At 34.5% G+C, this 72,089-nt stretch overlaps 2 protein-coding genes across 5 annotated transcripts; one reads left to right on the top strand and one right to left on the bottom strand.

Annotated features, from left to right (window-relative positions):
• Positions 1-1,656: 1,656 nt before the first annotated feature.
• On the bottom strand, positions 1,657-2,184 carry LOC131860078 (uncharacterized). Its single transcript, XM_059214439.1, has one exon. It carries the CDS (start codon positions 2,182-2,184, stop codon positions 1,657-1,659), a length of 528 nt encoding a protein of 175 aa, XP_059070422.1.
• A 24,142-nt stretch (positions 2,185-26,326) lies between these two features.
• LOC131065362 (disease resistance protein RPV1) lies at positions 26,327-43,138 on the top strand. Of its 4 annotated transcripts, XM_057999856.2 has the most exons (6): positions 37,992-39,152; positions 39,277-40,352; positions 40,560-40,622; positions 40,825-41,067; positions 41,165-42,448; positions 42,539-43,138. In XM_057999856.2, exons 2-6 carry the CDS (start codon positions 40,227-40,229, stop codon positions 43,019-43,021), a joined length of 2,199 nt encoding a protein of 732 aa, XP_057855839.2. In that variant the 5' UTR covers positions 37,992-39,152; positions 39,277-40,226; the 3' UTR covers positions 43,022-43,138. The 4 variants fall into 4 exon arrangements, with proteins under 4 accessions (XP_057855838.2, XP_057855840.2, XP_057855841.2 ...); XM_057999855.2 differs by lacking the exons at positions 37,992-39,152; positions 39,277-40,352 and adding an exon at positions 26,327-27,191; XM_057999858.2 differs by lacking the exon at positions 40,560-40,622 and having other exon boundaries at positions 37,991-39,152.
• Positions 43,139-72,089: the final 28,951 nt, after the last annotated feature.

Here is a 72,089-nt window from a genome sequence, read left to right as displayed (position 1 = left end):
GAATACACTTCTCTTGTAGACCTCTATAATATCTAGCAGCACCTTGTTATCTTGGAAACTGAACAAGACTAAATAAATATATCTAGCTCAAGACCCTAATTTATATATATTTGTGAGGATGAATACCACCATGGTATCACCAAACAATAGGCTACAAAACCACCTAGAAAAGATCACATGTATCTCCTTGAAATGAATCAAAAACACCTAAAATAGTCTCTCATAAATGCTCTTATAGCTATTATAAGGCATCTCTCATGCATGGGCACTAGCGTAAGGATTTTGATTGTAAATGAATATTACTACAAATCTTACAATATGAACTTTAAATTAATATTACTACAAATCTGAAACTAAAGATAAACCCTTAACAAAGTGATTGTAAAATCAAAACAAGAAGAAGACCATAACACACGAAACACCAGATTTATGTGGAGAAACCCTTTTAGGAAAAACAAAAATACACCAGAGAAGGAGAGGCTACTATATTACTAATCAAATGAAGATTACAACAATAATACACTTCTCTTGTAGGCCTCTGTAATATCTGGCAGCGCCTTGTTATCTTAGAAACTGAACAAGACTAAATAAATAACTCTAGCTCAAGGCCCTAATTTAAAGAGATTTGTGAGAATGAATATCGCCATGGTATCACCAAACAATAGGTTATGAAACCACCTAGACAAACTCACATTTATCTCCTTGAAATAAGTCAAAAACACCTAGAATAGTCTCTCATAGATGCTCTTATAGCTATCATAAGGCATCTCTCATGCATGGGCACCTGCATAAAGATTTCATCATAAAATCAATAATGATTGTCATAACTATCATAGATGCTCTTATAACCCCTTACAAGTGTCCAAACGCCTCAAAATAGAAGCTACTAAAAGGTGTAACCTAGCTATTTTGGCTTTTTCCCCTAAGATAAAGGGTAAAAATAACCACCTTTACGTGGTCTCTTTCACCATTGTTGGTTAAACAGTTTAACCTCTTATGGGTAAATTACAAAATATATTAAGAAAATAATAAATTAAAAGATTTACAAGGTTTATAGCACCGAAATCTTAATAGTTTCCACAAAACCTTTTAATTTGTAAGAAGGATTTGGACAAAGGATAATACCCGTAGTATGTCACTTGCTCTTAAATAGTGTTTTCAACACTACTCTTTTGTAAGCACGATTTTAAACATTAACATGAGTAGATTATATGAGTTGAAATGAAGTTCGTTCAAATCTATAGCCCAAATTCAAATTCATAGAACAAAAAACTAGTTTTGTAGTCGATAGGTGAACTAGGGTGTTAGACCAAATGTTTACTACTTCAAAACCGGTTATCTAACAATATAGAAGATCCTAACAAGTAGTGATATCCATCACGACATATACTCATCAAATTTGTAAATAATTATTTAAAATTTATGTAATTAATTTTTTACCATTTATTTCAATAATATTATTAATCTTAATTCATAAAATATAAGATTAAATGATTAACTTATTTAATTATTCATTTGTTTTCCTTTCCCATATAACCAAACCCAATCGAATATAATAAATAAAATATAAAAAAAATTAATACCATCATTTAAAAAATAAAAAACTTATATACAAAGATTCATACACACAAACAATTACATTGTGAGTAGAAGTAATTACTCGCTCATTGGAATTCCATGGATTTCACGTTTCGCACATTGCAAATCCACTACAAATTTGCATGCACTTTCCTTACATTGATATCTCCAAACCCGATTTCTCCATTTCTTGCAACACCCGCAAGTATATATTCCTCTGGCAGAAACGAGACTCAAGCGATGAGAATGAGCTGGAGAGTTAAGCCGTGAAGGAAGTCTAATGCAGAGCGGATGAAGCCTCATATGGGGACGATTACGCTCTCTATAAAACCCACCTTTGATGGGCCTCTCACAGGCTGTGCAACTATACATTTTGTGGTCACAATTTTCTTGGAAATCAAATTTAGCCCGGCTGAAAACGGGGGCCGACAAGACGTTGGACCGTTTGGCACACACTTTGTGTAGAACAAACCGGCAGTTTGAGTTATCTATTTTGTTGCACTTATATCCACAGTTGGCTCCATATTCTCTGCACCGCCCGCATTCGTACAATGGAAGGTCCTTGTACAAGATGAACTTGTGCTGGTGGGCTGTGCGCTTTGCCATTTTTTCATTCAGCTTACAATTGCATCAGAGATGCTTCCGTTTATGCTTAGAAATGCATGAGAGATCCTTCCATTTATAGCAAACTAAAGGGAGTGAAAATTTGGGTCATGGAGAGCTTCCAAGCAAGTTCAAAGATTAAGATTTTTTCGTTGGTCACGGAAAGCATCTGAGAAATTTCATGGGCATTATACGAACGCCAACGGACTTATCGAGACAAAAATTGTTGGGATTGAAGAGGCAGCGGATTTATCGAGGCAAAATTATGCTTAATCTATTTAAAATTTGTGGGGATTGAAGAGGCAGCGAATTTTTCGAGGCAAAATTATGTTTTGATTGTGAAAACAAAATCTTGTCAGTGCTATTTAGTTTGATACACAAGCATTACCGCAAAATCTGTGGGGATTGAAAAGACGGAGACAAAATTGAACAAACGGCAGTGGACTCTACTGCTAATTTTATTGTGGAAAAGATGATTCATAAAAGACGGAGGCAGATTTGAACAAACGGCAGTGGACTGTACTGCAAATTTTATGGTGGAAAAGACAATTCATAATCCAACTCATTAAAATTTCTTATGTCCCAACTATTAATGGCCATCTAATGTTTGAAATCTTGACCAATATTATGACAAGTCATAAGATGTCTTTGAATGCATTTAAATATGTCAAAATAGAGTGCCCAAATTGAGGTTTCAACCTTGATACACATTAAGATAGGTTATGAGAATTCTAAGATCATGTTCTACTTTTGACTAAGACCATAACCAACTTGCTCATAAGAATTTAAGTCAAATTGAGGTGTTATTTTTGGATCATTGCTTTGACGTGTAGTTTTTATAAACCACTTGTAGTTTGTAGTTTCAATTTTATATATATATTGGTTCTTGAGGATGGAATATTGTATTCATTTTATGATTGGCTTATATGTCCTATTATGTTTCTATAATTGTTCAAAAATATAATTTATGGTGATACTCTTTTAAAGACATGATCAAAGATTTATCTTTTAACCTCTTAGTTGATAAACAATACCACTAGTGTACTTTAGAGCATGTATTTTCTTCTCTCGAAAGGGTGTTCCTCAAATTTAAATAGTCGAGTTATGATATAGTTTTTTTTATGTATTATTATTATTCATTTATTTATAAAGCATATAGTCATTTTATGATATAAATTTTTTATGTAATGTTATAATTTATTATTTTTAAACTATTTAACATGACTGATGACACTGGCATGACACACTGTCTAGTACCATGTGAAATTATTTTGGTGCAAAGCTATGAATTGGTGAGTTCACAAATGGGGGGCCTCATCCTCATTTAACAATGTTGAGGCTCAAACCCAAGAGCACATTGGATTAGTAAAGGCACAAGTCTATGATCACAATGGCCCAATAGGGGTGTGAACCTTGGTGGTCACAACAACAACACCACCACTTAACAAAAACACTATGGGAAGAACTATTTTATGTATTATTTTATGTATCTTTAGTATTTTTAATTTTTGCACATAACTAGCCTTGAATGTTAGTGTAGCAAGCAATTTTACACCATCGCTTTCCTTCATTTGGTATCAAACACTAATCACCACAAGCTCAAAGTGTTAGGGACAATTTTTTTTACTAATCTTAAATTGAATGCCATCTTGTAGAAAATAAATTATTTTTGGAAGAAAAATGAAAAGCACATTAAGGATATATATGAAGATATTCACAAAAACTAACTTTGAGTTGTGGAGTCTCAAGATGGAGTATATATATGTATGTATGTATGTGGGTAAATCCACAAATTTATGTCACACTTTTATAAAGGAAATGGCCAATGTTGATTCTACTTTTTAAATTGAATCAATAAAAAGTGAAATATATGTTTTGAATTTTGAAATCATGTAAACTAATAAAATGTATATTTTTTTGTGTATTTAATGTTTGTAATTTTTTTTAAAATTTAAAAAAATAATTGAATATACTTTCTTATAAAGTAAACACTATAATTTAGTTGCAGATAAAATGCTAAAATTGAAGTTACACGAGGCATCACACTTTAAATAGTAAATTTTATCTTTTTGTCTTCATTTTTTTTTTGTATATTGATAACTTGAAACTTTAGTGCAAAAATATATTTTTACCTATTATATATATATATATATATATATATATATATATATATATATATATATATATATATATATATATATATATATATATATATATATATTTGAAAAGTTGTGCATACTAAAATATAAATATAACTTTTTCCATTTGGCGTCACCTTTTTTTCTTAATTATTACCAAATTAGAAAAAAATTATATCATCTTGGCATAGAATCTTTTCTCTAGTGCATTTATTTTTTTCAAATTTTTAAAATAAATTTTAGAATTTTTCCTTTAAAAGATAATCAACCTTATATTTTAGTGTTGATGACCTACTTTCAATAAAAAATAAATAAAATTAAAAAAATAGTTAAAATATTAAAAGATATATTTTGAAAAATTCACTTATAGATCTATATAAGGGTATTTTTACATTTAAAAAAAATATTATTTATAAGAGTAGAAGTTGTTGAAACATCGATTTTTTAAAAAATAAAATAAAATTGGTGATTAGACCGAAAGTGGTATAAAGTATACATTTAGTAGATAATTCCAATTGGAAAAGTTGTGGCCCATATATAAGATAGATATAATGAATCGCTATAGACCATATGTGTGTGTGTGTGTGTGTGTGTGTGTGTGTGTGTGTGTGTGTGTAGATACACACACACACACACACACATATATATATATGTTTGTATATATGTATATGTATATGTATATGTATATGTATATGTATATGTATATGTGTGTGTAGCTTATCCTTCATCTTGAGACTCCACAACTCAAAGTTAGTTCACACATTAAGGATAATAATGAAGATATTCACAAGAACTAACTTTGACTTGTGGAGTCTTATTATACAATATTTGATATATTTAATTTTATTAAGTGTGTCTAAAGATTCGAATACACAAGCCCAATTGAAGAATTTAGAGGAAATTAATTAGGTTAAATCATTATTAAATAAAAATTTGTTGACAAATGAGCTTTATGCACTTGGGATGGAGGAGAGTGTGTGGAAATGTAGTGTAACTATAGAATGAGATATGTTGTTCTTAATCAAATAAAATCAAATTAGAATAGATAATAAACCAAAATTGAAATGAACCAAAATAAACAACATAATGATTAAAAAAAATAAAAGATAAACTTGTAATATCTGAACTAGATTAACTTCCATTGTACAATATGACAATAATGTGTAATGCACACAAGTGATATCTAATTACATTCATATAATATTTTTATCTCTTGCTCAAGTAGTAAAATAAGAAAGTACATCAATAAGTAGATCTAAATTATATTGTAATAATACAAAAGTATTATAAGGATATATCTAGTACACTCAAAAATAGATATAACATCATTTCATAAGTCATAATGTAAGGGGTCGAAACTGCAATCCTTATCCATGATAAGAATATAATAGCCCTTGAAGTTATCTAAAAATACAAATATGGTAAAAAAAATTAATTAAAAATGTAAGCAATATCTAAATAATTTCAAGCTCAACTCTAAAAGATAATCCTTAAAGCTCTCATTCTATAGCTATTGTTCAATGAATAGTTTGAACCCACTATGAGGATGTTCATTTCCTTGCCATCCATCAATAGATATGAACAAGTGTCATTGATAGTATAAAGGTGTGGAACAATAGAATGCTAGTGATTATCTCACTTAGATTATTCACTTGTTACCACATAATCATAAACATAAACACATAGATATTGTAAGTGTTTGTAGCTTTGGAAGATATTTTCTCCTAGGTAAAATTAAAATAATGTTTCTCAAGACAGGTCTGCCTTGACTTACAAATTATATTTTATATTATTTTTTCTTAAAGGAGGCCGACCTATATGAAGAGACACATTGTTTTGTATATATACAAGCTGGAGACCATTCAATAAGATCAATCAATTGGAATTACTTCATTCGCTCCTCCAGCAGAAGTTTGCCATTTCAGCGGGTCGAATATCAAGGAGGAGATTATTGATTTGTATCAAGGAGAGCTCACTATTCTTTATTATTAGATTCAGCCTTGAGTAGGGCCTGAGTTGTAAGCAGATTTTCTTCTCTTATTCATCTGATATATATATATATATATATATATATATATATATATATATATATATATATATATATATATATATATATATATATATATATAAGAGAGATAATTTCTTGCTGGGTTTTTTCTCCCTCGAGTAGGAGGGTTTTCCCAAGATGTATGTTGTGTTCTATTTTTTATGTGTTGTTGTATTTCTGTGTTTTCTGTTTATTGTAAATCTAATCCTAAAATCAAAAAATCAAAAAATCAAAAATATCTCAAATGTAGAATAGATTTTATAACACAAATTCTCATTACTAGGCACATGCCAAATAATTACATCAAGATAGCCAATGTCTTACAACACATGCTTTCTAGCATATAATATACATATTAATGTAAGAAAATGAACAAGTCAAAATTACCATCAATTGGAATTATAAGCTATTTCATTCTCCCTACCCCTAGTTTCAAAGGTAAGGGTTTACTTGCTACTCCACTGGTGTCGAACTTTCTTGAGTCTTCTGGTTGTAGTTTGGATTTGGATGTGGGCCTCCCTTAGAGAGAGGACTTGGTTGATGGTCCCCCACTTTTGAACCCCTTGACTCTTCATTCAATAGATGCCTTGTTGAATGCTACTTTGCCTCCTCTAGATTCATCGACTTCTATAAATTTCTTGGTGGCCCCTCTAGACATCTTTATCTCTATGACTTCTCCTTCAATTTTGCTATTTTCAGATCCTTCTACTGAACAATTGGAAGTGCCTCCACCTTCTACTTCATCATTCCTCAAGAAGTCAACTTATGAAGATAATTTTCAATCAATCCATTCAAAGTCAATGCCCTCATTGGAATATGACTCCATGGCCTAATTAATTTTTTAACATTTATTTTAATTAATCTTAATTCATAAAATGTAATATTAAATGATTGACTTGTTCATTTTTTTCCCTTTTCACATATAAACAAATGTAATCGAATAGAATAAATACAAATATTAAAAATTAATACCATTGTTTAAAAAATAAAAAATTGTCACTAGACTTTTGGTCCACTCATGAAGTTGAATGGTTCCAAATAAACCCACCAAAAATCAAATCTTGCTAAATACAAAGACAGTTAAATTATGAATAAAAAACGATATACAAAAATTAACCCACCAAAACAATTACATTGTGAGTGGAAGTAATTACTCGCTTCTCAAATGGAGTTATTTTCTAAGAAATCGATGCTGTAACTTTTCAAGCTAAGATAATGATCACGGCTACAATGAATTTTCATGCATTTTTTTTCCTGTACTTTTTCTTTTCCTGTAAATTACGAGTCGCAAGTTCAGCAACCCCAGCAGCAGCTCCAACAGCCTGAGACACTGTATTTACCAATTTGCCCGCGTCTCCGCTTACAACTTGGTCAACAACACCACCAACACAGGGCACGAAAATTGCGAGAAGGCTGAGTATAGTAAGTACCACATGCCCAATATCTCTGCGGCCCGTTGGAATTCCATGGATTTCACGTTTTGCGTATTGCAAATCCACTACAAATCTGCATGCACTTTTCTTATATCGATATCTCCAAACCCCATTTCTCCATTTCTTGCAATGCCCGCAAGTGTAGCCTCCTCTCGCAGAAACGAGAACCAACCGATGAGAATGAGCTGGATAGTTAATCCATGATGGAAGCGTGATGCAGAGGGTATGAAACCTCATATGGGGTCGATTACGATCTCTATAAAAGCCACCTTTGATGGGCCTCTCACAGGCTGTGCAAGTATACATTTTGTGCTCACAATTTTCTTGGAAAGTAAATTTAGCCCGGCTGAAAACGGGGGCCGACAAGACATTGGGCTGTTTGGCACACACTTTGTGTAGAACAAACCGGCAGTTTGAGTTATCTGTTTTGTTGCACTTATATCCACAGTTGGGCTCCATATTGTCTGCACCACCCGCATTCGTACAATGGAAGGCCCTTGTACAAGACGAACTTATGCTGGTGGGCTATCAGCCTTGCCATTTTTTCATTCAGCGTACAAATGCATGAGAGTTGCTTCCGTTTATGCTTAGAAATGCATGAGAGATCCTTCCATTTATAGCAAACTAAAGCGAATGAAGATTTGGGTAATGGAGAGCTTCCGAGCAAGTTCAAATATTAAGATTTTGATAGGCCATGGAAAGTATGTGAGGAAGTTCATGGGCATTATACGAACACCAACGGACTTTTCGAGACAATTTGTGGGGATTGACGAGGCAGTGGAATTTTTGATGCAAAATTATGTTTCATCTATTTAAAATTTGTGGGGATTGAAGAGGCAGTGGATGTTTCGAGGCAAAATTATGTTTTGATTGTAAAGCAAAATCTTGTCATGTTATTTAGTTGGATTTTTCGAGGCTTTATTCCCTGTGGTTCTAATTTCAAGTTGCCAATTCTAGCCCCTTTTCAACATTTCCCTCCTAAGCTAGACTGTCCCAGTGACGTTCCTCCTACCTTCTTCTCCTCCAGTAGGTTCTATAGGTCCCTTTCCATTATTGGGAGCCCCTCTTCCACTATCAAGGTTCTAATTAAGGAAGATGAGTGAGGTGGGAAAAGATTTGAAACTTAGCCGTAAGTCTTTATAGGGTATCTAGGATTGAGTATCATCAAATTTCCAAATTGTGAATTTTCCTTTAGCTTCATGTTGTAAATGTACCTTCTAATTTCCTAGGGGTGGGTATGAGAGCATGAGACCAGTTCATCTAAAGTTTTCCTATAATTCTTTAGAAAAAATATTTCTTAGAAGAATGCCATAACTGGTAAGGATATCAATTACCCAAAATAGTCAACTTAAGTCATTTTTCCACATATGTTACTAAAGAAACCTGAGTGTCTTTAATTATTTTTACCAATTAAAGGAATTTGTTTTGAATCTATCGAGTAACATTCTCCAAAGACTTTGGTCAAAGACAGGCCGAGGGATGTAGCTATGGATATAGACGTGATATTATCTAAGACACTAGAATTGATAATTTAATTGCTAAGCCTATGACCATTAATGTATGGGGATACATAAATAGGGTTCGGCTTCAAATTAGGTATAGAAGAATTGTGAACTTTTCTATCAAATGACAAGTCAGAGGTTGAGGCTTTAGCATTAATTAAATGTTCATCATGTAAGTTGGCCTCAACGAGCTCAAATTGACATACCTTACTAATTGCTCAAGTTCACTGGGAATCAACTTGAGGTATTTGGCAGGAGAAATTTGCATTTTGGAAGAGATACAAAATTCCATGATATCATAAGGACTTGCACCTTTGTCCATTAACTGAGGTTTCAAAATTTCAATTATAGCTTTAGGGGTCTTATAAGACGAGCTATTATTTTTGGAAGAAGTGGACTTTTGGAAAGTGGATATACCATTTTGATTTTCACTTTCGTGACTTGTACTAAGCACTGCATAAAGGGGTCATCCAAAGTAGTAAAAATATCTCCTCCCCATATTTAGTTTGACTCATACTCTAGGAAGTCAATTACAAAGATTCCATAATCTTCAAGAAAATTCTCTTCATTTCTTACTCATCAAATAAAAATTCAGGAGAACCCAAATAACTCAAATTTTGTTCGTACAAGTAATAATGGAAAATATCAAAACCATGATCTTTTAATATTTTTTAGGTTCTAGTCAATGATATTTTTGGAGCCATTCAGAGTGGAATTTGGGGTCAAAAGTGTTGGTTTTGATAAGATAAACGGATTTTACATGGACCCGAAACCAAAAGTTTTACAATAGTCGGCAAACATGAAACAACATCAAAATAGGGGAGCTAGCCCGAGAAGACACAAAAACAAGGAAAACGCAGATAAATAAGCGAAACAAAAAAGAAAGGTCTTAGTTAATGGGGAGCACCAGATCCTTGTTCTTTTGGATGGAAATCTTGTTGATTTCTTCCAGCTCGTCCATAATGAATCTAGAGGTACCCTTGATGCTACTTCTGCTCCTGGTTCTGGAACTGGCTCCAGTAATTTTGCTGTCTCCACTAGCCATATCATCTCCTCCAGGATCTTTAACTAGATTGTTGTGGTAGGACCTATAATCAACAACCATGGCATTAATCTTTTCAAGCCCCTCAATACTGTTGTTCATGGCTTCTTTACTTATATCGACCAGATTCTTGAGATTATTCTTAATTTCAATCATGGATTGCTCCACCTTATGAATCCTTTGTCCATGGTCACATTTCATCACCTCAACATCTTGGAAGACTTTTTGAGTCATAATCATGGTTTCTACGGTTTGTTGGGCCCAGGGGAAGCAGTGAAGATATCAATTATTTTTTTAACCCCCATTTTGAGGATATCGATTTCGCGCTCAACCCACTTCCATCAGCTCTCCTAGCTTCTGGTAGCTTCCATAACCAAATTCACCAAGTTACCAGTCCTCTGGTTCCCATTGTTCTCTTCATTGGCTATGGTCCCCTTTTTTTCTTTCCGGACATTGATAGGAATGTCCAACTTAATCTCCTGGTCCATAATCTTCGGGCTATGGTCCTTAGACGCCATCTTTCTCTTTTTGGAGGGGGGCTCGACCTTGGAGATCAATTTGCTGGTGGTTTTGTATTTTCTAGCCACCCATCTGGGAGGATTCTTACTACCAAACATCCCAAGGGTAGCCATCATTTCCCCTTCATCCACAGGTTTTTCTGGTTCATCAATAGGAACCCCACTTTCTTCTAGGTCCATGTCTGAGTCTGAGACATCCTGAATATTTGTCTGCAGGCCAGCCTCAGCAAGAGGGGGCACAATTTTGAGGGATTTAGCATGCTCCATGATAAGGACAATAAGTCCCACATGGAGAACAAGTTGTTAGGGTTCTCCAGATGTTTTTCCAGGCTATTTTCAAGGGAGGAGGCCAAATAGAAGGGAACAAAGATAATTTTATCGTCAAAAGTGTTGTTAATCACTTAGCTTGGTAGAAAAAAAAAATCATGTTAAGGGACTAAAATTAGAGCTCATTTAGATCTTTCCAATGGTGTAAGCACTTCTACATTTCGAGTGTCGAGTGAAAATTTATGGCTCTGCAATGTTGGACTAATAAAATATATAGTTTTTTATTACTTTTTATTTTATTATAATAAATATTATCTAGATTGCTCATTTTGAATTTTAATAGATTTTTTTAACTTTCGAGATCCATAGCAAACTATTCAATTTCAAAATAGAATAAACTAACTTTTGAGCTACATACATCTCTCTATGAGTTTGTTGTTCCCAATTATTGTAAAAAGGTCTAAATTACCATAAGTCATAAATTGTGTTGTAATTTGAATCTATAATTTGGATCAGATAGTTCCTCTATCACTTCCTTCATATTATCCATCTTTATGTATCTATTCATTTATTGACATCATCCCCCATTATGATCGATTGTTAAATTAAATGTATATATGTTGCTTCTCCCTACATCATTATGCACTTCTATGGATAATCTTTATTGTGTTGGAGGCAATTGTAACTATCTATTGCCACCCCTAGTTTGTTGGTTGAAATTATTTCTAGAGGTTTCTTGGTATGGTTGTTGAAAAGTTGAATTAGCCTTACAAAGTTGCCTCTTTAGTGCAATGACATCAATGGCCAATCTTTGAATCATGGGATCAAATGATGTACAATTAGCTACATACTATTTGAATGTAACTCATTTTTCCATTTTCCAGTGGCAATAAAATCATCCTTCAATAATATCACTATAGTCAGAGAAACTATTAAAACTACTACCCTTTCTCTCCTCAAGTGGAAACTTATGTTTGGAGGCATGGAATTTATGAAAAAACAACTTTTGATCTTTAGGGGTTAGCCTTTTAGGTAGTGGGATCTTGTTAAAATTTGCAACAAATTATTTGATAGGTTCAGATATCTCCTAGATTAAGGGGACCTATGGCTTCTCCTCATGGTATTGTTCAATCCATTTGAAGAATAAAATTAATAGTGGTTGGGAGAGCAGTACAATGTAAGATTAGATCTTGACAAACATGACACTGTGGTATTTCTTGGAAGTGAAACTGGCCTGCTTCTTGTTCATATCGAAGGAAGTAAGGCATATGAAAAGTTTACTACTTGAAGAAATTCAAAGGTAGAGTTTTTGGTTCCTCTATTGTATTCACCTCTAGCGAACCTTCTAAACTCCATCATGCTTTAGATAACCAAAGGATGATAAATATTTTTAATAAGTTAATTCCTTGGTTTATACTCTTAGTTTTGTGATTGATTTGATTCTTATACCAAGTGTTGATCTTCTTCAAGGACTAGGTTTCTTATTATAATCACTTCAGGAAATGTTTCTACCGCCCTCTCAAATATTTCCACTAGTTGTACCAATTCTTCTTCCTCTTAAAAAAATTAATTTACTCTCATTTATTCAACATCATTCCTTTTGCCTCCAAGCCAATCTATTTAACTAAGAGATGATATCCTCTTGTTATATATGGACCCAATCCAAGTTTGGATATACAACTAGGAAATTATTATTATGTGGTAGAACTATATTATTTCATAACTAGCAACCATTACTTAATATTTTATTCATATCCCCAATGGAGTCACCATGAATCTATTGGCTAACAGATTTGTGCTTTGAAAATTATAATAAATTGTATCCTAGTTGCCCAAAAATAGAAACAAATTGCTAACAAATAGTTGGCTAAACTATTGATTAGTTTCCCTCATAATTTTAAAAAGGTACAACTCCCTTTGTAAGATAAAATATTCGGATTTTTCTTTGATGAATATTTAAATTGGGTACCGGAAAGTAGAAATGCATCTAACGTTTGCACAATACTATGCAAAAAGATATAATTGAAATAAAGTAATAAGTTCAATATATCAACTTTTGGGTTTATAGCCCATTTAATTTTGTAAGAAACAAATCACCATTAGCACTAATGTATAAGTTTAAATGCTAATACAAAAATAAAAAGCTTTAAATCATTTATTTTTGAGTTTCTAAGGTGATGAAAGTTACTCATAAAAAAATCAATATTCTCAAAGAAAATCGCATTCAATATGCTTAATCTCACAAACATAAAACAAGATATAAGCACACTTTCAATTCCTATATTCGCAGACAATAAAATTATTAGAAGCACAACAAAATTTCATTGATCTTCAAGATCGATCTTGTATCACTTTTGCACTACAAGGCAATAGGAATCAAAAACTTTGGACCCCTAAATAGTACATCAAACATATATTTATAATGCCCAACTATGTAATTGCCCAAAAAATTTGAAACTAATTCTTCTAAAGAATCAATTTAAATGGAGTCTTTTATTTATACATTTGAAATAATAAAACATGAAATTTACATATAAAAGAAAAAGCACCAAGGCTGACATTGTGCTTCTTGTTGGTCCATGTTGGCACCATCTTGTTGATTTTATTATTGAGCCACCACTTGAGCTTTGTAATCTCTTAGCACTTGTACCATTGTCAAGACCTCTTCTTGGTTAAAAATGATGACATTATGTGTCATAATTTTCATGAGGCCCTATTAACCTAAACAACTTCATTTCTATAAGAGAAAGTCTTTGCATTGTATATATACTAGGTCAATGGTGAATCAATACTTTCCAATCTACTCAATTTTTCCTCATTAAAAGATTTCAAGTTTCATTTTATGATTTTAATTTTTAAACTCAACCCTCAGCTTATCTCCAATTGTATCTCCCAAATCATCTTTCCTTTTAACCTATCACCTAATGTCTATGAATTCTTAGGCTATGTCATTCAACATTCGATTATAATTCTTGACCAACTTACTTTGATCTTTAATTTTCTCTTTGAGGAAGGTATCCTTCCAATTGACACTCTCCTTCCACACTAGGAATTGAGCATCTTAGGTGTTTGCAACAATATTCTTTGATGTATCTTTATCCATGCCAATCCCCATGACCTTTGTGATCTCTTCCCTTATATGTAACAATGTGGTTTCATCTTATTTGGTAGTCTTAATTTTATTATTAACGTCATTGCTTGATATGATTAGATAGCCATATACTTTCCTCATATTCTCAATGAATGGAATTCCTTTGATTTCCATCTTTTTGATCTACTACTATGTAGTCCTACCAAAGATATTATTGTTCTATACCTTGTTCACCGTCTCTTTACTTGCATCAAAACATTCTATACCTTCTCAATGAAAATCTTGGAGTTGTATTGCACCATTTCTAAATCCATTCTTGCTCATGATAAAATTAAATTCTTGATTATACAAGTTGCACCTACTCATTGCATACGTCACAAATGGAAATAGATTAAACATGGGGAAATTGTGAGGCATCTTAGGATATCATTTATTCTTGGGATCCTCTATCTAATATGTCAAGATGGTATCTCAATAGAGAACTAAAAATTTTAACTAGGACAATAAATTCCTCTCTCTAGTGGAAAAAATCCAAGTTACTAATAAAATTTTTCTTCCCACTCATGTTTAGTAATCTTTCTACTAGATGCCTTCCAACAAAGGTTATGAGGACTTAATCAAAATTATCTGACAATTTTTGTGGACTATATGGGATGGTAACAATGAATTTATTACCACTTCTTGGACTCATTACATTCAAGATATATGCAAGGGGGTGTTGGGGTTAATTGATTAAAAAATACAAGGGATCTATTTGGTGGCTAAATGGATTATTAGAGTTATAAACAAAGAAGAAACTTGGAAAATACTTATACAAAATAGGAAAGTAACCTTGCCTCAATTAAAGGCAAATGACAAGCAATGGGTTGTTTACATAAAATCTTTTATGCATCTTTTTTCTCCATTAAAACCTCTCCTACTTTCCAATCAATTTAGAAGGATTGGCAGTGTATAAGACAACTTCAAAGGTGGAAAGATGCTTCACTTCAACATGGGTTTAGCTTTTCCACTTCGTTCATTTGGTGTAACAAATATATCTTGTATTATGGGTAGCCATTGGCTTTAAGTTTTTTGCAACAGTCTTATTCCTTGTATAAGAAAGGGATAAAAAAAGTTGGAGACCTTTGGGATCTTACTACCATGAATTGCTTTTCTAGACATATTGTTAAATCTCAATTTAATCTAAGCAACAAATTCAAACCATTTGTGATCTTTGTACAATCATTGGTGCCACTAGAACTATCTATGAAGCTATGTACTCCTATTGAATGTAACCTTTTAAAAGACTGCCTATGGTTATCAGCTTAACCTTTCCTATTTTTTCCCTTAAAAAAGACATACTTGCAATTGTTTCTTATTTTGGTTTTGAAATCTTGCCTAAACATTAAATGGAATTGTAAATTCAATAAAATATTTTGGGCAAAACTTTCAACTGAAATATGGAAATAAAAAATCAATGCTATAGCTAAATTAATGGATTGGAAGATATTATATTGCAAACTACCCATTGGGGGTAGGTTGAGGTGTATTATTGTCAAACCCTTTGATTGTCACTTTTTCCATGGATAGGAAGATATGAAGCATGTTTTTTGGGGTTGCGAGTTTGTTAAGAAACTATGGAATTCTATTTTTCATGGCTTGCCAATCATTTTTTTACATAAACTTAGTTGGAAAGTGGCCTTGCTTGGCGTTGGGATTCATAATAATGTTATTGTTGATGGATTTCAACATGTTAGGTTATTGCATTTATCGAGAATTGGATGCAAATAAGATTTTAATAATTATAACGATCATAAAAAAATTGCAATTTCAAAGTTTTACTCTATCATATTTTATTGTATTACATATTTTTCCTCTTATCTTCAACAGGATTCTTTTTTTGGATTTCCAAATTCTAAGAATCAAACGCCAAGTGACCCAACTACTCGGAAATAGGAAGCTTTGTATTGCTCAAGATCTAAGGTCTACCTTTCTAAATTAACTTCTCAACTGCTTTATTTTATTGTTGTTTGATCCATTCTTAAGGTACTATTTACTTCAGTTGTATTTCCATGAAGCAATCTTGGTTAAGTGTTGAATACTCAGTTGGTTTATGATAGTTATAATCTTATATAATGTTTCTATTATGTGTTATTTAGTTGGTTTCTTCTATTGTAGTTTTTTTTTTTTTTTTTTTTTTTCTGTTGTATGAACTTGGTTATGACAATTTATAGTTTCCTTGTAGGAACAACTTTAACCATACACACTAAGCTTACACTTCTAGACTTAAAAATGTTAAACATATAGAGTTGATTGACATTTTCTAGGCTTAATATGTTGCTTAATGTATGTGGTCACACAAGAAATATACTTTAAGACTTAAAAATGATAAACACTCAAAATTGACTAACATTCTCTAGACTTAATATGTTGCTTAGTGTATGGGGTTTAAGACTCACCCTTCTTGTACCCTCCTTGACAATGTTTTACTATCAATCTTATGAGATTTTTTAATGTCCCAAATCCAGACCATACAAACTGCAAGTTACACTTTTACCGGATTACAAATTGGTAATGTTCGCCGAATCCCGAGAACCCAAATGCATATAGTAACGTGCGCAGTTCTTCTCAACCTGAACTAAAAGGGGTTATACAAAATATGGTGAAATATGAAACGAATGGTCGAGCAAAATTTCTATACAATTTGCCATAGGAAACACAGGGTACTGAAAATTTTTCGCAAGCCAAATTTTACAACCCTTATAAACATCCTTTTACCAAGATGTGAATAGAAGCTTCGGAGCTCGGTTCGGACATCCATCGCAGCATAAAAGTGAGAAGTTTTATAAGTTGCTGCAGCTGCAATCCCCAAGCACAAGGCCGCAACTCAATAGAAGGAACGTTAACTGTTGACAGGAGGAGTGACAACCAGAAGAGGGTATGTAGACGAAGAGTGCGTGAAATGTTTGAGAATATGCCTCAAAGAAATTTTGGTTTGAGACATAATTGCAGAGCTGGACCTGTGCAAAAGTGGGAGCAGTAGAAAAATGGTAGACATCCAACGAAGTACAAAGGGAAGGGATTTTCTATCGACTGTAATAGTTGCAACTGCCCTGGTATGTAATCATGCAGAATTGAAAGGTGGGACAGCTAAAATATAGAAGGCGTTTGACCTGTTTGACAAAATGTTAGGCAGACTGGAGATTGCAATCAGCCTCAGATGCCCCTGGCAAAACTCCAGAATTATCATTGATTGTTCATGATTAAGTCATGCAAATTTCTTGATATTCTAGTTCAGCTGCTAGGTGATGAGGAGGCACCTTCAAGAAGTCTGCAACAGCCACACAAAGAGATGGAAAGGAATGTGAAAAGGAAATCTACAGCAGTGTCATGACAGAAACTTCAAATGCAAACAGCACCCTGCAATTTGAATCTATTTACAACAGTCATAGACTCTCAATCAAACAATCGACCATGATATGGAAATGAAATCTCCAAGCAATCGAGCCTTCAATCTGCAACAAGCTTTACTGTCCAAGCAGCGACAGTACTTACTGTCCAAATGGTGACAATAAATTCCTTCAACACCAGCAATCTTCCAAATCACTGCAACTTCCAAACTTCAATCTCCAGTTCAGAATTCATCCCCACACAATCTCTGGTTCATCCACTCACTCACGGCAAGCACATAGAGATGCTGCCTCACCACGCATGCATTCCTTCAACCTGTGGCATTTCCTGTAGATGGCCATGAAGAACATATGATACAATCTTCCTACTCGCCCTTCAACACATTCTGACCCCTTCATATGCAGAACGCGCGAGCAGGAGTCATGGTGGAGCAGAACAATGCTCAGCGGTCGTTTAGCAGTCGTGCCCTAGTTGCAGAGTTTTATTATACTTACAAGCGAATGTTTACAATCTATCACATTCAAGCAACAAACAGATTCAACATGAATTCCAAATTGAATGCAGATTTAAAAAATTGAAATACGATGGAACAGAGCAGAAAGAAAACAGATTTCAGGAAACCACCGATGAACTTCTTATTTCATTTACTTTCTTCAGAACATAAGACTGTCTCCAATCTTCCCAATTTCTCTAATACCTTTTTGCTCCAACAACAGTCCTTCCAATCGACATTGGAGAGAACTAAAATACCAATGCCAAATAGTTTGGTAACTGTTTTGGCAACCACTACATCCGTAAGACTTTTAACCTTTATGAATGTTTGCTTAAACATTAAGCATTTACTAATGTTTTACTTACATTATAAGGCTTTATCCTCTATTATTTCCTAAACCCAAATAAACCCGACAAAAGCCAACATGGCTTACAAATGGACCCAAAACATGCCCTTATTAATTAAATAATCTGGAAAACTCCTGTCGCAAAGTTGCACCTGCAAAACAAAACAGAAACAGCAAACAAGGTTCCTGTAGCAGACTGGAAGTCTTCCTGTCGCTTGGCATAGCTGCTCCTGCAGCACTAGGAGAGTAACACGCAGACAGAATGGATCATGTTAGAACCCAATTCTGTAAACCAGAAAATGGATAGTCTTGAATTAGTGAAAGATAAAATGACCATATTTAGGTTAGGTTTGTTGCATGTGCTGAGGTACATGCTTCCTTTGGTAAATTAGATAAAAGTTGTAAAATAGAGTAAACAAAATCATTTACAAAACATGGGATTTCTGACCAGCAATAGAATAATGATAAAACAATATAGTTTGCCAAAACATCTATTCATGACCATCGGTATCTTCAACATTTAAGAGAAACCACCAACAGTTACATCAGTGGGACAATTATGGAAAAATATATGCAGGGTGATGCCATCTCTAAATTAGTGACTGAGGTCAGAACACTTTTTAAGGCTCCATTAACCAAACAAGAGCAAACCTGTTTTAAAACTATCAGATACACTGATGCAAACCTGTTTTAAAACTATCAGATACACTGATGCGTATCTGATAGTTTTAAAACAAGAGCAAACCTGTTTTAAAACTATCAGATACACTGATGCGTGGGAATAGGATGAAAACCAAATCTGTTTACCAAGCTAAAATTGTGATACATAAAAGGAATAAACACGGAATACTGTGCTTGAATCATGATTGAACATAAGCATAATGTGTCAATTTTGCACATTCTTTGATTTATGATAGTTGCTTCAGGTTTGAATGTTGAGTTTGTGTGAAGTACTTGAAGCAGGTAGACATTTGGCTGCAAAGAGTAAGATACACAAAATTTAATGGAGCAAGTTTTGTTCTATCCCTTTTCTTGCCCCTTCTCTTTTACATTTTTATTTACACATCGATTTTTAAATTAGCTTAATCTCAGTTGTGGATGACAAATTTCAGTCACGTAGGACAAGTATCAAGTTGATTTTTGACTTTTGCATAATAATAATTTGCAAGCTTTTAATGCATTATCTGCTATTTGAAATCCCAGAAATTAATGATTATATAGTACACAAGTTTTAATTTGAAAACCAACTCCTAATTCACAATTAAATTCTTATTTTAAAAAGGGATTAATCATTGTCATAGTTATTTATTTAGTCCCTCCCAAGATGCTTGTCAAAGGTGGCATTAGATCCTTCAATTTTTGATGGAAAGATTGGAAATAGTATCTAAACATGATATTTTACTATTATAAATCCTACATCATCCATGGTTTTCAGTTAAATCACATATGGTATCTCTAACCTTTTGTAGGTGTTTGCAAAACAAATTTCAATCTATTTGGTCCACAATTTTTAAATCAGAGATTTCTCATTTTACTTGGTGTATTATTTTTCAAGGTCTTCCTCTTTCTACTAGGTTAACTTAGCTGAGATTTGTTAATCATCACTTTCCACATTGTGGATAGTAGGAGACTCTCAAGCACTTTTTTATGGTCATGATTCCAACCATATACTTCATATCCACTTCCTATAAGAATTTGGAATCAACCTACTCATAGGTCAACAATTTAGGTCAATACTGAATAGTAATCTAAACCTGATATCAAGCACATGGAAGATATTTGAAGGTGTGAAGATTGATGCCAATGAGATTAATACAAAAAATAATCTAACATTTCAACACTGTTAGTAAAACTGTCATGTATATTTGTCCAAGTGAAGGACCCATTTTTTTAGTCACATCCATAAGGTCAACAACTCAATGAATATTTTGAAAGTTGAGTTGTGTTATGATTCTAATATCATATATTCAGAAGTATATGATATATAGTCTTAGGTACTTTAAGGATAAGCACCCGTGGCATTCTTAACCATGGCATTTGTCTTAGTTAAGAACTTAATCCCTCTTAACTAGAATTAATGGTTTTGTTTATATATAGTATAAAGAGGAAGAGAACTCTCGTCCACATAATGAAATCATCAAAATTGAATTCATATATTATTATCAAAATATTGGATGTCACCCCCTTGAAGTGGTTAGCTATTTTATAGATTTTTACATTTAATATCAATACATATCTTAATAAGTAGTATCAAAGCTATGATTTGGGCAAAAAAAAAATTCATTATTACTTACAAATTGCTGTGAATTTCAACCTAATTTTGGGGGGTTTATAGGTATACATTACATAAATTCTTAAAAAATCAAACTTTTGTAGTAAGTATTGTTTAAGATATTTTAATTTTATTATTTCTCATCGATTTTAGTAATATGTTGTGAGTTTCAATCATTTTTTAAAATTATTTACTTTTATTAAAATATTAGAGATTAGACAGGGTTATTTCTTTGTAATTTGTTGTTTAAGACAACATGCATTCCTTAAATTAGTGGTCAAAGTTTGGTCAAGACATAGATATCAAGTTCTCTCTCACATTGGATACTATCCGACCTTTTTAAGTCTTAAAACAAAAACATACTTAATGCCATGTCATCTTTAGGATTAGAGGACATTTTTAAAAATACAAAATTTAAAGACCCTTTTTATCGTGCACCACCTAAAAATTTGAGAAAACAAATCCACAAGGGCATGAAACAGTAGTACATTTCATGGAGGATAAAACTATTTGACCCATTTATAATATTGTTAAATGAGGGGTTAAATAATTTTAAAAATAAATTATTATCAAAATTAAAGGCCCAACAAAACCACCAAGGTGGACACAACCTTCACAAAGAAAATCAAGAGATAGGAGAAACTTTTTGAGGTAAAAAAAAAATGTACCTACCAAAAATAAATATCCATAGATTTGATGGTAGGAATATAATTTCATATGCTCATGTAAAAAAAAATTAAACTTCATTAAATAACAAATAACAAATAAAAATTAAGAATTGGAACCATAGAAATGGTACCAATAAAGGATGAGTTCCAAGAAAGGGTGTATTCTTAGTTGGAAAGCATTTAGTAACAAACTTCTATGAGTGACAATGCAATGGAAGCTATTTTACCCAACTAACAAATTTAAAACAATAAAGGTTTGTAGTTAAATATAATGTTGAGCATATGATATTTGCAATTCTAGCTCTTGAGGTGACACCTTATCAAAGGTTACAATTGTACATCAATGAACTTAGTGATTGAATTCAACTTGATGTTTTTTTATCAAAACCTTATATAGTTAGGATATTTATGCAACAAGCATTGCATATTGAGAAATAAAACACCACTCAAACTTTCCACACAAATGTGACTATTTTTTGTGTAAATGAGGTTTTGGACCTAGTAAAGGTTTTGTACTTAGTGTTTTCATTAGTTCCTAGTGGGGGACTTATTCACATGACTTAATTTTACTCAGGACCCATGCATTATTTCTAGAAGGTCTTAGTTGTCAAGATAAGATGCATCATATCTTATCTTTATGACTTTTATTTAATTCTATTTACCTAAGTCATTTAATATTTGATTGAGGTAGTTGGACCTCATTGTATAGGATTAAGACACATGTCTCAATCTTGTCTGAAATACCCCTCACCTTGTGTTTATAAGAAAGGGCCTCACATTGTCTATTTCATAATCAGCCATTATTCAATCTTGCATTATTGAAGTAAGATATTCTTATCATTCTCTCTTATGGAAGTTACTTTTTTCTTACTAGGTTCGTAGGTGTGTTGAGGAGTCACCTATCTACTCCTAAATCATATCAAAGCTTCAGATTTAAAGAATACTTCTCAAATATAAGGGTTGTAAATTAGCTTGAGATAATTGTTGGCTATAGATTGGGGTTTCGAGAACCTCATTATTAAATCCAAACCACCAAAGAAACTCAAGTTTTCCTTTAAAAATTTATGGATTGAATCTCTAATCACCATATTTAAACACTTTTATCTAGGGGGCATAGAGGTTTTTTTCTCAAGGTGCTAAAATTTATATGGTCACACCATATGAATTGTACGGTGTTATAAAAAAATGCCTTGTTGCCTATCTGGTGAATATCCTTGTGCATTTTGGCATATTCTAGCAAGAATTATATAATGTCCCCTCAATAATTGCAATCCTTGTGTCACTTGTAGTGCACAGTCAATTCAAGGTCAAATGGTCAATCACCCTGTCACATAATACATTGTTGGATGGTATGCCATTTTTAATACATTGGTACAAAGGATTATTTTGCATTTTTCAAATCATTTTCTCTAATTTTCATGGATATTTGGTTGGTGCCCCTGAGTGTTTAGTATTTTAGGCTTGATCTCATTGTAAATTATAGGTTTCAGATGAGGGGCTAAACTTAAGGCTAGTGTATGTTCATTCACCAATCTCCGTCTGTCTTTATTTCATGTCGTTGCCCCTCCTAGGTGTCTGACCATGTGCTTAGTGTTTTAGGCTTGATCCCATTGTAAATTATAGGTTTCATATGAGGGGCTAAACTTGAGGTTGGTGTATGCCCATTCGCCACCCTCCACCTGTCGGTATTTCACATCATTTCCCCTCATAGGCATGCACTTGAGTGCTTAGTGTTTTAGGCCTAATCCCATTGTAAATTATAGGTTTCAAATTAGGGGCTAAACCTAAGTTTGGTGTATGCCCATTCACCACCCTTTGCCTATCGGTATTTCACCTCATTGACCCTCCTAGGCATGCACCCGAGTGCTTAGTGTTTTAAATCCAATCCCATTGTGAATTATAGGTTTCAAATGAGGTGCTAAACTTGAGGTTGGCGTATGCCAATTCACCACCCTCCCCCATCGGTATTTCACCTCATTGCCTGTCTTAGGCGATGACTTTTTTTTTTTTCACCAAGGTGCTCATAGTCATATGGTATAACTAAGTACAACTCATTTAAGCCCATAGGTGCTTTTTTTTTTACCCCTTATGTTCCATAAAAGGTTGGATTTTCATTTTGGGCATAACTTTTGCTAACAGAGGAAAAAAAATAAAAATCAAAAAATCAAAAAATTGATTCCATCATTTTTCTAATGGTGTGAGTTATTTTATATAATTTTGTTGTTCGAGCATATTTTTTGTTGTTGGAAGTCAAATATTCATTTTTAGCTACTGAGCTTATACATTTTTGCCATAATCTTCCATATTCATAATTCTTATAGCCTTAGAAAGGTATTGAGGAGCTCTTTGAAGCCTTCAATGCACTTTTTATAGATTTTATCTTAGGTACCCATTATAGAATTATAAATTGTAACCCTATACAATTTAAACCACTTTTTGTACCCCTACCTTAGTGTGTCACATTTTAGCTCTTATTGAAGCCCTTTTTTGGCCTTTTTTACCTCAAAGCTGATGTCATTTTTCTGCATAGTGATTTGAGTCCATGTATCGAGCTGAATGTGCCCCATCATTGGCTTTTTCACCATATTTTAGGTGGACAAGGGCATTTGGGGTGTCCTAGGCAAAGGTGTCAAGGGGGCCCTTGTCCCCCTAATTAGGTCCCAGATTTGAACATGTCAGTTCTCACTTCCTGCTTGTTGGTTTAAGATCATGATGTCTTAATTTGGTCATTATAAGTTAACCTAATTAGTGAAATATCTTGAGAACCCTATATAAGAGAATTCCTCAAGTTCATTTTCACATCCATAATTCATCATCACAAGCATTCATTACCATTCACCTTCAAGTACAAAGCATGATCAAGACGACGTTAAATCCCACCATATTCTTCAAGCATCCTTCAAGATTTAGACATCATGGAGTAGCAAATTACATTAATATTCATGCAAGCATATGTTTGTGTTTGATTTCCTTTAGGTCTTGTCATGTTGTTCCATGTTATTGCATCAACACATGTGATTAGATTCAAAGAGCATTGCATTATCAACCTTCAATCATCTACAACATATCTAAGGCATAATATTCAACATTCCAATTCAATTTTAAGGGTTGATTCCAAACATGGGATTTGACCTAGCCAAACCCTTATTCAAAGAATCTTTCCCTCTTTTGCAAGTACAAGTTATAGTTTCAAGAACTATAATTACAAAATTAGGTAGAATAGACATAGACAACAAGATCTAGTTTTTTGTAGCTACAAAAAGTAGAGGACAAGTGCACCACACACCTATGTCTGACAAATTTCCAATAAAACTTATGGGGTAGATTCTTAGCATCATTCTGGTTTTAGAAAAAAAAACTTTCATCTATATTTGACATGAGGATAGTGTCGTCTAGAGCACAATTGTCCTACATTTTTAGATCAAATTCTAGTAATAGTTCTGCTCATCTTCTGCATTCCATATATGTGTTCATGTCTGCATATCAAATTTGAAACTACTATTTCAATTTAATTTATGTCAATTTTACACATTTAGCCCTAGATCTAGCATTCACTTTTCATCTTTTCGTAGTCCAACTTAAACAAAGGGACAACCCTAAGGTCAATCAAGATTCATCACTTGTAGGTGAATCTATTTATCTCATCTCCCTTTAATGTAATTGAGTGAGGAAATAGGTTTATTCCTTGTTTACATAGCTAGACTAGTGAATACCCTATTTCCACCCATTACACAGGTATCATTCAATTTTTTCTATATTTGCATCCTGGTTGATTACTTGGGCATTTTAATAATTGAGGAGGTGTTGTCTTGATCTAATAACTTTATTTCATTTATATTTCATGTAATTTATCTTTCATTTATCATTTGATAAGTGTATCATTGTTATAATCATGGGTTATTCAATTCATCCTTCTATAATAGCTTTGATTAAGCACAATTATGAGTCATGGAAGAAGACATTATAACATATTATAGGTGGATTAATATTTTGCATCATCTTTAGTGACTCATTCTTGAGACAAAGAAACAATGGAAAAAAAATTGGGGTAATAAGAATGTTCATATCATAGGATTAATTCATTTTAATTTCAATTCAAGAATCTTTAGAGAAACTTATCATTATATTTTATGAATCAAATGTTGGTGCATAGTTTAGACAAAGATTTGGGAGATTTTTGGAGATCCTCACATTCCTCCTTTCTTAGATGATCCTTCTATAGATTATCTCATTCCATTTGATGATCTTAACAATCTTCCCAATGATAATGATACCTTAGATGAGCTTTAATATGATGTATAACATGAAAATCTTGATGATATAATGACCTCTTGTGGCTCCTTATTTGAGGCCACACATTCATCTTTTGTTGGTGATTTATTGATTACTAGTAGGTATTTATTGTGATGAGTATCACAATGTTTCCTTGATTGAGATTCCAATCTATCACACATTGCTTCATTGTTTGTGAAGTCTCACAGTTTATTTTTGGAAGGCCAATTTAAGGGTTTATCTCTCCTATTTGATGGCAGTCAAGGAACAACTACTATCACTTCATCTTTGTCTTTGGAGCTTGTTCAAAATTAGTTTTTATTTTTGTCTTGTTTTCCTTTCAACTCTTGTTTTTCGTAGCTCAATAGGGATTGTTGTCAAATAATTCAAGACTCTGTGATTCAAGAGTTTAGGACTAAGAACTCAATAATTCTGCTTAAAGATACACCCTTTCGAGGGTCACAAGACAACTTGTTGGAATTCGCAATTTTTTTGCTGAAGAAATATCTCTAAAAAATCTATATTCGTATATAATAATCAACAAGTTTTGTGATGTAAACCTTAAGAGGGTCCCTTGGTATTTTTGTAGGAACAATATTATAAAGGGGAATGTTAGTGCAACTCTTTATATACGGTGTTCTACCGCAACATCGACACATCATTCCCTCCTTCATATTTACGCCTCCCTCACTACAGTGCATCCTCCAAATATCGCAGAGCATTCTGCGACTGACTCGTAGCCTCTAATTTCTACACAAACATTGCAACAGGGGATAACAACAATGTCTTTACACAATTTATTCATTTAATGGCAAGTCGATAAAATTGTAGGCCGAACTTCAGGCCGAATGTAGGGTTTCAGGGGAAATTACAATCTCACAGCAATGGAGGTTTCAATCTCGTTAACAATGCAACCCACATTCCTCAATGGGTTTTTTTCAATGGTAGATGGGTCGACAGGGCGTGAGATAGGGCTTTGTTTCCGTTTAAAGAGAAGCAGGAGCCATTTGATATCTACGAGGAAGGATTTTCAAAAGTTAAGGAGACAGAAGATTTCTTTGATCGCTTCAACAGGGACAGCGAAAAAGATTATAAATCTTTTAAGAAAACACACATTGATCCTCTGGCCACAGGCGATGGTAGTAATGGAGGTCCCTTCAATCCAAAGCACTCACGGAATCATCTTGGCCATCGCAACAAGAAAAAGCGGTATCCAAAGAGGAAGTGCAGCCAGGGTAACCGTGGCCGCTGGAAATCAAATGTCAATATCCCTGCATGGCGCAAACTATCTAAGTTGGTTTGAGGCGAAAATTAGACCAATAGGACGTCGCCAAAAATGTACAAAAAGAAAGAACATTAAAGCATGCAGGCAAGGGTTCCGTGAAAAATCTGCAAAATGAAGGAAATAAGCTGGATGAAGGTGCGTGTGAGGAAGGTAAGGCATCTACATCAGGTCAGGCGGTTAGAATCCTTTTTCCAGATCAGCTACTTTTGCCTCAAGTTCACGATCTTCAAGAGAAAGCCCTCATCTGTAAGTTCTGGAACTCCTCCTTTTCAATTGAAGAGCTAAAGTAGTTAATATTTAATGAATGGGAAGGCTCTATGAAAGTGTTCTACCTAGATCAGGACAAGAGTATCTTTATGGTTCTGTTTGAAGATGAATCTAGTAAAGATAGGGTTTTCAAAATTAAGTCATGGTCTTTTAAGGGAGCTGGTCTGTACATGCAACCATGGGCCCTCAACTTTAAATCTGAGTTTGTTATTAGATTTGTGCCGTTCTGGATTCAAATGACCTCCTTACTGTTGGAACATAGGGAGTTAAATCTGCTTCAGATAATTGCAAACTGGCTTGGTATCTTTCTCAAGCATGATCATGTGTTCTATAAAGATCCTTCAAAGCCTGTTAGAATTTGTGTTCTGCTTGACACAACAAAAAAGATGCCTCAGCAGGTAGAGTTATTTTCTAAATTTGGCCGTTGGTTACAGAATATACACATTCAATCCCCCATCAATACCTGTTATCACTGTCATTCGGTTGGGTACCTGGACTATGATTGCAACTCTCTTGTTGATCATCAAGCAGACATTTTAGTTGCAAATGAGAAGGTTTCCTCATTTCCTCATTTCCTGTGGTCCCAAAAATCTTACCACGTTTCCTGTGGTCCCAAAAATCAGGCAGAAGGATTTTCTAAGTGGGAAATCACACATTACAATCCCTTCTTATAAAGTTTTTGCTACAAGGGGGCTGGGGGAAACAAGTTTTAAGAATATGGTTGGGGCTAGTTTGAACTTTTGTAATGAAAGCCTTGTATTGAAGAGAAACACAGTAATTTCTCTTCTCCCACAGCCGTTCATCAAATCGCCTTTCTTTTGTTTGGATCTAGTGGGAAACTACAACTTGTTTTTAGATTCCCTCAAAGCTTCAAGCAAAAAATCATTGTCAATGATAATAAAGCCTCCGCCTAAGTTGACAAAAATTTCAGATGTAGAGTTAGAAGAGTTAGCAAATCAAATTCGTCTCTCTGTTGGCTCCCAACTTGTTGATGAAATTGCAGAAAAGGATTTATTTGCAACTAATGGGGATAAACGGTGGTTTGATGATTTTTCGGAAAATGATTTTTGTGGATGAGGGTGATGTGTGGGTTGCTAAAATCAACAGGTTGCAATTTCAAACACTCCTGACAATCCACAGATTTTCCTGGAAAACACTGGAGGTCGTCATTTCAGAAAATAGGGGAACTGATGTTTTCATTGAAAGTTCACATTGCAGTCAGGAGAACCGAGTTCAAGATTTTAATTCTGAAGTTGGTCTAGAACTGGGAAGGGAGGCTGATGTTTTTGCATTTTTTGATTATTCTCAGAATTTATCTCTTCATCAATCTCCGGCTTTAGTTTCAGTTAAAAAGACACCGGGAAAAAGAGGCAGGAAATCTTAGGCAGAGAAACTAAGAGAAGAAATAGCAACAGGCTTACAAGCTACTCTAGATGGGAAATTTTCATCACCCAAAAAGCCGAGGAGAGCATGTCACTCTCCTCGAGCTCAATGAGGATCATTTCATGGAATAACAGGGGTATTAATACCCTTGACAAGAGAGCCCTTATCAAACGTCAAATTGATGCTTGTAGAGCTGAATTTGTTCTGGTTCAACAGACAAAGTTATCAAATGAGACATATGAAAACATAGTTGGGAAATGGTCCGAATGGAAATCTGTACATGTTGCAGCATAAGGAGCCTCAGGGGGCCTCTGTTCCTTATGGAACCCGAAGGTAGGCTCAGTAGATTCAATTAGCTGGATGCTAACTAGCACCTTCTTCATGTGAAGTTCTCAGATCTTCAGTTTAATCTGCTTAATGTTTATGGGCCTTCATCAACCCAGGATAAGAAAAGGTTATGGGTTAAGCTAATAGAGATTATTCAAGGCTTGGGTGATGTTAAATTTATTGTAGTTGGTGATTTTAGTGTCATCCTAGTCCCAAAGGAGAAGATTGGGGGTATTTGCCCTCCACAAAAGACAATGGATGATTTTAATAGTTTCATTGGGGATAATGCTTTGAGAGATGTTCTACCAGATAAAGGAAGCTTCACATGGACAAATTGTCTAGAGATTTCTCTCAATTTGTGGTTAGATTGGATAGATTTTTAGTTTCTCAAAATTGGTTCCAAAATTGGTTCCACATGCTTTCCAATCTATCCTCTCAAATTCTTCCTTTTGCCTTTTCAGATCACTCTGCAATATCTTTAGATGTTCTTATTGGATATTGCCCTTCTCATAGACCATCTTTTAAGTTTGAGAGAATGTGGTTCAGCCCTACGGGCCCCTACTATTGTAAAGGAATCAGCTCACCCATATTTTCTTCCCTTGCTCAGACAATGGTGGGTGATTGAGCCTTCTGAAAGAGGTAATAAGATATATTAGCTTTACAAGAAATTGCAGTATATCAAAGGGCAGATTAAAACTTGGAACATTCAAGTTTTTAAACATGTTTTTAAAGAAAAAGAGATTGTTTGAAGGCAGTTGGCAGACATAAATGATCATATAATTTAGAATGGCATGGATCCCAACAGCGTTGACATTCAGAAGGATTTGCAATCAAAATGGGAAGAATTGTGTAAAAGGTAAGAGATCTATTGGCACCATAAATCGAGAGAGCTTTGGTTAAAAGATGGGGATCGTAATACTAAATTTTTTCATGCCTCCGCTCAGCAAAAGAGAGCTATTAAAACTATTCTTACAATAAAAAATGCAGATACAAGAGAAGTCCTATCAAATAATAAAGTGATCCAGGATGAAGGTGTAAGGTTTTTTCAAAATCTTCTGGCTCCACAAAATACAAATGCTGTTTTGGGAAACTCAGTGTTACTTGATCCAATTCCAAAACTCATTACAGATGCACATAATGAATAGTTAATGAGACCTTTCACGCTGGATGAGTTAAGAAAGGTGGTCTTTTCTCTTATGCAAGATAAAGCCCCAGGTCCAGATGAGTTTACTGCTCTGTTTTAAAAAATGTTGGGATGTTGTAGGTTTCGACCTTCTTTAGGCCCTAGAAGAGTCAAGGAAATCTGGAAAAATATTGAAACAATTTAATACTACTAACAATGTAGTCTTACCAAAGTCTTCAACTTTTGCAAACTTCGGACCTATTTCATTATGTAATATGGTATATAAAATTTTCACAAAGGCTATTTATATGAGATTGCAGAAGTTGATTCCAAAAATAATTTCTTCAGAGCAACGTGCTTTTGTGCCAGGAAGGGAAACTTTGGAAGGAGCGTTGGTAGCTCATGAAGTTCTCCATTCAATCAAGTCCAATCATTTATCGGTCTTTATTATAAAATTGGACATGATGAAATCATATGACAGAGTATGTTGGGATTTTTTGAGAAAGGTATTGGAAAAATTTGGGTTTTCAAGAAATTGGAGTAGATGGATTTTGTCTTGTTTATCGAGGGTTACCTTTTTAGTAAAATCAGTGGGTCACCTTCTGGTTTTTCAATTCAACACAAGGAGTTAGGCAAGGTGGTCCACTTTCTCCTTTCCTTTTCATTTTGATGGTGGAAGCTCTCAGCAGATCAATTAAGACCAAACATGCACAGGGTTTATGGCAAGGGGTACATATTCCTCAAACTAACATATCAATCACTCATAGTCTGTTTGCTGCTAATACTTTATTATATGGTAATGCATCTTTATTAGAAGAAAAACAAATTAAGGAGATTTTGGATAAATATGTGGAGGAATCAAGCCAAAAAATCAATGCACAAAAGTCAAACAAAAATGTTTTCAATTCTGGAGCAGCACTCAAGAGAAGAATCATAGGGTTGTTAGCTTTTCAGGAAGAAGAACTTCCATGTTTGTACTTGGAGATCCCCTTTTTTATGGGTTCAAACAAAGCATCTTATTGGGACAAGGTTATTGAGAGGATTCAGTCTAAGATTTCTTCTTGGAAAGCTCATTGGTTATCTCTTTAAGGTTGTATTCTTTTATCCAAAACTGTGTTAGCTGCTATTCCTAACTATTTTATCTCAGTTCTTAAATCTCCAAAGAAAGTAGTGGATCACATAGAGAAGTTAGTTAGGCGCTTCATTTGGAAGAGCAATATGGACAATGCTAAGAAAATACCTCGCTTGTCTTTGAATAATATGGCTATAGAGAAAACAAGAGGTGGTGTGGGCTTGCATGATATTTCCAAATGTAATTTAGCCTTTGGTGGAAAATTAGTTTGGCAAATTATGTATTCTAAGTCGGATTCAACATGGTGCAAAATAATACAAGCCAAATATTTAGATTCTATGAACCTGATTAGAATTTTCATGATTTCAAATCCTCCTAGTTGTTTTGAAATGTGGAACTTCATTCTCTCATGTAGAAACATTGTGACTTCATTTATTTCTTGGGAAGTGAATTAAGGTGAGGATATTAAATTTTTGTAAGACCCTTGGAACGACTTCCCTCCTCTGAAAGATGACCAACAAATCCAATCTGCTATTCCAGTTCTATCTTAGCTGTGGGGGTCTAAGCTTGTTCATTATGTTGATTCAACTTGGAAATTTGCTCATGGAAAGTAGTATGGAAGTCTTTTTCCATTCTTCAGTTAAAACCTGCTCAGTCTATTCATTTGCAGCAAATTCTTCAAGAAAGGTTGGTTTTTTTATCAGACATTCTTAAGAGGATTATATGGGTACCTTCTAAAAATGGTGCTTACTATGTTTGCCAAGGCTATAAGGCAATTCTTAATAGAGAAAGGGTGTTACAATCTCATAGAGCTTTCTCCTTTTGTTGGAATAGTGCAGTTCTTCCAAAAGCAAGCAACTTTGCTTGGCTTATGCTTAATAAAAGAGTACTTACATGGGAACATTTTGCTAAGCTTGGAATAACAGATGCATTTAATTGTGTTTTATGTGGGGACCAGTTAGAAATTACAGAACATATCTTCTTGCAGTGTCCTTTTGCTCTATGTTGTTGGGAATTTGTGCTTCAAAAATTGAATTATTCTATCCCCTTGTCAAACTCATTTTGGGATCATTTCTCTTCATGGCTAGTATTGTATAAGTCTTCTTTCTTTGCTTTCATTTGGCGCATAGTTCCTACCAATGTCACTTGGGCCATTTGGTGGGAACGAAATAAGCAAATCTTAAAGAAAACTTCTTCATCAGAACAAAGTGTGCCAAATTATTGAAAAAGCAGTCGTGGAAGAAGTGAATGTGTTTGTTCACTGTTATAATTCAATAAGCTCATTATTTACTTATTGGTTTAATAATGCTCTCAAAGCTTGGGATTCCATTTGTCTTCCTTTTAATGGGAGCTTGCATTCACCGTTCAAACAAGATGTTGACAGAGTTGCAGTGAAATGGCAGTCATCCCATAGTGATCTCTTCAAACTCAGTTTTGACAATGCATCATGATGAAATCCCGGTATATCAGGTGTTAGCATTTGTATACAAGATTTTAAGGATCATGCAAAGGCATTCAAATCGGTGTCTTTTCCATATGGGATAAATAACAAAGCAAAATCTTTGGCTATCTTGTATGGTCTTCAACTTGCAAAGCTGCTTCAAATTGCAAAACTCCATGTTGAAGGTGATTTGTTATTGATAATCAACATGTGCAAAGATAGGAAATGTCATAATTGGTCTATTGGTTATATTATGCACCAAGTGTGGAATTTATTGGAGAGCCTTGAAGAAATCTAGATCTCTCATACTTACCGAGAAGGTAATAAACTTGCAGATCAATTAGCTAACATGGGGTGTCAAAGGGAAAAAAAATCTTTTGGTATGATGATGTGGACACCCATTTTAAAAATTACCCAATTCTTCAAGATATATTGGAGCGTGATAGGGTATCCATAATTACTAAGATGTGCTTATGTGGAATCGACTTCAATTCATAAGTGATGGCGCACAGTTTAGATTACAAGTTTGGTGTTGCCTTAGAATTGTGAAAGGATTAACATATTGGTCGTATGCTCTATTAATCATTGATAAGAAAGGGATCATTGATAAGAAAAGATGGTGTTGTGTGGGTGTGATGGCCAATGCAAGATTTAAATTTTTTTTTTATCTAACCTTCCTTCATTTCTTTACAACCTGCAGGTTTCGCGGTACATGTTTCATTAATTCGATCTGACATATTTCCATATCCCACCGATTTTCATCATTACAGGCTTCTTAAACTTCATTTAACTACTTAAGTTCATCATTGCATTTCAAACTCTACGTCCAAGCAAACTGCTTCCGGTGGTCTTGTTCGAGTGTGTTTCGACGGTATCTGTTCGAGTATGGTGTCAACGTTTCTTTGAAGGATGGGGTGGGTCATGAAAGACTATCTTCCACGCAACCACAAAGCTCCCTTTACAATTGCAGATGATGAACGTCCCTTCTTTGGTGCGTTGGGTGTGGAAGACCTTCAACAACGCTTTAAGGTGGAATGTGATGTGTTCTATACTGCCACTTGTGATGTAATTAGTGAGGAAATACTGCATCCAAGGTCACCTAGAATTATATTTCCTTCCAATTTGATCTTTGTTTTTGTTTCCAACATGGTGGATTTAGTGGGTGATTTTGAATTGGTTGAAAAATTGTGGTAAAATTTGTCAAGTGCAATTTTTTGCAAAACAATGCATTACTGAAAAGTGTTCAATCTTATGTTTTTGGGGATGGGGATGCATATATTGGTGGTCTATTTCCAAGGCATTATCTATGGCATAAGGACATGTATGCAAAAATTTGTGACTCTTTCAAGATATCAATTGGTATGGGTAGTTGAGGTTTCCTCTATAGAGTCTTGGATAAATATCATTTTGAATGGGGAAGGCAGGTAGACAACTACAAAGACAAGTTTCATGCAGTCTCTACTTTTCTCAAGCATGAATGCTTTCATGGTTCTTCTTCAAATCTTCCTCAACAAATTCCTGATATGAATGTGACCTTACACTCTGATCTAGTTAATCAACTTCAAGCCATTAGAAAGGAAGAAGTGGGATAAAATTCAATTCAAGGTCCTTTTATATGGTTTGAATAACTTAAATCTAATGTAGTTGCTGCATATATATATCATAGCTAATATGGTTTTGCACTAATTAGTTAGTTGTGTAAGCTTCTAATAGCTTTTAGGATGATAAAGAATATATAATTGAAGATGGTCAGTTTTTGGATTTCTCATGCCTTTATGGCATTTTATATCTATTTAAAACTTTAATTATTATAAATATATATTATAGGCCTTGTGCCTCTTACAAAAAAAAAACACTTGATATACTACATTGTTTAATTAGGTTTGGTTAGAATATGATCATCAAGTTTTGACATCATATATTATTTTTAATTTATTTTTTATATTTACTTATATTTGTAGCACCAATCAACTAGATCTTCATTTGTAGCCTTTCATTTTTGTGAATTTTTTGGGAAATTGATCTTCATATCTAGAGAGAAATTCCATGATTGATACCACAATTGGTTCTTCCCAATAATCTCCAATCCTTTCTATTTATGGATTATCCCTAGAGACTACGTTTTCTTCTCTTAACTAGAGGGGCTAATTATAATAGTGGTATTCAAAATCTCGTCACTTGTAGTTTCCTTTCTCCTTCCCCAATGAGCTCACTTTTTTTGGGTCTAATTCTTATTCATCTTTTCAATTAATTTAATTAATTAATTTTAATATTTACTTATATTTGTATTATCAATCTACCCTACTATTAATGATATTTTTTTTTTTTCGATGTTTTGTTTGAGTAACGCAAAAGGACAAAACATCGACAAATTACTTTTGACATCTATGAATTTTTTTTTCATCATTAAATTGAAAGAAATATTATTTTCAATTTAATTTTTTTATTTAATTATATTTGTACCATCAATCCACCATGATTATCTTAATTTAATTATTTTGTTTAATTTAGATGAAATTAAATAAAATATTATTAAAACCCTTACAATATAATATTATATTATTACTTTTTAAACACACACACACATATATATATATATATATATATATATATATATATATATATATATATATATATATATATTATTTTATAAATTTTTATATTTATTTAAAAAAATAAATGAGAGATTTATAAGACTTGAAAAATTCAATCTAAAATTATTTTAATTTTTTATATCATCTATAATAGACATCATTTTATGGTTCCATTCTTAAATCCATTCTTCACATGACTCTACTTTATTATAATGGTCCCACTATCCCATTATACACTACATTATTGATGCTAGTATATTGACTCTTTTGTCTTACACATGCTTCAACATTTTGATGGTTCCAAGATTTTCAATCCATTTGTCACATACCTACTTTATTGATGGTCCCGCTAACCCATTATGTAGTCTATTATTGATGTCAATATATTGAATCTTTCATCCTCCACGTGTCGTAGTGTTGAGTGCTCCACATCTCACATCATTCCACTTTATTTTAGAAATGTCACTTCTTATCATCATCAATTCCTTCTTCTCTCCTACACATGCATTCCTTGTACAAAAAGGTGAGGCCATCTTCCACATGCTTTCCTATAGGATTCTACATTTCTTCCATGTGAATCTACTTTCTTCCACAAGCTTTTGTTTTGTACACAATTGCAATGTTCACATAAAACCTCTTTTGCGTATGCTGAGATTAATTACATGAAAATGGATCTAAAGCAAAGCATATATATATGTATGTATGTATATGTGTGTGTAACACACACACACACACACACACACACACACACACACACACACACACAGATATATATATATATATATATATATATCTGTGTGTGTGTGTGTGTGTGTGTGTGTGTGCACGATAAAATTAAAATATGCATCATTTTGATGGTTCCATTCTTGAATCCATTCTTCATACAACTCTACTTCATTATAATGGTCCCACTATCCCATTATGCACTCTATTATTGATTTTAGCATGTTGACTCTTTTGTCTACCACAAGCTTCTAGATATTTATTTTTATCAACTTAGATAAAATTGGTTAAAATATAAGTATATCCTTACAATAATATATTATAATATTACATTTTAAATACATAATTTTATTTTTAAAATTGTTCTTGGTACAATATATAAGAAAAATAAAAAATATACATCATTTGGTGGCTCCACTCTTGAATCCACTTTTCATACAACTCTACTACATTATAATGGTCGCACTATCCTATTATGCACTCCATTATTAATTTTAGTATATTGACTCTTTTGTCATCCCCATGCTTCTAGATATTTATTTTTATTAACTTAAACAAAATTAATTAAAGTATAATTATATCCTTACAATATTATATTATAATATTACATTTTAAACACAATTTTATTTTTTAAATTGTTATTTGGTACAATATATAAAAATAATTAAAAACATACATCATTTTGATGGCTCCATTCTTGAATCCATTCTTCACACAACTCTACTTCATTATAATGGTCCCACTATCCCATTATGCACTCCATTATTGATTTCAGTATATTGACTCTTTTGTCATCCACATGCTTCTAGATATTTATTTTTATTAACTTAGACAAAATTAATTAAAATATAATTATATCCTTACAAGAGTATACTATAATATTCTATTTTAAATACGTAATTTTATTTTATAAATTATTATTGGGTACAATATATAAAAGAAAACCTAAAATATACATAATTTTGATGGTTCAACTCTTGAATCCATTCTTCATACAACTCTACTTCATTATAATGGTCCCACTATCTCATTATGCACTCCATTATTAATTTTAGTATATTGACTCTTTTGTCTTCCACATGCTTCTAGATATTTATTTTTATTAACTCAGACAAAATTAATTAAAATATAATGATATCTTTAAAATATTATATTTTAAATGCATAATTTAATTTTATAAATTGTTATTTGGTAAAATATATAAAAAAAAATAAATAAAAATATACATCATTTTGATGGTTCCACTCTTGAATCCATTCTTCATACAACTCTACTTTGTTATGATGGTCCCACTATCCAATTATGCACTCCATTATTAATTTTAGTATATTGACTCTTTTGTCTTCCACATGCTTCTAGATATTTATTTTTGTTAACTTAGACAAAATTAATTAAAATATAATGATATCCTTACAATATTATATTATAAACACATAATTTTATTTTATAAATTGTTATTTGGTAAAATATATTAAAAAAATAAATAAAAATATGCATCATTTTGATGGTTCCGCTCTTGAATCCGTTCTTCATACAACTCTACTTCCTTATAATGGTCCCACTATCCCATTATGCACTCCATTATTAATTTTAGTATATTGACTCTTTTGTCTTCCACATGCTTCTAGATATTTATTTTTATCAACTTAGACAAAATTAATTAAAATATAATGATATCCTTACAATATTATATTATAATATTACATTTTAAACACATAATTTAATATTATAAATTGTTATTTGGTACAATATATAAAAATATTTAAAATATACATAATTTTGATGGTTCACTCTTGAATCCATTCTTCATACAACTCTACTTCGTTATAATGGTCAAGCTATCCCATTATGCACTCCATTATTAATTTTAATATATTGACTCTTTTATCTTCCACATACTTCTAGATATTTATTTTTATTAACTTAAAAAATTAATTAAAATATAACTATATCCTTACAATATTATCTTATAATATTACATTAAATACATAATTTTATTTTATAAATTTTTATTTAATACAATATATAAAAAAAATTGAAAAATTAAAAATAGATATCTAAAATATAATAATTATTTATGTTATGTACAATCTACACTCCCCACTCTATTCTTACACAACTTTAATTTATTGTCATGGTCTAAATTTGGTTGTCATCTATGATGTACACATTATTCTGATGGTCCCACTCTTAGGTACTCGTTGTTTAGACAAGTCGTGTCCCCTTGTGCACTCCATTATTGAAGCCAGTACATCTCCCTCCGTTATCCTCCATCTGGCTTTCTTGCTTTCTTCTCTGCATCTAAGTTCTTATCACCACCCATCCTCTCTACTTCTCTAGATTAGTTGCTTGTACGAGAAGGTGAAGCCGTCTTCCACGTGCTTTCCTCTATGATTCCGCGTTTCCTCCACTTGATCCCGCTCTACTCCACGTGCTTTCCTTCACAATTCCGCGTTTTTTCCACAGATGATCCCGCTGTATCCCTCACATTTTCCTTGATCCACCTTCCACCGGATTCCAGGTTTCTTCCAGGAGTTTCAGACGCAAATCAGACCACCCACTCTACTTATACGGTCTCTTCTTGTTTTCATCCAGTGAATCCTATTCCCTTACTCATTCTGAACAGTTGCCCTCGCTCAAAACCGAGCCTCCTTACAGCCTATTTTAATTGATTTTCTCTCATTGATTCTCTGTGTTCAAATAAATCTCATCCCATGGCATCAATTTCTATGAACCCTGTTCGACCGGAGAATGAGGTTATGAGTGCTTTTCATGAAGTCGCACCATCTGCATCTACTTCGGGTACAACCTCAACACTTATCCAAAAGCCATCTTACGATGTATTCATCAATCATCGTGGACCAGATGTCAAACAAACTTTAGCTAGCAGCATCTATAAAATCCTAGGTGACATGAAGGTGTCAGCTTTTTTAGATTCAGAGGAGCTGGAATATGGCGATTTCTTGCCGACAACATTAGAAGCAGTAATTCGCGGTGCCACCCTTCAAATAGCAATTTTTTCAAAGAACTATGCAGAATCACCTTGGTGTTTGGCAGAGCTCTCATGTATGCTTAAAAGTGGCGCCAAAATTGTTCCCGTATTCTACTATGTAGAGCCTACTGATGTCAGATATGTAGCTCAAAGAAAAGGGATATATGCTGATGCCTTTGAGAGGCATAAAAAGAAGCGTAGATATAGCCCAGAGAAGCTTAAGGAGTGGGAAAATGCACTGCACGAGGTCTCATTTTACATTGGCGAAATCATCAAAAATAATGAGTAAGTAATACACATTCGGCCTCCCTATCTAAACAAATTTGCGTTCTTTTTCATATCCGTGTAGTTTTACTCTGGCATAAATGCCTGTTGATAGTTTGATTTTTTTATGTTTTTACTTGTTCAGGGATGAGATGAAGCTGTTCAAAAATATTGTGAATATTGTATTAAAAGAAATACGCAATGTGCCATTAATGGTCGCAAAACATCCAGTAGGTCTCAGCAAAATAATACAGGACTTTGAGAATGCACTCCCACTTGTCCAGTGTGACCAGGGTGCACAAATTGTGGGTATTTGGGGCATGGGTGGGTCAGGCAAGACCACTCTTGCCAAAGAATTATATAACAGAAAATCTTCTTTCATGGAGAGGTCTAGCTTTATTTTTGATATTAGAGAAGCCAAAGAGAAGTTGCACAAGAAGCAGATTCAACTCCTTAACGACTTTGGTTTGAACCAAACCTTTGACAATATAGAACAAGGTAAGGCAAATCTTGCAAGTCGTTTGAGATCTTTTAGGGTACTCATTGTTATGGATGATGTGGATCATACCGATCAATTGGATGCTCTGCTACCTGCAAAAGAAAGCCTTGTAAGCGGGAGTCTTATTATTGTTACAACACGGGAATATGAAGTTCTCACATCTTGGGGCATATCATCTGTATATAAAATGAGAGCATTAGATCCTTCTAATGCTGAGCAACTTTTTTGTTGGCATGCCTTTCTACAACCTTCTCCTCTCAATGGATTTGAGAAACTTGTGAAAATGTTCATAGAGGCTTGCGATGGACTGCCCTTGTCTCTCAAGGTATTTGGAGGGCAGTTATATGGAAAGTGTGAAAAACAATATTGGGAGTCTCTCTTTCAAAAGATTTCAAGAATATTGCCCACTGATATCAAAGGAAAACTCAAAGTCAGTTACGATGCTCTTGATGATGAAGACAAAGAGGCATTCCTTGATACTGCTTGTTTCTTAATTGGAGAAAGGAACAGTTTGGCAATTGAATTTTGGGAAGGATCAGGGTGGAGTGGTCTATACACTTGGCAAAGGCTTCTAAATAAGTGTTTGGTTGAGGTTGATGATAAGAATTGCATTAGAATGCCATGATCATTTAAGAGATATAGGAAGGGAAATTGCAAATCGACATTCGCCAACCCGACTTTGGTTACCTCAACAGATTGTTGATTACGACAAAGAAACAAAAGTAAGGTTAATACATTCTTTTGTTGTTTTAGCAAACAATCGAAATGAAAACTCTTTGAAGCTGTATGTTTGTGTATAGGAATATCATTGATCTTACGATTAAACAATTATATCTCTAGTACTTTTTCAATTGAATAGAATTACAACTTATATATTTGTGTGTGTTTGAACAGCCAATTAATTTATATCGATTTTTTTATTTTGTCAGAAAAGAAATGGCATTCGAGGAATTAAGGCTGTTGCATTGGAAAACAAAGAATTGTTGTATAAAGTATGCATCTGTTTTCTGTTTCTCTACCTACTACCACTAATTTTAATTGTTTGTTTAATTTTTTTTTTTTTAATTTGTTTTCGCAATAGCTTTTTGAATATTTTATATTTTTCGTATTAAACACTCTTAAGTCCTTTCAAATAATTTAGGAAAGTGGTAGATTAATGAGCGAGTTGTTGAGTTTTGTGGTTGCTGCTCGTAGGAGGAACTTTTGTTGCTCGCGCCCTCTTTAGTTGGACTAAAGCTTTTGGCGATTAGAGGAGATTATTTTAAACAAGTAATTGGTGAAGTACCAAGAGAGCTGGTCTGGCTTTGCTGGTTCAATATTGGGCAGAGAAGTCTTCCGACGTGGCTTTCATTGAAAAATTTGAGGGTTTTACAACTATCTGAACATTTTGGAAGACAGGAACATCACTTAGAAGAGTTGTGGAAGGCTGAGAGCGACGTAAGTAATCTTCTGTTTCTACTTTATTTAAACTATATTTCTATGTATTTAGTTATTGCAGTATTTTTATGTTTTACTTATTGGAAATGTGTTGCAGGCTCCCCTGCAGTTAAGAGAATTGGTTATTGCTAATTGTTACAAATTCCAAAGATTTCCAAACTCAATAGGGTGTCTGAGTGAGTTGAAAAAGATAGTAATCACAGGTCATGGCAATAATATTAGGAGTCTGCCAGAAGAATTTTGTCATCTGCAATTTTTGGAGCACCTCGAATTACAGTGGTGTGAAATGTTATCATTACTACCCAGCAATTTCGGCAATTTAAGAAATCTGCGGTATCTAGATTTGTCCAGGTGCACAGAATTGAAGAGTTTACCAGTTTCTTTTAAAAACTTGATTCTCCTGCAGTATCTCAATTTAGAAATGTGTAGAAAGCTCATACTTAGGTCAGATGATCTCCAAAACATTACAAAGCTGGAGTTTTTGAGTCTTTTTAGGTGCGAGCAATTGGAAGAGTTGCCTCATCACATCACAAATCAGGTGTCCTTGAGAGAGCTCTATTTAGGTGGTGGGAAGATGTTAAGAGAATTGCCAATTGAAATCGGTCGATTAAGCAGGCTGCGAAAGATGCGGATAGGGGGTCACTTCATAAGTTTGCCAAACTCTCTTGGAGATTTGTCCTCCTTAGCATATCTTTCAATTTGTGATTCTACCAACCTGGAATCTTTGCCAACCTCTCTTGGAGATTTGTCCTCCTTAACAAATCTTTCAATTCAGTATTGTGACAACCTAGAATCTTTGCCGACCTCTCTTGGAGATTTGTCCTTGACTAATCTTGCAATTTGTGGTTGTTCTAAGCTGAAATGTTTACCATCCTCAATCGGACATCTTAATCACTTAGAGCACTTAGAGATATCTGAGTGCTCAATCAGCCAAGTAGATTTTGGGGCGGCGTCTTTATCTTTTGCATTGAACAACCTGAAGTGGATGGAACTAAAGCAAACAGAAGTGTGCAGGATTTCAATCTCTGATGACTGTTTTCCCTGCCTTCAGACACTGGAATTAGACCGTAATTATCAATTAACGGAGATCAGAGCATTGCCTGTAAAACTTGAATGGTTGCATATAAAGTCGTGTCCACAGTTGGACGTGCTTCCGAGCTTTGCACAGTTAACTTGTCTCAGAGAATTTGATGTAGAAGGTTGCGACCGCATTGAGAAAATTGATGGTTTTGAAGATTGCACAAAATTGGAAATATTGAGACTACACACCTGCAGTGAGGTGCCGAGCATAGAAAGTTTGGAGCAGATGAAGGAATTGAGGCAGGTTGAACTCAAAGCAAACAAGGGATCAGCTATTGAAAATTGCATTCAAACGATAAAGGTAATATAATAGTTTGTAGAAATAAAATGTTTTAATTATCTTCATGCAGTTGTGAATTGAGTGACTGAATGTTGTGGAAGGAATTTACAGAAGTGGCCAGATGGAATAATAATATGTACGCCGGCGATCCCTGATGCGTCCTCACTTGTAGACTCCTTCAAATGTGGGCTGTCTCCGGATCTCTTTGTGGTTGACTCTTTCTCTAACAAGGATATTTTGTGCACTTCGATACTGCAGGAGAAGCATACCTCCAATGGCAATGCCATTATGGTTGGTTTTGTTGTAAATAATGTTTCTGCTAGACAATTGAAGATTGCTTTGTTTCATGATGATAACACGTGCGGTTCTATAATATCTGAGATGGGAACTGGAGAGGGTAGATGGGCATTGATAGGTGTCTTCACACAACGTTCCAGATGGAACTCTGGAAAGGATCTCTTCTCACTCTGTACTTTGGACCACGACCTGCACGTAGAAGTAAAAGCTGAAGTGGAGAGAGGTTCAGCTGTGAGAGGGGAAGAGCAAAGATTAGTGGAGGCATCATTGAGACTTTTACACAGCATTTGTATGTAATATTATTTAATATGTAGGTGGAATCTGCGGAGTCAAATTGTAATTAACTGGTAGTAATTAGTCCCATGGATCATAGTACGGGGAAATGTAAAAAATACATTTCTTTTGTTCTTTTTATTATGCATGGTGAGTTCTAAAATTCATAGCATCTTCTTAAATAAAATAAAAAATTAAATGTTTCTTAATTTATCTTCTATATCTTATATAATAATATACTTAAAAAATAATAATAATATATTTTTATAAATTATGGATTTCATAAAATAAAAAATTAACATAATGAAAATTTTAAAATATTATGCAATTTTGAAATAGGTTTTTTTAAATATTTTTAATTATGTACAGAATATACATATGCTATAGAACTTTTTAAAGCCTAATAAATGATCAATATAATAATATTTATAAGATGTATAAATAAAAAAATAAGTTGTATTATTAATAATATAATAAAAAATTCTAGATAGAAGGTTATAGATACTTATATATATATATATATAATGGATGATGTATAACTGATTTAGTCATTGCAATTTATTTGATCATATATTTTTATTCAAAATAATTATATAATTTCAATAAGATGTTTCAAATAGGTTATACATTACTTGAAATATGTTGTATTATAAATTTAACTAAAATTAACACAATTGTATTTGAAATAAATTTATTATAATTTTTATCAATGTAAAATATCAACTGATATTTTAAATATACTAAGAGTAAAATATATGAAATTATTCACTATGGTAATAGATGAATTGAAAGCAATATAAGCATAAAATTAGAATGAACAACTTTGAAGCAACTAGGGCACACAAGTAGAAGAGACAAAAGATTCTAGGTTGGTGTCTATGGGATAAATAAGTCATTTTTAGTGTAATGTAAATGGGAAGTGAGATACAAATAATGATCTCACCATGTAATGTATAGAGTGTTGGCGGCAATATTGTACACGGAAATAAAACTAGTTAATTAAGTTGTAATTGTGTTGGTTAGTTGGCAACCGAGGGGTGGCAGTTGCGGTGCGACAGTTGGCGCTCGCACCCCCTCGGCATCTTTATATACTTCTGAATGTAACTTGTGGACAACAACAATGACTATGAATGGAATAACATATTTGATACTTGTCTAATATCTATGGCATTATTCTGCATTACGTACTTTATGCTTTAAGTTATTCACCCGAGAGGGCAAACATTTGGTGTCGTTGCCTAGACATACTCGGGAACGGAAGATGCGGATGGTGCACAAACACGATGGGCCTACCCATTGGTGAAATAAACCCAAAAGGTCGACGACGCGCGAATAGAACTTTACACAAGAGAAGACATGGCAATGAGAGAATTTTCAATTCTGCTCTAGGTAGCCATCCAGACCTACGTCCGACAAGAGGCGATGGAGGCGGAAATCCCACCAAGTGTCATGTGGATAGCGTTGGAGGTGCGGGATGGTGCTAGACCAAGAAGGAATTGAATCTTGAATCTTCTATATTCAAATAAAAGTGTCATTGAGATGAGTTGTATCTGAGGAAATGTATTGCGAATTATGGAAATGTATGACAATTAATGCCCAATCTATTGAATAAAGATAGAAAAAAAAAAAAAATTAGAAATGGATGAGTGGGAGGTCACGCAGAGGGCCTTGATTCTGGAGCAGCAAGTAGAATGAAGGCGTAGGCTAAGGCAGCTTGCCAAGGGATGACCAGCCGAGGGGTTGCTCCAAGGGAACCCAGGAGGTGTCACGAAGGTTGCGGAGGTAGAGATAGACAAAGAGAAGTACACTCTCTACACTATCGTAGGGTTGCCCGAAGGGAACCTAGGAGTCACGGAGGGTGCCGAAGGTGACCTCTACAGTTCGCCTGAATACCACCACCATAGGGTAAGAAGTCGCGAAGAGTTGGTGGAACAAACAAGGCGAAATCTAAACTTGATCGACGCTACCAGAGACCTACTAAAGAATTTGTCCATTTCGGAGGACAACTGGAGGGAGACGACCGAAGGTGATGGTACGACCGACGATGCAAAGGGAGCATAAGGGTACTGTATGCGAGGCAATTTGTTCAGTTCGAGGTCAACAACCTTCTTCGGAGGACCCTCGAGTGGAGGGTCAGGTACAGGAGGCAGAGGTGGACCAGGTACAAGCACACAAGGCACCAAAGGAGCGAGACTGAGCGGTGGGATGGCTAGTAAACAGAAGTTGCCGAAGTTCAACGGCGAGGGGAAGGAAGATCCCGTCCGCCATTGTCGAACGTGCGAAACCATATGGTCAGCGAATGGTGTTACTGACCAAAATGAATGGGTAACGCAGTTCCTAGCCACGTTACGTGGAGTTGCCATTGATTGGTACTCCGATGTGGACAAGCAAAAAGTGGCCACGTGGGCCAACTTACAGAAGGAATTCACGGAGGAGTTTCAGTTGCTCCGTGATGACAATGAAATTGTAACAGAGATATACAGTACCAAACAAGGTACCAAGGAGACATTACGGGCATACAACAGGAGGCCGAAGGAATTGCTGGGTAAAATGGAAAGCCAACCAGCAGAGGGATTGAAGAAATGATGGTTCGTTGAAGGATTGAAATCCTCCCTATGAAAAAAGATGAAAATTGTACCCCTGACGTCATATGACGACACCTATAATAGGGCGATGGACCTAGAGAGTGAATACAAAACATCAAAGAAGAAGAAAAGTAATAAATATTCATTTGACAATGATGAAGACTCTGACAGGGAAAGCAGCAGCAGTGGCGAATCGAGTAAAAAGGTGCATGCTCTCCTAAAGGACATGGAACGAATGCTGAAAGAATTCAAAGCCATGAAGGGGAATACAAATAAGACTGAAGAAAACGATGTGTGGTGTACCGACTATAGGAGTGACAGACACACCAAGGGGTCTTGCCCCAAGAAGGCTTTCCGCAACATTTGTCAGATTGCAGGACATTTGACAAAGGAATGTCCCTACAATATGAAAACCAGGAGCCAATAAATTCTCTTCATGCAAGAGAAGCCGGCCGTCGGAACTTCGCAAACCAACACAACAGCATCATCTAGAGGTTACCGGGAAAACAAATGCGGCAACGGAAGGAATAACAACAATAACAATAACGGAAGCCATATCCAGTATGACACTAAGGGCCGACCAATTATCCAATGTAGGGCCTGTAATCAATGGGGGCACTTCACCCATGATTGCACAAAGGAAGCCACCCCTCAGCATCTCTGCCAATGGTGTGGGCTAGGTGATTATGAGGATGCAAATTGCCCACAGGTAGGGGTTAATCTCCTCAACATTGAGAAGACTGAGAAGATTGGTGAGAAAGAAGTACTGGCGATCACCCGCGCCCAGACGAAAAAAGCCACTTATCCTGACCCCTGTACAGAGAAGGAGAGATTATGGGAGGTAAAGGCCAATAGTGAACGTGAGATGACGGCCGAACGATGGGACAACGAGGTGGCGAGTACATCATCCCATACGGAAGCGGAAAATAACATCATTGGGCAAGTACTACAGATGGAAGTACCTATAAGGGTAAAGGACCTTCTAGAAACAATACCACAGTTAAGAACCACCATTTTTAGTTCCATACAAACCACTGTGCAGGCACCTTTGCATGCCACACGGGCGGATGTTCCGGTCAGCCCCTCGACTGACCCAATGTTGTTAGCCTTAAATAGTGGTCGGCATCCTACTGTAGTAGAGATGGGAATTCTTGGGGCTATCCTCAAAGACACCATCGTGGATGGAGGTTCAGGGGTGAATGTACTGCCAGAGGATACGTGGAAGAAGCCGGGGAAGCCAAAACTATGGCCACCCACGTTCAACTTGGTAGGTGCAGACCAACACGGCATCAAGCCACTCGACACCCTAATGGCCCAGCCGGTCACCATTGGCACACAACCTTTCATACTAGATTTTGTGGTAATCCCACTCAAGAAGAAGGGGTACGACGCCATCTTAGGCAGAGGGTGGCTGGTTACAGCAAAGGTGAACCATGACTAGAAAAAGAACACCCTTTCTATGGAGAAAGGGGGGCGGAAGTACACCAGTGATCTAACGACCCAGGTTGTTGATGAGGAACTGACATCATCTTTAGAATCAGAGGGTGAAGGAAAAGGCTACCTGAGGGACGAAGGACGAGCTTACAGGGAGCCCAACAACGAAGGGATTCTCAAACTAGGAGAATGCTCCGAGGATGAGATAGGGTCATTGAACAAGCTCTTCCACTGGCAAATGGATGATTATGAAATGTTCCAGAGCTACAGGCTCGAAGTAGATGAACTAGAGCAAGTAACAAAGGAGGTGTACTTGTCAGAATACATAGAATATTGGAAGGGAGACACCCCAAACCTTGATGACGTAGATAATCTGAAGATCAATTATGTTGGCAATGATTGGAACCTTGTGTGGAAGGCCACAACTTTCAAAATCTTTATTATTCTTCTTCTTCTTATGTACGGGAAGGAGACTATGGTCCCTATGGAATTTGTGGTTCTAGGTCTCCAGATGGCCATTGAAAATAGACTTGCTACCAATGGGCCCAAATTGAAACCCTACCACGTGAAGCGCGCAGGGGACCTGAGAGGCCGGACGGACACTCGAGAGCCCAGAGGGGGACCTGAGAGGATGGAAGGGGACTTGAGAGGCCGGGCAGGCGACTCAAGAGGCACAGGACCACAGCAAGAGACTCTTGGGTGAGGAAAACTGAGAAGGATGAAGGGCGATCCCAGCGGCATGAGACCGAAGCCGAAGACTCTCGACAATTAGATTATATATTAGAAAAAAAAAAAAACCACTGTATGGCCATACAGGTTCGTACGGAAGTTGACCGTACGGTTGCAAAAAAAAAACTCGTAGGCCAGGTGATTGTATGACATGGAAAAAAAAAAGTCATGGGGCCACCGTACGGTGACCACACCTGTAGTGGAACCACCGAAGGTGGGACCACCGACGGTGGAACCACCGAATGTGGAACCACCAGCGGTGGTCACACCGATGGTGGGGCCACCGGCGGTGGATGCTACCGTGCGGTGGACAACCGCATGCCGCACTTAAAACAAACCCCCACACCATGCAGCCCATGCAAGGAAAAAGAAGGAGAAGGAAACCTTGCACCACGCCAAACAAAAAACGAATGAAGAGAAAAGAAAAGAGGAGAGATGAGCACAACAATGCAACACCACACAAACAAACATAGCCGAATGGTGGAGGGGTGTTGACCGCATGGGAAGGTGGTCATATGATTGGAGGTGTCAGTGTTGTTGTTGACCATACGAGGAGGTTGTATGGCCAGGGTGCCATCAGGGATATTGTAGAGGAAACACAAAAAAAACAAAAAAAAATGACGATGACTAGATTGAAAAATGATTCAATGACATCTGGAGCCTGGACACTGAAAATATTGGAGTGTAGAAGAAGGGTTTTGACATCATAAAATATCACAGAAATGATGCGCTGCCCTCGGACCCCGCGAGGGACGCTGCCCCTCGACCCCTCTGGGGCATTGCCCCAAACCCCACGAGGGGCGTTGCCTTAGACCCTGCGAGGGTGCTACCCCTCAACCCCGCTGGGGGCATTGCCCCCAGACCCCCAATTTATTTTTGAGCTACAGAATACCACGGGAAGTATTGTCGTTGTCCGTACTGTGAGAAAGAAGCCTGTAGCTAAGCATTGGTGGGGAAGCCATAAGCCATAGAGGGAGACGGATTTGGAGCTTGGGAACAAACAAAGTTTGAGGGAAGGCATTGGAGGTCCGCGTAGTTGTATGACACTAGGGAGTTATTGAGTTTAGTTATTAGCCTTTGGGGAGTGTGATGGAGGATTTGAGGTGTCTCCTAGCCTTTGTGCCAGTGGGTTGTGGCCACCTCCAGGTAGGAACGGTACGCTTGAGGAACTTGGAGTATGTCTTGGCTGAACGTGAGGTTGCCTTGGTGGATGTAGAGAGGACTTGGGAGGAGTTGACCACCAGGTTGGAGGCAGTACTAGCGTGAGACATAGCTCGGTGTACCCAGGAGTTGGATGCCGAGAGGGTAGCGTGGATGGCTAGCGAGGACAAATTGGCTAGGGAGATAGTCTCATTTGAGTAGTAGTTGGTGGAGGCTGAGACTAAAAAGCGTGTTTTGCAGACAAGTTTGGTTTAGGCACAGGAGGATGGTGATGTCGAAGGAAGAAATAATGGTGAAATCTGCACTTAAGCATCGGATGGTAGTAGCCAAGGGTTTTCAGGCGAGGACACAACAGGTGTATAAGTCCCAGGCTTGATTGGCGTCAGCAGTTCTATTTAATGTCATTTCTATTTTGTATTAAGTCGTCTGGAGATGACTTCTTTTCTTTTGTGGGGGATGATGTTGGCGGCAATATTGTACACAAAAATAAAACTAGTTAATTAAGTTGTAATTGTGTTGGTTAGTTGGCAACCGAGGGGTGGTAGTTGCGGTGCGATGGTTGGCGCTCGCACCCCCTTGGCATCTTTATATACTTCCGAATGTAACTTGTGGACAACAACAACAACTATGAATGGAATAACATATCTGATACTTGTCTAATATCTATGGCATTATTCTGCATTACGTACTTTATGCTTTAAGTTATTCACTCGAGAGGGCAAACATAGACATCCAAGTCATTAGAAAAAAGAGGGCATAAAAAATGCTTGATATAGATTAAATAGAAAGCATAAAATGTGCAAGATTTATTAGACAATAAAGTACGCAATTTAGATAAGTCTCTATAGCATGAAAACTTAACATTATACACCCTAACATCCTTCCCTAAGGTTGAGTGTTGGCCTACATGTATCAGATTAATTTGTACCAGCCCTTAAAATGGGACTCATGAAGTTTGGTCTAAACATAAATCTTACAAAATTTATTCTTAGGAAGAGCTTTGATAAACATCTCAATTAACTACTCAATAAAAATAATATATTTACAATACATCAAGATATTCAAAAATAATCATCTGACATAATGCATACACGAATATGGATGCTTTCATCTATTGAATATCTCATATATCTAGTCAATAATGTAGGATCTTAATTGTCAATTAATATTTCCTATTATGTAATGAATCCAAAACTAAAACATATCATTTACATATTGAGGAATCTTCATAGATGCTTAAATGTTACATGCATGGCATATTTGTAAGGATCTTTAAACTAAACTAACATAAAAAGATATTTTATCACTATGAATGTGAGACGTAGATGAGACTAGTGAGATCAAAAATAAATTCAAGTGCTAGTAAATCTTGAAGCCATGTTACCATTAGTGACGAAGTGATAGTTAGAATTCAATCTTGAAAATACATGACATATAATTTTGATTAAAAATGCAAGTTCTTGTTGTAGTCCATGCTATCTAGGATGAGTTTAAGCTAATGGTGACAATTGTAATGTCATCGGGTTAAATATATGTAAAAAATATTAATTTAAGTCCTTACAAATTTATCTTTGGGATATATATTTTTTAGGGTTTAGATAATTTAATTAACTTTTACAAACCTAGAAATTTTCTTTCCATTCATTTTATAACTTTATCCCTAATATTGTAGGTCAAGATAATAAATATGAAAACCTATACATTGAAATTTTAATTAGGATTTAAAAAATATTTAGATTTAACAAACCTAGATTGTAAATATTATTTTACATTCCTTGATGCCTAATTTTAAATTAAGCCACAAACACAAATAATTTGAAGAGCATTTCTTACTTTCAACAAGATTGTACAACATTACATATATTGCTACAACAACAAAAATGGATTAAAGTTAGATCACAAAAAAATCATGACCTTTTTTAATAGGATCAATCTTGACCTGACTATTTGATGCCACCATGAAAGCTACAATACAAACTTTAGGTAAGATCATCCTTTGAGCAAGGGTTTTGTCCTCTAACATGTGTGTTCAAAAGCTTTATCATCCTTGAATTCGGGCATTTAAGCACAAGTTCTAAAAATTAATTTTTAGTTAGGTTTTTTTGTATATTTTTCATAGTTATTGCTCTATTAGAATTTTAATCCTCAATACACCTAGAAGAGATGCTCAAACCAACATTAAGTTGCAAGATCTCATGATAGGTATGCAATAAATAATTCACATACTCATCAAGCAATTTTTTTTATTGAATTGCACTTGAAATCATACCATGTGCCATTGGATGTACCTTGGATGCTATTGGAATGTTTTTTTGACTTGTAAATGTTACTTTTAATAATAGTGAGAGTTTCATATGGCTTCAAATCATAAATATCATATTAACAACACATAAGGAACTACTTATTTATAATAGTAGAGGGACACATAGATCCATGCCTAAAATATTAAATAATATTGTTGGGTGGAAGGGACTCTCTTTCTACAAGTTATTTCATAAAAGATAAGCATTATGTTTTCTATGTGATGTGCTTGGAGGTAGGTGAGGTGAAGAGTCACAGGTGCCATCTATTTATTTTATTCCTGTTGGATATTATCCTTGAGTGAATTCAATATGCCTTGACCTTTCCTATCAATTCACTCACTCTTAAGACATTGTATACTAAAATAAGGTTATAACAATAATGAGATTCATACCTATATACAACTATAAATATTATCACCATCATAGATATGTGATAAGTAGTCTTACAACAATGCTTTCCCAAATAGAATCATTTTATCCTTCATTTTTTTAATGTTTTCACTTGTTTAGGCATGAGATGAATTTGTTTAAGAATATTGTTAATATTTTATTGAAATAAATGCACAATGTGATACTACTCATTAGTACAAAATAAATAAATAAACCAATAGGTCTCAACCAGATAATAGAAGACTCTGGGAATACACTCCAAGTTGCCCATGGTGATTGGGGTCTACAAATTGTGGGTATTTGAGGTGTGTGTGGTTCAACCAAGATCACACTAGCAAAATAATTATATAACATAAAATCATCTTCCATCGAGAGGTATAGCTTTATTTTGATATTAGATAACCCAAAAGGGGCATTGCACAAGAAGTAGATTCAACTCCTCATTGATCTTGGTGTGAACAAAACCTTTGACAATATAGAGAAAGGTAAGGAAGTCTTTGCAAGTCATTTGAGATATTTTAGGGTGCTCATTGTTATGGATGATGTGGATCATGTTACGGAATTGGATAGTCTACTACCTACAAAAGAAATCCTTGCAAGTGGGAGCCTTATCATTGTTACAACAAGAGAATGTGAACTTCTCACATATTGGGGCATATCATTTGTGCTTAAAAATGAAATCACTAGATCCTTCTAATTCTAAGAAACTTTTTTGTTGGCATGCATTTTATACAACCTTCTCCCCTTGATAGATTTGAGAAACTTGTGAAAATATTCATAGAGGCTTATAATGGATCACCCTTGTCTCTCAAGGTATTTAAAGGGCGGTTATATGGAAAGTGTGACAAACAATATTGGGATTCTTTGTTTCAAAAGATTATATTGAGTAATGGTTATAATTTAACTTCATGATCCAAGTTTATAAGTTTAACATTATCAAGGATTAAGCTACACTACCTTAATGGTAGTCTATATTCTCACCCACAACTTATTACACACAAGGAAAAATATAACATATCAAAATATATTATATTATAAGAATAAGATAACAACAAAATTTAAAAATGAGAGAATTATGAGCAACAATTAAATTTGGTATACAAAAATTTTTGGATTGAGGTATCTACTTCTATTATGGCATCTAAAGACAAAAATAACCTATAGAGGACTATAAGGATAATTTTAAAAGCAAGCAATTATCTTCAAATTACGAGGACACGTGTTAAGAAATTTACCAACTAACTCAAAAAATAATATATAAATTTTAAGTGGTAAATATCTTGTTTTTATACAAGGACAATATTTTTTTTATGATTACCTTAAGCAACATATAAATTTAATGTATGAGAACTTTTGCGGGTAATCATTCTAACAAAACATCCACATTAATTATTGTTATTTCCCTAAAGTGGGTTTTGCAAGGAGACTTGAATAGTCAAAATTGAAAACACTACACAATGTTATCCATGTAGATGATATTATGTCTAACTATGAGAATCTAAAAACCTTTAATTGTTTTCTATTTTGTATCTCATTCGTTTGATTGTTTTATTCATTTTGCATCTTGTTTGCTTAATTGTCTTCTTTCATTTTGTTTCATTTTTTTGTAAGTTTATATGTTTAATGTCACATTATTAGCAATGGATAAAATGATGGAATTGTTTCTTCAAAGGAATCTAATTGCTCCCCCCCAAAAAATGAAAAAATTCAAGAAATTTTATAAAATTGTTGAATAACATCTACATCTAAAATTATATGGTACAATTATTATTTATACAAATTATAGTTCATATTTGAAGTAGAAAATGTATAAATTCATATTGTTATCTAATTATTTATACAATATTTAAGTACATTTAAAATTTAATTTCCTATTGGAATAACCCTTGAGCATCCTCTGAGCTTAAGTGGTAGCATAGTTAGGAAAGTTATGCAGCGAGCATTGCATATTGAGAAACAAAACACCACCCAAAGTTTCACTTGTTTGGGTGAAACCATAAGATTAAATGATAAAAATGTGACTAATCCTACTAACAAAAATATGGACTATCTTTAAACTAAGACAAATTAATAAGCTCTCTCCTTAACAAGAGAGAGAAAAGAAAAAAAATCCTAGGTGGGAGTTGAGATAGCAAGCGAACAAAGTATCATAATTTTTCTAGTAGTAAAAAAATACAAGGGATCACAAGTTTTCTAGTAGTGAGAGTATACTAATGACTATTAAGAATGAAGTTGAGTGAGTACTTACAAAGAACCAAATATACAAATTAAATATGGGAATTCTAAGGAAAAGGAAATCACCCTTCATGTATTGGATGGAATGAATGTGCCACAAACACTCGTAATTTGAACTATTAAAAGTGAAAATGTGAAGTGTTGGTTGATATTGGTAGTAGACATATAACTTCATTGATAACAGATTAGCTAATAAGCTCGATTATTATGTTTATCAAGTTTTTAATCTTGAGTCATCATAGTTGATAGGAAACAAATCTTGTGATGGTAAATGTCATTATATAAATCTCTCGATGGCAAATTAGCACACAAAAACTACTGAATTAGGGCTTCGGCTATCCAACCATTGCAAGCACTCCGGTTCACTAACATCCGCCGCCTTTCTTCTGCTGTCACGGATCGCGCGTTCGACTCCATCTCCATCAAAAATCTTCTTGGGAAGAATAGGGCCAATGTTCCAAACAGGCCTCTTGGTTAAGCTCTTGATGTGATCGATCCCCAGCGGGTCCAGCTCGTAAAACGTGTTGAAAATCAACCCGCTTCCTTCCAGGCTGCGATTCATCTCGTCCGTGACGAAACTTTGCATGGGATTGGTGTCCGAGTCCCGCATGATGACTAGCAGATCGGATTTACGCAGCTTGAAATCGAATAAAAGGTTGGGGATCTGGAAATACCCGTCGTCTCCTTCAACATTCTTCTGCGGTGTGTGCGTCATGAACGAGTGTAAAACAGAAACACCAAATGCTCCTGAGGTGTGGGAAACCACGGTGAGAAGCCCGAATTTTGCGCCGGATTTGTGAACCCACGACGTAAACATATCGCTTATCACACACACGGGAGAAGACGGAAAATTCTGGATCTGATTCTCTGCATTTTTCATCTCCTACTCCAGCCATCGCTCAAATTATCCGGCCAGCTTGTAGGACGACTTCGGGAGAATTCCGTTCATGTGCAACGGAACTGTTTCAGAGCTTTCGATTCCCGGAGGCAGATCTTCGATAGGAGGCATGGGAAGCGAAACCAGTCGTATGTCGACGCTTTGATTCGAACTCTTGACCGCCTAGTCCACTTGAGGCTGCAGTCGTGCAACGTTACCCGATGTGGTTATGTAGGAAACAATGAGGCTTGCTTCAACCAGAATTCATTTTGTTCCACATCTTAACACACTTGTCTCAGCACAGACCATCGCATATACCCTCTATGGGAGCCAATTTATGCTACCCACATGTACTGTATAAAAAGATTCTAGTAATGTGAAATGACATATTCATCTCAGCTACAGTACGCAGAAAAGACATAGAACTGGGAATAAGGAAAGATTTATTAGCCGATAGGCTCAGTATCTGTCATAGTTAATTTCATGCATTCATAGATTCTAAATGGTACATTGGAATTTTTTTTTTTTTTTAGTTGTCTTCGTAGGCGACTTAACTGCTTATAGTTATTGATTTGACTTCTGGGTAGTAACGATGCACGCTGCGCACAAAGGTCAAAAAGTACACATTTCAAAGTGTCACCTGATACCTAACTAAAGATGTTCCAGTAACTGTAAACTCAAAATCGCTAGTACTTGTTGACAAATGTCCCAATAGTGGTGCACAAATGTTCCAATAGTGGTGCACAAATGGGCCAATTATGAACAAAAAATTATAAAAAATGATCGGCTATTGGTACAAAACAAATTTATTAATGGTGTTTCCACTATGATGGCTATTGGGCGATCAACATGACAATAAGGTGACAGTTATTGGAACTATGTTATCTATTGGTGCTCTTCCCCTATATCATGTAGTCAAACAACATATTTATTAGCAATATACAATCTTTTACCCCACAGTAAACAAGTTTCGTTACCTTTGGACAAGTCTGCTCTGCCAAAGATCATTTAAAAATAAAATATGGTTTATTGTGCCGCAGTGACACTATCCAATTTGATTTTCAAAATCATAAGAATGATTTACTCTGTACAACTGTCCAATGTAGCATGTTGACTCTGCCTTTGTTACTATGAAAGAGATTGTGCATATAGTTGTTCAATTAGGGTGAGGATTCAGTAGTTGTGCATCCTAACTTTGCGCTTTTCAAAATCTTATGTAGAAATTTTAAATCACTCCCAATTTTTCATAGTAGCTTACTTGGCAAGTTCCTGCTTGTAACTAAGGTTTCAGGGTCACATCATCAAATATGATTCACATTAGCATGCTTTTTGCCAAGGTGTCCAAAACAGTGCAAAAAAAGGGTGAGACCAATAGTCGTACAAAAGAGGCTCCCATACTTGTGCAGCTGATGTGGGATCACATGATTGGTTGCTTTTTTAAAAGTTCAATTATGGGTAGTTATCATAACAATAACAACTTTAATGCCACAACTATTGGTGCAATGTGTTCATTTCACCCAACCTTTCAATTAGTAACTTTAAAGAAACACATAAAATGATAACTAAAAGCCAATTAATAAATTTCAAATGTATATTAGTTGCTTACTTTTTATCTTTTTTGGGTTATAATCAGCTCAGTTGTGCATGACCACTAGGGCATTTTTGCATAAGTATTGGCAATTTTAAGCGCAAAGGGGCATTTTTAAGTAGGTATCGAGTGACACTTTGAAATGTAAACTTTTTGCCACTTGTGCGTATAATGAATCCCACATTGTACGTTGTTACTACACAGAATAGTTAAGTCACATATGGAAACAATAAAAAAAATCATCAAAATCCAAAATATCATTTAAGATTTGTAGGTGGATGAAATTAACTATAACGAGTATGATATGCTTCCCTTATATTTGTATAAAATTTATATATGTTAAAAGATGAAACTAGAAATGAAAGAATCTAGATATATTTAATAAAAGTTAGATAATATGAATAATTTACATTTCATTATAATAAATTAAATTATAAATTATTATAAAATTCATTTGCACACTAATTTTAGAGATCAAATTTTTTAACATATATTATTTATTTATTTTAAATCTTATCAAAGATATAATTCAATTTAAACAATGTGATGTATGTAGAATGATACAAATATTTCTACGACATTCTATAAATACGTTTTGTGTAACCTTGTTGAATAATGTTAGTATGATTTTACTATTGTTTTATTCTATTCTATTTTGCCAATTAAAATCCCTACCAAATGTACTTATTGTACCCTCCACATTTCCTTTCCACGACCTACCACATTTCCTCTCCATGACCTAACTCATTACCCTTTTGACAAACATAATTGTTAAACACATTCTATACTTAATACATAGATTGTACAATTGCTTGCAAATTATAATTAATACAAGAAAATCAAAAGGTATAGAAATAGGATTTTCTTTAAGTGCACTACTATGCAATGATGGATTCATTAGTAGTGCACTAATGAATATCTCATGAAGTTTGCTGCTCTTCTCACGGCCATTCATTTTCTTACCCATTTCAATATTTGTAAAACACCTTCGACCGCCAGGCCATGGATTATGTCTTCCATGGGAACCCAATTATAACACCCCACGTGCCTTTAAAAAGATAAAAACGAACACAATGATGGATATATATATGCTTATCTTCGGATACTGCATTCCGTTTATATTAATGTATTTAAATGAATCAGATAATCAAAACTTCATATGCTTTACAAATTTATTCATACTGAGCTAAGCGTCGACAAAATAGTTTATTGTTTGGCTATTGTCTTTTTAATGAAATGTTTCTGTATCTTTCGGCTTACATTAATTATTTCATGCAAATCTGATCGTGTGGATAAGTGACTACCTAAGTATGATTTAAATCTAGAAATATGCTTTAAAAAAAAAGGTTACCACAATACTAGCAAGACTAGTGTAAATTATGTATATATATATATTCAATTTTAGATCAATTTACATTTCAGATTTTAATTTTAAATTTAAATTGAACTTAACTTTTATCAATTTTCTAATTTTGATTATTGTGAGGTCACTTAGTGTGTATGAATTAATTTGTGAGGCACATTATAATATTTAAAGACATTCATTCATTTAGCAATAGTATTAGAGTTGTAAAAAGAAGTAATGTAGGAATACAAAGGGTTTCGAAAACAAAAAAGATGGCTCTGCAAAAATTAGGACCCATGAAAATAGGGTTGCAGAAAACCGCAGTCGCAAATTGGAAGGGAACCAAGCAGAAGAAAATAGTTGCCAAGCGCGCTCATGTGCTATCAGAGCAACCCCAAAAATTTGCCCATATCAACAAAGTAGGATCAACAAACAGATTTGATGCCTTAAAAATCTATGCTTCAGGGGCAAACTCCATTCCGGTTTCCTTAAATCGGAGATGCAGAGATCTTGTCAGGGTTGTTGGGGATCTTCCAAACATTTCTACCTCGAAAGATATTAATGCCCCCTCTTTCGAAATGTCTGGCAGGGAAAGAATCCAGCAGAACCCTAGAAAGACTCTCAGCTCCCATCACAGGACAGGAATGGGTTTGCCCAATAGACGAGCGCCTTTGAAGCCTTTATCTCCTAGTAATTGTATCGCTACTGGAGTGAACTGGATAAAATTAGGTGAAAGAAGATCCAGGGCGGAGCCCATGGCAAAAACTCATATTAATTCATCTTGAGCTCGCATCTCGGAAAACAAAAGATGGGAGCACAGAGAGCCGCATCAAATAAGGGGCTTCGCCAAACTAGACCAAAAAACGATTATCATCAGCAATCATTTTACAGACGACCCCTGGGAAGAATATACGAAACAAGGGTTGTTCAGAAAATGGTATGGATATGGCGTACCCACTTCGGAAATTATCCAGTGGCTGGTTTCAATCACCAAGGGATAGGTAAGTATCACAACCCTAGAAAATGATTTTTTGTTTATTCTTTGTGAATCACTAGAACTAAAAATAAATTTACTTAATAAGGTTACTACTTTGCCTTTTTCAAATGGAGGCAAATTTTTTCCCCTAAATTGTTTGAGAATTGCTTAATCCCCAGATGGATTGAATTGCCCAATCTCCCAGTTGAACTTCTCAATGAACATTGCTTGGGCAGGATTGGGGATTCGGGATTCACTGGGGGGTTTTGTAGTTTTCAAAAAAAAATTATCGAAACTTTGCTACAGTTAGAATAATGGCTAATTTGCAAACAAATGTTGTAAGCCTAGAACCTATCAGAATTATAACTAATCACTCAAATTATGAGGTAAGACCAAAGGTATTTACAGGTAGGATGGATCAAAATGATGTAATCCTACCCTGTCTAACCCCCCTCAGCCTTAAATACCACAATAAAAATCAAAACAAAACATCCTAGGAAATGATAAATGCCACCCTGAGCCTGACTAACATCAGTGAAGCCAGAGAAACACTTAGGGATAGGAAAACACCCAATGTAGAATCAACAGACATAAAAACAACAAGCGACCTAGGGAATAATCCATCTACAAGATACATCCCAAACCTAGAATTGGAGGAAGGAGAAATAGATTGCAACTCTGAGAATACTTCTGAAATCCCATCTCTAATGGACCAAGATATTCTGATCCCTACCATGGGTGATCAAACCCTCCTTAATTGGTGCTTGGAGGTTCACTCTGGTGAGAATTCGGATGAGGATGGAGTATTGAAACTAAAACACACCCCGATTAAGGGCCACCAATCAGAGAAAGCACAGGAAATCGAGGTCTCTGACTCACCACCCTTCAGCCCCTTGCTAAAAGATATAGAGGAATTAGAGGTTGAGCATGCTAGGAAAATTACCAAGGAAAATAAACTCATTCTGGAGTACGTGGGTAATGAAACAGTTAATGACCTGACTGAAACCTTTATAGATGAAGTAGTGGATGAGGAGGAACTGGCTTATCAAAAAAGAGTTCTAATGTTAGGCCTACTTGAGGGAAAAATTTCAAAGGATAAAATCTTAGAAGTAGAAACCTTTATAAGCATAGAGGATGAGGAGTTGGGTTTAGCCAAAACACCAAACATCACTGGATCCCCGGATTGTGCAAAAGAGGTAAAGATAAGGGGGAGGAAATCAGGAATAGAACTTATTAGCAAAGCAGGCAAGGCTGAGGGCCAAACTACTTTAACTAATCTCTTTTATGTAGGGAAGGGGAAGTTCCTTCCCAAAGCGAAATGAAGCTCTTCACATGGAATGTTAGGGGTGTGAATGCCCCTAACAACCAACATATCTTAAAACATTGCTTAACTAAATACAACCCAAACATTATTATGATACAAGAAACCAAATTAGGTAAAGATGAGTTAGAAACATTTACCAGAAGATTAGGTAGGAGATGTTTGGAAGGATTCCCAGCCAATGGGGCTTTGGGAGGATTACCAGTAATTTGGGACCCAAGGATAATTGTCTTTAACCTTCTCTATAAAACCCCAAATTGGCTATGCGGTAGGGTCAACAACATAAAGAGAAATTTAAATTTTGCCCTATTCAATATCTATGGACCTCTCCAGAATAAGGATTAAAAGAAAATCTGGGATGAGATAGAACAATTCCTCTCCTCTATCCCAGATCAATTATGTATTATTGGTGGGGACTTCAACGCCATCATTAACCCTTCAGAAAAATGGGGAGGCATCAAAAAAGTTAACCGAGCCACTACTGATCTCAGAGAGTGGATCCTTAACTGCAACCTCATGGAAATTAAACTAGAAACTAACACGTTCACCTGGAATAATAGAAAGAAAGGTTTCTGCAACATTGCAGAAAAATTGGACAGATTCTTCATAAGAGGAAATCTAGCCAACATTTCAAATATCTTTGATGCAAAAATTCTTCCTCTCTCGGGCTCTGGCCATTTTCTGGTCCAGTTCTGCATCTCTGAAACCACCCCCTCTTTGAAAAGTCCTTTTAGATTCAAATTAATGTGTTTAAGAGATGAAAACATTATAAAATTAATAGAACAATGGTGGACGGAAGTTAGAGTGACTGGCTCTAAACCCTTCAAATTAGTCACTAAGATAAAATCAATCAAACAAAATCTTAAAGCTTGGAATAAAAACTAGTTTGGAAACCTCTTTGAGAAAAAAATGGAAATAGAGATAGCCCTAAAAGAATTAAATGAAGAGGTCATCAGGTCCAGAATGGACAATAACCTCTATATGAAGGAGAAATCCTTACTAACAGAACATGAGGAAATTTTTTGGAAGCAAAAATCCAGAGAAAATTGGTTGAAATCTGGTGATAAAAACACCAAGTTCTTTCATAACAACACTAAGCAGAGAAGAATCGCTAACAGAATAACAAAAATTAAAACCAAATCTGGGGCTCATAGTAGCAACTTGGAGGTCATAGGGGCAGAAGCAATTGACTACTTCATGAATATCTTTCGTAACCAAGACGGCTCTAGACTACCCCTGCGGAATGAAGTGCTCAAATCCATTCCAAAAATAATAAATAAGAATCATAACTAGTTATTAAATGCAAAAATTTCTAAGATAGAAATCGAGAAAGCCCTTTTTCAAATGAACCCAGACAAGGCTCTTGGGCCTGATGGATTCCCGGTGGCCTTTTTCCAAAAATGCTGGCACTTCATTAGGGATGAAGTCACTGAGGCACTAGAAGGAATCAGGAATTCAGGGAAGATCCTTAAGGAATTAAATAATACATTTCTAGCTTTGATACCAAAAAAAGATAAGGCTGAGAGTTTTGATGAATTCAGACCCATTGCTCTATGTAACACATTATACAAACTTCTCACTAAAACAATAGCAAATAGACTCCACAACTTGCTCCACTTGGTAATTAGTGAGGAACAAATGGGTTTTGTTCCAGGCCGCTCAATCTACGATTGAATCTTTATTGCCCAAGAAGTAATACATATAGTTCAAAACAATAAACAATCAAGTATGCTCATCAAATTAGATATAAAAAATGCCAGTGATAAAGTTGATTGGCACTTCTTATGCAAGTGCCTAGAAGCTTTTGGCTTTGCTAGACAATGGATTAATCTCATATATGAATGTATATCAACACCAAGAATGTCAATCCTTGTTAATGGGACCCCTATGGGCTTCTTCAACACCTCTAGGGGTCTAAGGCAAGGAGACCCAATCTCCCCTTTCCTCTTCATATTAATGGCTGAGTCCCTCCATAGACTATTGAAATTGGATAGAGAACATTCTTCTAATCAAGGAATTCACATTACTAGTGTCTTGGAAGAAACCACACATCAACAATTTGTGGATGACACTATGCTCTTTGGACAAAGTAGTGTTCAGGAAGCCAAAGCCATAAAGCATATACTGCAAACCTGTTCAATGGTGTCTGGTCAAGAAATCAATACCTCAAAATCTAACATCTACTTCTTCAACATAGAAGAGAAACTAGCAAACAAAATATGCAAAATCCTAAACTTCAATAAAGGCATTCTGCCATGCAAATACCTGGGCATCCCTTTGGATAAAGGATGCAGATCTTCAAATACATGGGATCAAATTATTGAAAGAATAAAAAATAGAATATGCTCATGGAGTGGGAAATGGTTATCTTCAGCTGGCAAGGCTACGATGATAAAATCAGTATTATTGGTTATGCCCATTTACCAACTTTCCTGCATAGACCTCCCTTTAGCAAAAAAGAATGAAATTAACAAACACATTAGAACCTTTTTTTGGCAAGGAGCTAGTGATAAATTTAGAAAACCTCTAATGGCCTAGGATAACATCTGCAATCTTAAAGAGAAAGGAGGCTTGGGGATTAAGGACATGATACTACAGAGTAGAGCCCTTGGGGCTAAAATGGTGTGGAGAATGCATAATAACCCAAGTCTAAAATGGGCTAAGATTCTATATAACAAATATCTCCATATTAATGATCCAAAAAGCATCTTCAGAGCTCTTTCACCCCCTAAGGGATACAGAATATAAAATTTCATGATGGAATGCAGGGAATTAGTATCAAAAAAACTATCATAGAATTTAGGGAATGGCAAAAGAGCACTATTCTGGTCAGATTCCTAGGGGGGGCACCCTGTACTAAACCAAAAAAGCAAATATGATACCTCTAAGGTTATCCTGGAAAAACTTTGGGGCGATAAGGTTGCTGATTATATTGAGGAAATGATAGTGGAGGATATTAGAGTGTGGAAGTGGAAACAGTTTGACAATCTGGGACTTCCAGCTAATGAAGCTAAGGAACTAGAAGAAGTACTACAGCTAAGGAAAATCATTTTGGGGAAGGAGGAGGATGGTGTAATCTGGGTAGGGTCTAGAAAGGGCAAGTATAGTACAAAAGAGGGATACAACCTTCTTACTGTATAGGACCATACCACTACTAAGGACATTCCATTAAAACTATGTTGGGACAATAGATGTCTCCCCAAAGCAAGGCTATATGCCTGGTTAGCATTACATAACAAAGTTTTAATAGCTGACTTATTCAGAAAAATAGGCTATGAAGGACCAAGTAGATGTTCATTATGTGAGAAGGTCGAGGAATCAATCGATCACCTCTTACTAACTTATGAACACTGGCACAACTACTGGGGATGGCTTAGGAAACAAATGAATTGGTACTCACCCATCCCAGATTCAGTCATAGCCATGTTTGAGGCATGACCCATCTCGAACAAAGGGTGTATTTTTGAGGGACTGTGGGTGGTAGCTCCCTCAATGCTTGTTTGGGAGATTTGGAAAGAGAGAAATAGGAGAATATTTAGAGAGGACAAACTGGAATGGCAACAACTTACAAATAAGATTGAGGTGGCTATCATAGAGTTAATTAATAGTCATTGTATGAAAAACCATAAAAATTTGGAAGTGTTTCAATGGGATGACAAAACAAGACTAAAATGGATCAGATTAAAAATTCCTCTGTATGTTGGGGATGGTTAGATTAGTGCTAATCACAAGTGTGAAGAATGCAAGTGGATGCCCCCAAAGGAGGGATGGGTCAAACTAAATTTTGATGGAGCATCAAGAGGAAATCCAAGTATGGCAAGCATTGGATGCTGCATACATAATTCAAATAGTGATGAAATAGCTGCTTTAGAATACCCTTTGGGGCTGAGCACAAATAATGAAGCTGAACTCAGAGCATTGGAAGGAGTAAAACTATGTAAAATTTTGAAAGTTAACAAAATTAATATAGAAGGAGACTCAATCATTATCATTAACGCCCTCCAGAAAAGGGACATGCCAAATTGGAAACTCAATCCAACCCTCCAAAACATTCTTGATCTGGCCCAATCCTTTGAGGGAATAACCTTCAATCATATTTATAGGGAAGGTAATTCCAAGGCCGACCATCTGGCAAACTAAGGAGCCGATCGTAAATCAAATATTTACATAAAGCCAGGCTACACACTCATAAATCAATCCCTCAATAATCAAGAGCAGAAGGCAAATTAATAAAAAGAGAGAAGTTGTTTTTAAAAAACAAAAAAAACAAAAAAAACAAAATAAACTAAGTAAATACTTTAATTAAAAGGAAAGCCTTAACTAAAAATTCATAACTAAGAGGACCCTCTAAACATAACACCTAGAGAACATACATACTCAATATTGGCTGGATAATCATTAAAGGACAATTGGCATCTCACCTCGAAAGTAATAATCTGAAGAAATAGAGGAGCCATTTAATTACAACGTCATCCTCACATCACATGAAATCAAAAAATTGATCCTATCATCATTTCAAGACACGGGAAGGAGTACCAAGATGATTATTTTTTGGGCTAATGGGAAAATCTGGCCTCAATCATAATTACTCACCAAAAGTGAGGTTAATATTCATGATTGCTTCCAGAAACTTCACTACCCTTTTAAATAAGTATTGGCATTTCTAAAATTCACTCTTGCTAAAACAAGACTCTGCATCCTCCCCTATGTTTTTGATAAACAACTTTGTGTAGCTGGCAGGGGTGGAAGGTGAAAAATCTATGACAAATCCTTCATTGTCAGGTAATACATTACTCAACGTCAATTCAATAGGTCTTCCTAATTTTATTTGAACAGATTAGGGATGTTTTATGCTTCTTACTAGGCACATATCTAAAAACAAATGTGAATACTATTAGGATCTGGTTTTAACAATTGTACCTATTAGGAGGATATGTGTTTGGTTTTCTGGTTTTATGTGCAAAAGATTCAGGTTTATGAAAATAGCATATAGCTTCACTCGCCTCGAGAAGATTGGAAAAGTTTGCTAGAACTGTGGCATCACCCAAAAGACAAAAAACATACTACAACATCAACACTATGGAAGGACTGAACACAAAATAGTATTATGAATATGTAAAATGGCGGGCCAAGCCTAATTGAAATATAGTAAATTGGAAAACTATTGTATATTCAAAATACTAGGAAAAATTCCTTGGGCAAGACTGGAGGTTTTCTTATCTCGATTCTTTCCTACTAGTGCCCACACTGAACCGGGGTGTAAATTTTTAAAAATCTAGATAAATTTCGGCTACGGCCTATTACCTATCAAAAAAAAAAAAAAAGTAATGTAGAACCTTTATGAGAATTTTATAGTAATAATTTAAAGTATTAAATCAAGAAGCCTTTTCAATGTAAAAAAAATTGCAAACATTATAGTTACACATATTTTAACATTCATCCCATAATATATTTTAAGATTCAATTTCTTTATTTTATATCTTTCTAGCTAATTTGAATTGCATGAGTCTTTGACAAGTTTTATGCGAGGTTTTCTTTAAATTTTAATGATTTTTTGATATTTTTATGTTCTTGTATTATAGAAGAATACAAATGTTCAAAAATGGTTAAAATGATGTCTTTTTTAATTTCTTTTGGAGTGTAACGATCATTCACCCAAGCCTATCAAGGTTCAAGCAATCATCTCTTAATTTTCATTTATTTGAAATAGCTCTTTGAATGTCACTTTTCTTTTCTATGCATTAGACTTATTTTTGGCTTTGATACCCAATATTATCAAAAAAAATCTACAACACTCTATATAGATTTCTACCATTCTACAACACTTTAGCTCTTTTTGTATTTTATTTCCATGTAGCTCTTTCTTTGTTATTATGTATTGCATTACCTTTTTAGCATCTATAGATTGTTCATCTCTTAACTCTCTTCCATACACAAAAATAGATAATAGTAGATATACTTATTATTATTCATTTTGTCATTTATATTATCATTCTTAATTATTGATGCACATAGAACTAGTATACCTATATTTAAAACATATATGTAAAATATGTCGAGAGATATCTTCTAATAGAAGAGAATCATCTATAAAATAAATGTTCTTCTAAAATACTAAACACCAAGGATACAAATCCATCAAAGTCTTGCATGCAAAAAGCTGGGAATCTAGCTAGTGACAAGTGATAAGGGTTCTATTTTATTTGGAGTAATAAAATAACACCTCCACAAAAGCTAAAACATGGCATATTTCACGCATTTACCTATCATTTGCATGTCAAATTGTTTCAAAGATGGATTTTTGTTTACAGACATTTTGATGTCATTGTAGATGCCTCTCAACATAATAAAATGACATAGATATACTTCATAATTTCTATTTGCTATACATCAAGGTTAGAAGACCAAAATATAGGCTTGAAATTTTTAAAAATATCTCTAATAATCACCTCCTTTTTGTTATCTAGAACATAGGTAATTTTGTGAGATTCATCTTCGAGTTTAATACTTTAAATTTATTGCCAAATATTATTTTTCTCTCATATTGTAATCATTTATATAACTAAATCTATGATTTAGATTGGTTTCCATATTCAAATCTTATTAAAAAAAAAATTCAATTATTTTTTGGATTAAGACTTTTGTTGTTGGTGTGTAGTTGTTATTTTACAAACATTAAACTTCTATAAAGCCTATTTTTTTTTCACAATGAACATTTGTATGATCATACAAACTATTGCATATCGACACTAGTTTTTAAGAGATACGACTTCATATAGTTTGATAATTTTTATCTATAATAATATTTCCTAAATTTGCATCCTATTATTTGTTTGCATCATCTTTTGGCTTCCAAATTACGACCACCAAAACTATTTTTTAGATTAATTATTAGTCTGTACCATAAGGCGTTGACTAATGTTAATCATGCTCTCTAAATTGTGCCAAAACTTTTATCCTAAAGTTTGTAATGATTTCTTCATCTGATCCGAATTATGGATTTAGATGACAACACTTGAGTGAGAACCTGCGGTATTGTAAATTCTGTTTACAAGAACTAGAAATCATAGAATTGAAGCAAGCCAAAAAGTGATCTATTCCATTCAAAAATCCAAAATATAGTAGTTCATGAGATTCCAAGGGTCACACAAAGCCCTTGAGAATCGAAGCCCAACAGTCACATTTGTTCATTACATAATAAAATCTAAAAACTATGTAATTTTCAAAAAACTATATGAAATTTTATCCTAACTTCAACTAGACATAACTTTTTGCTTGAGACTCGAAATTTAAAACATTTTCCTTATTGGCCCCGGTATTTTCCCTGTGGTTTCCTACTTTTTCCATTTTGAAAATTGAAGAAAATGATCTTTGACAAATAAAAAACAAGCAGAAAAAATATTTAATAGATTTCTAATGTTTTGAACATATATATTCTTTATTAGGAACAAGAAAAAAAGGTGGCATGATGCAATTGGTGGGATGTAGAATTCTGAAGCAAGTCACGTCTCTTGTCTATGCTTCCACATTTTGCATTCATGCTTGCTAGGGTGAGCTGCAAAATCCCTTCCCTCCACAAATCTACTATCCATTCATTTTATTCAGACATGTAAAGTTGAGTGATCTAAGAAGGAAAAACGGATAGAATTGAATGAGGATCGAGTAGCGTAGTTCGCCATTGAAATGCATTTCTCTTCTTTCTTGCTTAGGTACTTCACTATTCTAACTAGATTTGCATGGCATGCAGATTCTGAAACAAGGAAAAAGTTAAGAGATTTTTTTGGTTCTATTAAAGGTTGTATATTAGAAATGATTTTTTCTTACAAGTGCTTCAAAACCTAATCATGAAATTGATTAGAAGAAAATTTGAAATAGTTGAAAAAATATATTCATAATTTTTTTAGTTTTTCTAGACATTAGTAAATGGCATTTTTGAAGGCCTTCAAGGCATTTTTAGCCCTTGAAAGTGCGGCATGTGCTATCAAAATCTCACCTTCAACTCTTGGAGACCTTTCCAATGAGTTAAATGGATTGTAATTTCAAATCTTGTGCAGAAAGTTATGCCTAGTTAAAGTTAGGAAAATCCCAACACAAATCTGCAATAAAAGTTTGCCAACCCGAGGAAACTTCGTAACTCTATGTGATTTCTAAGAGACAGCTAGTCCTTAATCACTTGTATCTTCTCTGGATCAATATGGACACCTTCACTGTCAATAGAATATCCTAAGTATCTGGTACTCTACATATCCTGAAGGAACGATTGCAGGGTGCCAATAGGAAGCTTCATCCTCTGCATTATGGGCCATACACCATCATCAAGCAAGTTGGTGATAATGCTTTTGAGCTTAATTTACATCCATTTCTGGGTCTTCATCCAGTCTTCAATGTGGAACTCTTGAAGCCATATTTTCCTCCACTATTAGATGTTGTAGATGTGGCAGAAACAATCTCCACTACATAATTGAATCCAAATGCAGCTATCCCATTCCAATGCGATCAGATTGTGGACACCATGGTGAAAACACTCAAACAACAACAGATTTACTTGTACAAAGTGGTTCGAGCAGAGCAAATTGCTCAACAAGGAAAGCGGTTTACCAAAGAGCAGCTTCAAGAATGTTTTCCTCATCTCATTTAGAGCATTGATGCAATGGGGGCCATTGCTTTCCAAGGGGGAAGTAATGATCAGAAGAAAGATTGAAATAGTTGAAAAAATATTTTCATATTTTTTTTAGTTTTTCTAGACATTAGTAAATGGCATTTTTGAAGGCCTTTAGGGAATTTTTAGCCCTTGAAAATGTTCTTTCAAAATCTCACCTTCAACTCTTGGAGACCTTTCCAATGAGTTAAACGACTTGTAATTTCGAGACATGTGCAGAAAGTTATGCCTAGTTAAAGTTAGGACAAATTTTATATAGTTTTTTGAAAAATTACATAGTTTTAGATTTTATTATGTAATAAACAAATGTTACTATTGGACTTCGATTCTCAAGGGGTTTTTGTGACCCTTGGAATCTCATGAACTTCTATATGTTGGCTTTTCAAATGGAATAGATTACTTTTTGGCTTGCTTCAATTCTATGCTTTCTGGTTATTGTAAACAGAATTTACAATATTGCAAGTTCTCACTCAAGTGTTGTCATCCGAATCCATAATTCAGATCAGAAATGGCCGTGAAAATAGGCTTACAAATGTAGGAACTATATTTCACCTTGTGATCGCAATCAATAAGTTGCTGCTTGTTGAGGTTTAAGAGCTTTCCAGTGGCAAGAATTTGCTCCTTCAATAACTTATGTGGTACTGAATGCCCAACATGAAACACAAGTTCTCTCACCTCAATAAGCTTAATATTAACCTTAATATGCATGCTCTTCACCTCATATTTGTGTTGTTTAATATTGTCTCATCTCACAACTAGATTCACTTTCATCTTACAACTGCTAACTTAATGGTCAAAAACTCTAGGCATAATATTGCATCGGGTACACAGCTATTATAGGATAAAATTGAAAAATTTCAGCTCCAGCTAAAATCTTAAATTTTTCATCAATGCCCTCACATATTGTAGCATTATGCATCTATCCTAGATGTAGATGTAGAAGTATTTATTCAGTGCAACATGAAATGAGAACTCAATGGATGTATCACTTGCAATATTCATTCTTTGCTCATAGACATAAATCTAGGTTCTCAGAATTCTCCTGAACTTCTACCATATCTTCAGATAGGAATTACTTCCACTTTCACTTGTCAAACAAGCAAAGAACCCACCCATGAACATTGCAGTTAAGAGTGGAACATATATGAAGAGAAGCCCTTCAATAGCCAGGAAATACATGTCTCCCATAATATCTACTCCTGAACCCCTGGCGATACCTCCATGCATTTGACAAATTGCTTCTGCTGGACCTAACTACTTTACCTAGCCCGACCGGGGAAGAGAACTACTTTTGTTTGGATAGCTAGCTGAGAAACCAGGGAAGAGAACTGTCTTGATGGTAATAGATTCTCGGGGCCCTATGAATTCCTCACCTCAGTATCAAAAGTAGGAATAGAGCCTCAACCAACTTAGAATAGAAAGTAGGATTAGTCCTAAATAAAGAGCAGGCGTGTAGTCCCACCGGTTCTATCTGGAAGGAAGCTATACGAGGACAACTATAGATAGGCCCTAAATAAAAATGTAGTTTTACCTGTCGAGAAACCTAAATAGTACCTCAAATGGAAGCATGAACTAGGTAAATGTTTATTTGATTATGAATATCCTTTCAAATTCTATACTTGATATAGACATTAGCAAAACACAAATGCCATTATTGACCATAGTCAAATGAAATTAATTGTATGAAAACCTTAATGTGTACAAAAACTATAAGTGTATTAAAACTTTCTAGAACCTTATCTTACAATTTGCAAGCCACAGATCAACTAAGATATAAGATATATGAATAGAGGATATTTGATATTTTGCTATGCTTGATTTTACCCTGTTTCTAATTTCTCATTCTCAGTATAGTCAAGTAGAACTCAAATGCAACTAAATAAACTTCAAGTTTATAAAAACTTTTAGAACCTTGTCTTACAATTTGCAAGCTATAGATCAACTACTTGGTTTTATCTTGTTTCTACATTGCACTTTGCACTTGCTCTTATCTATACTAACTTCTCTACAAAATTAAGTTTTTCTTTTGCCTTCTATTCCACATTCATATTGCCATTGTTCTCTATTAACATCACTATCATTTGGCTATGCATTGTATCTTGTTCGAGTCACAATGACAATATATTAATGTTATGATGATCTGTAGTGATTGTAGTTTCATTAACAACACTGTCATTTGGCTCCGCACCTTATCTAGTTCCAGCCACAATCATAATGTATCAACATTAATGATGATCTCTAATGATAAGAGTAATGATGATCTCTAATGATATGAGTAAAAATTAATGCAAAATATATTTCAATATTCAAGATGTCTTTGCACTCTACATATCATTCCCACAAACACCTACAACACCTGCAACAACAACTATAAGCCTACCCTTGTTACAAATCTCAATTTCTTTGCAATTGGTAGGGACGTCAACTGCATCGCAACCCTTGTCTTCATTTGTATTTCTACTTTCTTCTACTAACATAAATTGATTCTTTTTGTATAAGACTTAGTTATAAATGTATTAATTTGATTAATATTGATTAGTGAACATGAATGATAGGTTATTTAATTCATGTTTTTCATGAGTAATTAAATCAATGTTTTAGGCAATCTCAATAGCACAACAATTTTTCTTCATTATTCTTTTGGATATTAATTTTTCTAAACCCTTGTCATTAAGAGAAAGACAAAAGGGAACAATGATCTTATTGTCGAAAATAATTTTTAAGTGTACACACAAGCCTAAATGTTCATAGAAATTACAAATATGTGAAAAGATAAATACATATAATAAAGGATTTGTTTAGTTGGTTTAAAGTAGTTGTGAATTTTGCAATCAACAATATTTGGATATATGATCTTGGTAATAAATAAAATCAATATTGTTAAAAAATAATAATTTCTAAAACATCTAATAAATTATACATGGTTGTACTTATATATTTGCATGAATAAAATATCAAGTTTTAATTTTTCATTTTTATGTTAAAATATTAAAGAAATTAACATATGCTAATATCCCTGTGATATGTATGACATTATATCTACTCGAGTAAAACAATGTTAGAACAATGCTATAATATTGCATATCATTGAAGAAGATTTATTTGAGAATTTATCACCAATGTTAGAATAATAGTTTTCCTAGTTCTAGCTTAGACTTTGTTCTTCATTTGCATTGAAAAAAGTGTCAAAAGCATATTGCAATTAATAACAAATTTTTACTCATTTTTAAAATAGAGCTATATACATACATGTCATGTTTGGGATTCATATATTTAATGAATAGAAGAGGATGAAAATATTTCAATATTTACAATACAACTGAAAATCCCAATGATATTTGACATATATATATTAGGGAGAGGGCCTATTGGTGATGTGAGATGTGATAGTGTATAGGTCTAGTAGTGAGAAAATACACCTCAAACATGTGTCCACAACCTTCTCATGTCATGAAACACCTCAACTGCTATTGCATATATTTATGTATA

Source organism: Cryptomeria japonica, chromosome 11 (genome assembly GCF_030272615.1).
Source record: "Cryptomeria japonica chromosome 11, Sugi_1.0, whole genome shotgun sequence".
NCBI lineage: Eukaryota > Viridiplantae > Streptophyta > Pinopsida > Cupressales > Cupressaceae > Cryptomeria > Cryptomeria japonica.
This window is presented reverse-complemented; position numbering and strand designations above follow the sequence as displayed.

Excerpts from the sequence above, each read along its gene's own strand:
- LOC131065362 (XM_057999855.2), top strand. The coding sequence starts at position 27,057 with ATGAAGGAAATAAGCTGGATGAAGGTGCGTGTGAGGAAGGTAAGGCAT. Across the intron at positions 27,192-40,559 it reads TCAAGAGAAAGCCCTCATCT|AAAAGAAATGGCATTCGAGG; the intron begins GTAAGTTCTGGA and ends TTATTTTGTCAG. Across the intron at positions 40,623-40,824 it reads ACAAAGAATTGTTGTATAAA|GAGGAACTTTTGTTGCTCGC; the intron begins GTATGCATCTGT and ends TGCTGCTCGTAG.
- LOC131860078 (XM_059214439.1), bottom strand. The coding sequence starts at position 2,184 with ATGGCAAAGCGCACAGCCCACCAGCACAAGTTCATCTTGTACAAGGAC.